At 39.2% G+C, this 71283-nt stretch overlaps 5 protein-coding genes across 27 annotated transcripts; 3 read left to right on the top strand and 2 right to left on the bottom strand.

The window, feature by feature from the left end:
- Positions 1–8248: 8248 nt before the first annotated feature.
- Positions 8249–14620, bottom strand: LOC103715690 (eukaryotic translation initiation factor 3 subunit G-like). The gene is made up of 2 exons (XM_008803412.4): positions 14194–14620; positions 8249–9115 (listed from the first exon to the last, which is right to left on the bottom strand). Exons 1-2 carry the CDS (start codon positions 14531–14533, stop codon positions 8583–8585), a joined length of 873 nt encoding a protein of 290 aa, XP_008801634.1. The 5' UTR covers positions 14534–14620; the 3' UTR covers positions 8249–8582.
- Positions 14621–19375: 4755 nt separating this feature from the next.
- LOC103715691 (probable mannose-1-phosphate guanylyltransferase 1) lies at positions 19376–23093 on the top strand. Of its 3 annotated transcripts, none has more exons than XM_008803415.4 (5): positions 19376–19617; positions 20850–20984; positions 21608–21670; positions 21778–22008; positions 22093–23093. In XM_008803415.4, exons 2-5 carry the CDS (start codon positions 20874–20876, stop codon positions 22762–22764), a joined length of 1077 nt encoding a protein of 358 aa, XP_008801637.2. In that variant the 5' UTR covers positions 19376–19617; positions 20850–20873; the 3' UTR covers positions 22765–23093. The 3 variants fall into 3 exon arrangements, with proteins under 3 accessions (XP_008801637.2, XP_008801635.2, XP_008801636.2); XM_008803413.4 differs by having other exon boundaries at positions 19378–19617; positions 21778–22017; XM_008803414.4 differs by having other exon boundaries at positions 19378–19617; positions 20853–20984; positions 21778–22017.
- Positions 23094–40681: 17588 nt separating this feature from the next.
- On the bottom strand, positions 40682–46036 carry LOC103715692 (PRA1 family protein A1-like). The gene is made up of 7 exons (XM_026807926.2): positions 45574–46036; positions 45045–45085; positions 44861–44939; positions 41482–41568; positions 41308–41396; positions 41126–41197; positions 40682–41027 (listed from the first exon to the last, which is right to left on the bottom strand). The coding sequence occupies exons 1-7, from the start codon at positions 45729–45731 to the stop codon at positions 40924–40926; spliced, it is 630 nt and encodes a 209-aa protein (XP_026663727.2). The 5' UTR covers positions 45732–46036; the 3' UTR covers positions 40682–40923.
- Positions 46037–50536: 4500 nt separating this feature from the next.
- On the top strand, positions 50537–63610 carry LOC103715693 (probable glycosyltransferase At5g03795). Of its 21 annotated transcripts, XM_039124106.1 has the most exons (10): positions 50537–51791; positions 52662–52885; positions 53004–53091; positions 53410–53470; positions 53831–53913; positions 60807–60863; positions 61816–61907; positions 62271–62343; positions 62435–62807; positions 62911–63610. In XM_039124106.1, exon 1 carries the CDS (start codon positions 50706–50708, stop codon positions 51783–51785), a length of 1080 nt encoding a protein of 359 aa, XP_038980034.1. In that variant the 5' UTR covers positions 50537–50705; the 3' UTR covers positions 51786–51791; positions 52662–52885; positions 53004–53091; positions 53410–53470; positions 53831–53913; positions 60807–60863; positions 61816–61907; positions 62271–62343; positions 62435–62807; positions 62911–63610. The 21 variants fall into 21 exon arrangements, with proteins under 21 accessions (XP_038980034.1, XP_038980027.1, XP_038980028.1 ...); XM_039124099.1 differs by having other exon boundaries at positions 61804–62343; XM_039124100.1 differs by having other exon boundaries at positions 61816–62343.
- A 2576-nt stretch (positions 63611–66186) lies between these two features.
- LOC103700021 (putative receptor protein kinase ZmPK1) lies at positions 66187–68938 on the top strand. Its single transcript, XM_039124116.1, has 2 exons — positions 66187–66950; positions 68558–68938. Exons 1-2 carry the CDS (start codon positions 66331–66333, stop codon positions 68604–68606), a joined length of 669 nt encoding a protein of 222 aa, XP_038980044.1. The 5' UTR covers positions 66187–66330; the 3' UTR covers positions 68607–68938.
- Positions 68939–71283: the final 2345 nt, after the last annotated feature.

The following is a 71283-nucleotide window of genomic DNA, read 5'->3' on the forward strand; positions in this document are numbered from 1 at the left end:
ATTCTAGAGTCCAATTCTCTCCAACCAAATATATCCTTAGAGATGATAGCATGACATCCTCATCATCAACACATGGCAAAGCAGTTTAAGGCGTGGTTGGTTCGCAGTTGAAATCTCAAATGGAATTGGAACAAAAATTAGATGGCCATATTTTTCGTTTGGTTTGTGACTGGAATCAAAGTAAGATTTAAATAAAAAAAAGAGTTGGAATTAAGTTTTACAGGATTGAGACATTTTTCATTTTTTTTTGGAATCGGAATGAAAATAGAACTCTTCTTGTAACTAAATGACTTTAATAAAAATCGCTTATTTCTATTCTCGTTCTAAAGTCCAATTTCCTCCAACCAAACGTACCCTTAATCCAATGGTAGAACCAGACGGAGAACAGGGATGAAGCTGGCCCAAACTTATGGCATACCCTACCTCCCTCCTTTCCTTCAGTTTTATCGCCAAGAGAGCACTACTGCATCCGTCCTCCTAATCGCGGTGGATGACAAGGTATGCAGGAGAAGAACCCTTTGCTATCATAAAAGCCGCACTAAGAAGGCGACCACCCTTCGAAAGAAAGAGGAGCTCCTCCGGCGCATGACCTTCTACATTGTTGTGCTCCATTCAACAACGGAGAGAACTGAGATTGTGACGTGTGAAAGGGATGCTGGGCGAATCGGTAGGAGGGACTTTGAGAGGTCTCTTTCGCCTTTGTCTACCACTCCAGTTTATAATAATAACAAAAAGGATGGACGAGATCATGCACCGACCCACCAACACACCAGAAAGGTCATACCTCACTATGCATCGTCATCATTCGAAAAAGAAAAGGTTAAGGCTTGCAGTGGAGATGAGGCCTTAATGATAACGTACTAAAAAAAGAAAAGAAAAGAAAAGATTAATGATAGATGCAATGCACTTGCCTCTTCTGACCATTCAAACCAAGTTGATATTTGATTCTCCATGATACATATGATGATGGAAGGGCTACTACCTAGCTAGAGATGTATTACCAAAACCAGGACCTTTTCAGTGTTGGATGGCGGGGGATGGGACAGACAACTTCATTGGGTTGAACAACTGTGGCTTTATATTTCCTTGCATAATTAACGGTACTGACATAGAAATGGTCAACTATTATCCATAGGTCAGCAAAAAAAAATTCAACTTTAAACAGAGTGAATGCTCATTTGAACGAAAACAGATTCGGTGCCTAAGAAGACAGGCAGACAGGCTTTCAGCATCTGGTGAGATCACAGAAGAGAGCCACAAGCAAAGAGGGATAGATCATTCAAGTTCAAACGTCATCAATCCATCAGCCTAAAGTACTCCTCTTTTAATTAACTTGCATCGAGTAGCTTCTCAAAGTCAAACTATAATCATCGTCTTCGCACCACCAAGCTGTACCAATGTCTATGATCCATTAACAGTAAGGAATCTGGCATCTGTATGGGAAGGGAAAAGAATGCGAGCTTATAAACTTATTCTCAGTATCAGTTGCTTCGTCATGTAAAATTCATGATGCTTTGGCTTTCTTCCAGCACCAAATACCGTGCTGTAGCAAGTTGTTCATGAACAAAAGTTTCTGCATAAGCAATGTGGCTCAACAGCCATGTGGAGAATCTGGTTTAAGCTCTGAGAGTAGTAGTTTGATAGCAGGTGCTCTGGGGCACTTGGCAAGAAAGAAACTCCGGACTCTTTCATAATCAGGACTCTGGTAGAATAGTATAAAGGTGGGGGATTCCAGAAGCCAGGAATTAGGTTAAAGGTAACTTGGAAAAACTTGGTTTAAAGGTCTAGCCAAGCTTGTAAGCTGTCTTGTAGGAAAATAGTTTTCAGCTTTTTCTAGTTGTTTCCTTTTCTCTTCTTGCTCCTCTATTCTCTCTTGTAAGCTTACACTTGTGGCAAGTCATTCCTTAATGAGCGCGTAGTACCTAATCCTTACTAAGGGGGGACGGACGCTAGTTATGAAATTTCTTTTCCTTCTGGCCATATGTTGGAACTAAAAGAAAATAAAAAGAACGTTACACAAGAAACCATTAGTTGTTCAATGAGGTCCACCATCACAAATCACAAAGGATTTGGGACCACTGACTACCCACTTGGTATCAAGAGTCACATTGATGACCACTGCTTCATATCATCATATGATGTGTGACTGTGAGGAGAACATGTTTTCTTATCAAGTGACATGTCCTTTCCATTCCTCATATTATGTATGAAAAGTTATGAAACCCACAGCCTGGTGTGGGCTTTCCACCCCAGCCTCTGTAGCCATTTGATTCCATCATTGAATTGTGGATGGCTTCCCCAATGTTTTGCTCAAAAAAAAAAAAAAAAAAATCTTAAAGAAAGAACACCGTGATGGAATCATCTCTTTCTTGGGAGAAAACAAGCGAAAATAAGGTAACACCATGCCACGAGTATGAAGAGAGATGATGTTGTGACTTTACCTCACTAGACACAGTTCATCGTAATATAGAAATAGATGTCCTATAAATTTTTAGGGGCTGTTTAGATGCTGGGTTATACCATCCGGAAGATAACGTTTTCTCGCACCCTCCAGCGTCTTAGAGTTCTTGAGTGCAGCAACCTTGGAAATATTTTGGATAGATCATTTCTTTCTCATCTCTTCCCCCACAGTGCATACATTATCGCGGATAATATAAGCTGGCAACCAAACAGGCCCTTAGTGAAAGCAGTATCTGACACCGAATCTCTTAACTATAATATGGGAGTACAAAAAAGTCGTGACCTTACAGCATCCAAATAAAAGAATTAACCTATAAACGTTCGTTTCCATCAATGATAGCCAGCAACAAAAATTGTAGAGCTGCAATGGTGATTAGAGAAACAGCATGGAAAACTAAGCCACTGGTTTGAGACTATGCAATTACTTCTAGGCAGCCTTGCAGAGCTTCCCTTGCTCAAACAAACAAAAAGAAAAAAAAAGAAAAAAAAGAAAAAAGCTTTGAGGTGCTCGAGCTTTCCATCTCAAGAGGTAGATACTTCTAGGCAAAAATTACTAGTTGAGAACACTAATACGATTAGTATATGATGCATGGCAACTTAGCTGACCACTGAAAGTTTACACTTCATAAAATCTCATGATATTTTGTTTTCAGACGGCAGTGCACTAGACTCTGCATAATCTTCATATATCTATGCTTTGCCAAATGGTAAGACAAGGCGAATATTTGTAGGACCCACCTTTATCTATGAAATCATCACTGATGCGCCTACACTTCACAACTCCCTTGGAAACCTCAAGCATATGGAATTGGAAACCAGAAGGAATCTTTGCTCAAAGGCTGCTGGCTTTCTTGGAGACCACCTCTCCTGATCGTTCGGTGAGATCCCTTCATCTTGACCTCGTTCATGAATGTTCTGTGTTGCTGGCCATTTTTATTTTCAGGAAGATATAGGCCTTGCTTGCTGTAACATTCCTTTAGTTTCTTTTCACATCTTGTTAATCTGTACATAATCACTTTCATTTTTTCATAAATTCGGGTGGCTAGCATTTCCCTTCGGAAAAGCTGATCAAAAAATGATTCACAAATACACAAAATGAAGATGAGTTAGATCTTAAGCGCGATAAGCTCCGAGCTCACCAGGCAATGCCCTACGCATGGATTGGATAGCTGCATAATGGAATACTTTGCTTTGTGATCCATTACGTGAGTCGGGCCACACATTTTGCTTATTGGAAAAACTTAGACTCCTCACTCCCCTATTTGTCTGGTCGGTAAGTTCAAGCAGATATGGCTTGGCTATTTGGTTATGACTGTGGTGATGGAATGTTTTTGCGTCCCTTATCCCCAAAACTCTATGAAATAATCAATATTTTTCTATCGTTTCCTTATTGGTTGATGTTGTTAAAACCCTCCAGGCCACAGCACCACAAAAAGGGCAATAGATATAGTTTGTTTATTAACATAATGGTTATTTCCTGGAATCTCCTGTCATTGGTTAACTCCTACGATCTCCCTATATGGGCCATTCTTGAAGAGTAAATGATAGTTATGTTATTTTCTGGAGACAGCTATTATTTCAAGCATCTGGCACACAATGGAATACATAATACTGAAAAGTGAAAGCACATTAGATTCTCCAGTACATGATCGGTGAAGGACCGCTGGGCCCGGTCCACTTGACCGGCCCAAGCTCGGCCCGAGGCGGGGGCGAACTGCACGTAGAGTACCTTATTCAGATTACTGGATCGTTAATATAAACCTGAATCCGTCTGAATTTCCTTACACACTCAAACTATCTAAATATGTGCAGTGATTGTTTGTGAGAAAATCTGCAATGACCCTCTCTTTTTTTGGAGCAATGTGAACATTGTGTTAGATTTAGCTTAAGAAGCCACAGATCTTCGGCGGAGGAAACTGGAGTCTAATGCCACTGTGCATGGTTACAAACTAAAAGTTAAGTGTACAAGCATCTGGAATCAGGAACAATGAATACCATTCATCAAATGGATAACTGTGTCCTTCCCTAGGTCCAGAACAGCATCAAAACAACAGTTGGACCCAAATTTGAATCCCTGCAGAGCTATGGTATTTTACTGGTTGCTTTAGGGTGCACGATCCCTGATGACAGCTCTTACACCGAGATGATGTCAGAAAAGCTAGTAGCAAATTTTAGCCTGGAGCATTGGTCTTGTGAAGGCCTATTAAATTTCAAATATCCATGATTACCTCATGTTGTCTCAGAGGGCACATCATCCTAGTTGCCCATTTTTATAGGTCGTAATCTACAGTTACGTTTCTAGTGACTGCGTCCATCTTTTTTTTTCCATTTTAGGTCTAGTAGTCCTTAAAAATTAAGAATTCAACAAAATAAATACTTTTCCCTTAACAAAATAAATTTGAGCACAGTAAAATGAGCTTGGATAACTTTCCTGAAAAATGGTTTCATATTAATAGATATGATGTGTCGGGTACAAGTAGAGCTCATGTGGCTCAGACCTCAGGCCTAAACTCTATTATTTTTAATGGGGCTTCAGGTTGGGTCTATATAAAATTTGATATTTTTTGTTTTTAAGTCCGCCTATAATCGGCATACAAGATAATGATACAATGATTTATTTGCCGACGAAGTTTTCCTTCTTTCTCTCTCTCTCTCTCTTTTTGGTTGGGTTTGTAGAAGGGAGATAAGTCCGCCTCTCTCCAATTACAACATCCAATCTGCACAATCCATTGCATCAATTTGCCCTGATAATTTCTTTTTAACGTTGAAAAATATGGCATCTAAATGATTTGCCTTAGTTTTAACTTCGCTTGAAAACATCCCAATACTACTTCTATTGACAAAGCGATTCGCATCTTATCCAAGACGAATATTGACGAATATTGCGGACCAAGCTTGATTGAGATGATCTCGAACAGTCATCAGATGGTTTTCTTTGTCCAGAAGTTTATGATGAGATGTCGACGTAACTGATCGGCTTTGCTGACGTCCTACACCACGCGGCTATTTGTCCCCTTCCCATGTTCATCTTCTCTCCAACCATCAACAGAACTCAATCGGTCCTCCCTGATGAAATGGAAATTTTGCACGGAACAAGTGTTCGTTGTAGAGTCCATCTCTTAGAAGATTTTGATCGCCAAGGTCTAGCTTCTGAGCTATCATTGATTTGCTAAAATTTAACATGGATCAGACTCATTGGCCCCATTTCAATATGCAGTTGTTATTGGCAATGGAGTGCAGAAAGCTAAAAACTTAAGATAGAGAAAAGAAGGCAACTTCCTCTTGTGAACCTGCCCCACTTTGAAACACCATTACGGGATTTATCCAGATGGCACCATCATGATGCTACCCATTTTGAATTGAAATGACTTTGACGACACGTCTACTCTAAATTATAGGCTAACAACTACTAATTGGTTCTCTAAATTTTGGCAACGCATGCCCACAATCGAAGCAATGCCGTATTCAGCTAGCAGCTGCACAAAGATAACATCAATAAACTATGCTACCTAGGTGGCATTTCCTCTTATCCATCAGCCCAAATTTAGAAGAAACTTCTTGGAGACAACGTAATTAAGTTTATTTATAAGTATAATGAAGTTTACTAAAAGAATATATATCCAGTTAGGCAACGTAGGGTCATCTGCATTAGACTTGGCTTGTTGAATTATCATTAGAGTATGCTCAAGATGCAAAAATTCTACTTTGTATAGCAGAAGAGCCAATTGAACTATTGCTAAATTTTTTGTCGATCTTTTGTGGCCAGTGTCCTCGTTTTTCTTGCTGATCTAGAAGGACTATGACCTTGGAGACTAAAGAAATCTCCGGAAAAAAAAGAAGTATGGTTAGTTATTCTAAGCACATCATCAATAGCAGAAAATTCTTCACTAGCTACTGTTACATCAACAACTTATATGTAGTTAAATGTTTATATGACCATTCTCTGAGAAAAAGTGCCATATTATTTGAGTATATCCATAGCCACATTTTGACATATAAAGCAAGTAAAATGACAGAGGTAAATTAATCAGAAGTTCAGAACATTTGATGTTTGAATTGCTGGCAGATGCTGTACACACTAAATATGATAATTCAGAAAAATATTAATTACCAAAAATTACTTTTTTACATTGTGATAACCCCTCAGCAGATATAAATTTAGTCCTAGTGGCAATGACACTAAAATATAATATTTTAATGTTTGGAGAGAAGGCTACTTAACCCTGAGAAAGTTTGATGATGCCATTATGTCATAAGCTCTCAAAATGTAGTTGACTGCCTGCAGTTTATGTTTATAAAAAAAAAAATCACACAACATATATATAATATATAACCAATATTTTCATGATCTTTTGCTGAGATTTGTGTTATTGCTGCAGAATACTAGCTTTCTTGATTTATTCAGAGTTGTTATAATTTTCAGAGAAGCTAATTCCACGGTTCAACTTATGAACGTCATCTGTAGTTTATTCTAGAAGTCATATCGTCAAACTACGAAATTTCAGCCAAACCGAGTGCGTACAAATCAAAATCAAAACCGAGTGCTTTTCCACTTTGTTGCTGTCGAAAGAAACATTTTACCAACAATGGATGAGTCATGACATAGCATTATAAAGAGACAAAATCTACCAAACCCATAAATATATCATCGCATTCCGGATTTGGTGAGATGTAATAGGTAGATGGCAACTTCTCCTTGTGGATAACCCTTTCCAGTTTTACTCTTCTGCGTTGAAGTAGTCCTTCCTGACCAAGTGCGTAGCTTCCTCAAATTAATGGAGCTGGATTCCACCAAGCACTCCACGTCACCTAGGCCTCAAACCTCCCCTCCTTTTAAACCAGTCCCTCTCCCTCTTCCCCACCAAAGGTCCAGAAAACACCAGGCTCTCTCAGCCAACCACCCTCTCCTCCCAAGCAAAGCAAGGATCAAAAGGATCCCTTTAATTTCTTCCAGCTGAAAGGATTCGGCGCGCGTTTGCTATACTCTCAAAATGGAAGGCCTCATTCCATTTATCTACAAGGCCATAGTCCAGTACAGGGATGGCGAACAAACTCCTCCAGCGAATTCTTGGTTCGACGAGTCGCCTTCGGCTCACTACATGCGATTACCTAGTGGTGACTCCGGTAGGTTCCGGTCCTTGGAGATCCAATTCTTCGCTTCGTCGGCACCATCGCCACCTGCTGCGACTCTGAAGCAGTCTCCTCTCCGGCGGCCTACCGCCCGCCGGCAAGCCTAATGATCACGAAGGTGATCGAGGCTAGCTCGTGCCCTATCTCTCCAGCTCTCTCTCCAGCTAGATGTGATACTGATATGGTCCGGGGTGTTGCTTGGCTTCATAATTCTCTTCCTAGATGTGTTACGTGACTCGGGTATATTCGACGACATGTGAAGGAGCTTCTTTCTTTTTCTTTTTTTTCTTTTTTTTCAATAAGGTAAGGGTCTGCCAAAGGCGCCCTGCGAATGCTTTAAGGTAGCAGGCAAATGTGAGAAATTTCTGTAAATATAGTTTATTGTGAAGAGAGAAAGCGCATACTTTGTGGTATTATATTTCATGATCGTACGAGATGATTGCGAATAGTTTTGGCTTGATGGGCGACGAGGAGGAGGTGAATTATTGTTAATAGCTCGAGAAAGGATAAATAAGATAAGGAAAGATCATAATGAAAGCGTGCTCAAACACATAAAAGAGGAAATGAGGCCCGATCTCATAGACCCAAATACAAAATAATAACAGAGGAGACCCTTTCTGCTGACGAAACATCCAACAAGACGTGCATAGAGAAAAGATACATTTCCACTAGCCGTTTAATTTTATATTTACCATAAAGTCCACAAACTAATGAAAATATGCACTTCCAACAATAGCATTTCGAGCATCCAATTTTTCATAAGACATTAACCAAATTTCCATAAATCAAGACAGACCCCACATTAAACTGTGGTAGCTAAAAGTAAAGGTTGATAATCGCATACTATGCAATATCGCATCTGCTGACAGCAAAAATAGCTATAATATCCACTTAAAGAGCCCAGACATTCCATAGCAAATTCTAATATGCCAAACTGCTAGCGAAACAAAGCACTTGTGCAAACACCAAACAATTGCAATCGACCACCAGATTCAGTTTGGCCTTGGAGTAGCCCATTCAACTCTCAAGATAAGGTTATCATAGCCATAGCCATTAAGCTTGTTGATAGCTCTCTCTGCATCTTCCCTGTTGACAAAGTTCACAAAACCAAAGCCTCGGCTCACTCCAGTCTTCTGGTCAACAGCAACATAGACACGAGTAACAGGGCCAAAAGGACGGAAGAGCTCATGAAGGTCAGGCTCCCGGGTATCCTCAGAAAGGTTGGTCACCCGAACTGAGTTCTCATCATTCCTACGTCTCATCTCAGTTCCGCTCCTCTCTGCACCAGCTCTCAAACTAGGGGCAACATAAGTACCCTTGCTAGGGCCAGATGAAGCTGCAGTTTCTGCAGCTGGTGGCCTGTCAATAAAGCTATCTGTTTGTGGAGCTAGGTCCTTGTAAGGGCATTTTGATGTCCAGTGGTCACCCTTCTTGCCACATGTCCTGCATACCATGAGAACAGCACCTGCTTTTCCAATAGCGGCCAACGGGTCTCCTGCTGCCTTCGTTTCCTCAGCTTTGCTACCTGTAGCCAGTGTACCAAGTCATTAAACCTCACATGAAACTCGGGATTAAAGATTTAGTTTAAGGGAACATATGTATGAAATAAGAAGAAAGGGATAAAAATAATAAGAAACTGGTAATAAAAATAGTGAATAAGCAATACTTGATAATTTAATCATTCTGGCCATAGGTTTCTCATAACCGATGCTGTATTGCATAGTTATTCGGCAAACCACATTACGTAATCATGCTGTTAAACAGACCACTGAAGAAATCCACAGGGGATGTAACAACCTCTGCAGAGTAGCAAAAAGCATCTCTCAATACGAAACTCATTGTTTAATGGTGTCAAAGTGCCCCCGTCTCACTCACGTTAGGATGCTAAAAGAATAGAATTGCGTCAAGTATCCTTTTAAAAACAACTACATATCCTACTTATACATGATGGCTCCTAGAGCTCAACACTTGCCAAACATGCAGCTGATTTTAGCGATGATGATCTCTTCCTGAATGCAACATCACCAACTAAGAGAAAACTCTACAGCATGCTTATCTTGCAGAAGATTTGCTTGTAAATTTTTTACAAGGATGAAATAAAATAACATACAGAAAAAGGCACATACATACATAAGTTGCACCATGAACAGCAGCAAAACACACACAGACAAACAGAAACAGAGACAGAGAGAGAGAGAGAGAAGGGCGAGTTGTTATTAGGACTGTCATGACCTGTACGTATCAGACTGTTGTTTAATTCAATGTTTATTTGGTCCTCTGGAATATTAAAGTTTCCCTGAAGCAGCAATTCATAGGGAAGAAAATTTTTGCCACAAAAAAATACCAGTCAAAACAAACTGACAACCTTGTGGTTTTTAATGTTCCTTATGAAGATAATGTTGTTAGAGCTGAAAGTACACATACAGCAGACATGCTATCAATGAATGATGTTAACAACAGTATGGTGCTGCTATAATTCAATGATACTGCTAAACTAAACAAATTATTTTGATGAATAAATAGCCATATTAGGTGTCACGTGATCTTAAGACAGTACACTAATAGCTGGTTATGCCATCAAAGTTGAAAGAATATCAGATTTTAAGGCTATCAAGATGGCTACAGCTGTAGATTCCATAACAGAAGCCAAAATACTCTTGCAGGTTTATTCAAATTAAAGAAGGTGAAAATTAACCAAGTAACAACTTCAAACTGATTGAAATTGAGAATGGAAACTCCAAACAGCAAAGGAACCAAAGAATGATCATCACATGATGCATGCCACCAGCAATAAAACCAATATTATCACGAGGGAATCAAAGATCGAACAATAAAATAACAAACACTGCTGGTATAGGTATAATTGTCTACACAATTTACAATCATTGTTGTTTCAGGAATGAGCTAGTGCAATTATTGGAAACTCCGTGATGGCAAAATCATTCTTAACATGGTAAAACATTGACAAGGAAAGATAAATGTAAAATATACAATGGCAAAAATGTAGAGTGCTAACTGAAGAAGTCATTTTCCCATGTAACCAACTAATTACTATAGAAGATGGGTAAAGAGAGGAGGGAAAAATGTGCCACAAGCACATTAAACTTGTACTCAGAAACCTCACTAAACTACATGCTATAATATGCTCGCCCTCCATTTAGGGGCTCTCATGAAAGTTGTCCTGGGGTCTGAAGACCAACAGAGGAGGTAGCCGATTGATGATGAGATGATATTCAGTCAAAAACTTTTAAAACAAAATCAGACAACAAATGAACTTTAAATTGGTATGCATATTTCATGCTTGTGAGAACATCCATGTAAAAAGCCAAGGAAGCCTTTGATGAGAATAATTGACATATGAACATTCATAAAGCCAACCCTTAATCATCAGGTTATAACTTAGTAATTATAATTGTATACAAGGATAATATAACTCAAGTTCAAAAGAAACCCCAACAAAACAGCCATCTCCTTAACTTGTTAAAATACTAATTCTTTCACTGAAAAACAAGCATCTCTCTTGACTATTTACTCCCTTTCCTTTGCTACTTATCCCAAACTCTTCAAATTTTATTAATCCTATGCAAAAAATACTCCACCAACTTTATGTCAACCAACAACTTAAAAGCTAACTTATTCAAATTTAAAAGTCTCTCTCTTAAGGATTTTTAATATTTTTGTTCAGCTGTATTTTTTGAATCATCCCTTACAGCAGCACTCCAATTCCAAAAAAAGGGCCAAATTAGCATGTGATTTCCATCAACGTGTCGTGCACAAGCATTGGTTCGCCTATTCAATGGTCAGACTATGCAATGAATCTTTCTCATGCAACCTTAACCTGTGTGCTATCAGAACTTTGATGTAGCATAAGCTCGATCATGTACTATGATGATCTAATATTATTGGATAGAGCCACAATATCAAACAACGCATAATAACTGCCACAGAATCTAGCACATTGTCACCACGCATGTTCCTTGCATCATCATAATTATGGGATTACTTTTTGTCTATGAACTTTAAATGTCATGAGATCCTTTGAATGACCATGATGTAGTAGGAAATACTGTATCACTGAGCATGAAGAAATTGTTTTGCTTTGACATCATGCTTTTTCATTCAGCTTTCCTTATTTCAGTATGCTTCCTTGATCACATCAAGAGGAGGCTGCTCACTTTCATCTACAAAATATTTGGAGCACTTCAAATCTATACCATTCGTTCAATCCGTCATCATCAAACTTGTGTTTATCTGAAGCAAACTCAGCACACCCATCAATAACAAAAACAGGCTAGTCATCAACAAAAGTAGTTGAGCCAACGAAAGTCTTCTAATTATGTACTTGTCAAGTACTTCACCAAATTGCATGCCCCATGCTTCTTCATTGTTATCTTCCTTAGCATCCCACTTAGCAATAATACTCTTAAACATCTTCTTCTTGCATTTGTATTGGTAATGACCAAATTTATTACAACAATAAATAGGAATTGATACCTTATGGAAACCTCATCCATGTTTATGTGCAAAAATGCAGAATCCCATATCCATAAACTTTGGCTCCTCCTGTTCCTCCCAAGAACTATAACTCACATTCCATATTCCCCTGTAAACCTTCTTATATAAATTGTATGTCTCCTTCTCCATCTACAATTCCAATGTTCTTTCAAAAATCATGTCACAGACCACTTTATCAGTTGGAAAAAAAATGTTTTCATGCCTTTAGATTTTTCTTGTCTTTAGATTTTTCTGTAGTCTACTTTCATGCTAGAGGGAGAGATTCAAACTCCCATTATCTGGATATGTGACATAGCCTCAATCACTCATTATAGCTTCCTGGGAATCACAGACATCTTACTTGGCCACTCAAGTGTTTGAAGTTCCTCCTACCAAACCTTAGAAAACAGGCTGAAGCATCCTGTTCATGGCCATGACTTAAGGAGTGCTTGCACTTCAACCGTCTGATCTTTTGGCTTGATCTCAGCATGCTTAAAGAGTAGTTGCAGAGCCCCTTCAGGCTTGTTTTAGATCTCCTCAGTAATTATGCTTGCAAAGTTTACTCTTAGCTTCATTACATACATCTTCTCCCTTGTCCATATCCAGACTCCAACTAAAAGTACACCACTTAGTTGGAAAACATCCCATGACCCCGGAAATTTGTAACTACCCCAAGTGCACACATGCATTCATGCGAGCCTTTTAGACAACTTTCTAACCTATACTAATTAGTGGAGTCCAATGGCCCTCCTCTTGTTGGAGAGAAAGACTTCTAGACTGCAGAAAACAGTTAAAAGGGTATATAGCTAAAATTTTATTCTGAAGCCTCTTTAACAAGCTACACTATGCCCTCTTGATCGGAGCACACATGCAAAATCAGAGTCCAAAGCAACTCCAAAGCACCTGTGATCCCCTCATACTATTAACATAATCAATTTAACTAGAAACAAGCAACCAACGATACACCCTATCACTTGTATCGCGATTTTATTAATCCTATGCCGACAGCTGGTTACAAACTCTAACTGAAATTATGACTTAGCATCTATTGTATTCAAATCAAAATCTACTTGCTCAAGGATCCTTGTAGCCTAAGGTTTGTTCAAAATTTCAGAAATTACTAGGTCACATGATTTTGAGTATTAAAGTCAGTTCTTCCTGATCACCTCATACAATGGAGGCAGTATAGTTCACAGCACCAGCATATACAGACAAGGAGATCATGCATATAGATTTATTGCATCAGGATAGCAATCAAAAAAAGACAATGGAGAAGGTCAAATATTACTAAGCAGTAAAGATTCTTTAAGATCCTTTTGAAGGATAAGGCAATAAACTGTTGCTCTGAACCCTAAATTGTTCAATCAGCTGAAGAGGATAAGGCAATAAACTGTTGCTTTAAACTCTAAATTGTTCAATCAGCTGAACAGGATAAGGCAATAAACTGTTGCTCTAAACTCTAAATTGCTCAATCGGCTGAAGACCACATTTAAGACCCAAAAAAGACCATTTTTACCAGAATACAAAGAACAAGCAATTGAAGGTGCATGCATCAATGAATCTGAATTATATGTAATTTATTTTAGACTTGTTGGTACGAAACATTCTCATAGAACACTGCTGCATCACTTTTTCACCAAAATTTTCATTGCCAAGGATTGTTCTTTACTACGACTAAAACTGTTAAATCAATAGCTGCATATATGATGAATTTCAAAAACAGAAAAAACTACCCTGTTTCTCCTTTTCTTCTTTGAATCACTAGAAACGACCTTCAAGTTGCCTGAGCAATGATAGTCAGCAATGAACATTCCCATGAACCCTAGATGCGTCAACCTCTTCACCAAAATTTTCATCGGGGATGATTATCTTTCTTCATAATGAACAAAAATATCCAATCAATAACTCGATGAACAACCAATTCCAGGGAAAGACAAAAAAGGGTCCTGTCTTTCCCTTATCTTTTTCTTCTTTAACGTGAGAAACTAGGCTTTTCAAAGAGATCAAGATACAATCCAAGCAGTAATCCCAGAAAACAAAACCAAATCCTAAGAAAAACAGGAAAAGGTGGAATCTCGAGAGGGTTAAAAAAAGGGACAAGAAACAAACCTGGTGCGCGGGGCCTCTCGAGAACGATCTCCTCGGTGGAGACCATGGTGAGGTGGCTGCCGGTGTCCTCGTGGGCGGCATCGCCAAACTTGGGCCAGGAGCGGCGCTCGAGGGCGCGCTTGCTGAGGCGGGCGCGGGCGAGCTTGCGGACGCGGGTGGTGGTGGTGACCTTGACCTTGTTGCCCTCGTCGTCGAAACGGTACTCTATCGTCTTCTTGATCCCGTTCTCGTCGGGGCCCAGCACCACGCGAGGCGGCAGCAGGAAGTCGAGGTCGCCGCCGTCGTCCTCGTCAAGCTCTCCCCATCGGAGCTTCTGGGGGCGGGCCGCGTCCACCGCCATCGTCTCTCTTCTCTCCCGACCAACACTCGCCCTAACCCTAGACCTTTCGCTTCGCTCACGCTCGTGTCCGGCCTCCCGTGTGGAAGCCCCCAGACTGGATATATATATGGGTCCAGATTTACTATCAGAGACATTTGCAAATACTTAAATCCTATAGGGTTTTATTTGTAATAGAAAATGTTTTCGTTAAACTAGTTCCGGCAGGATAGTTGCCGGGTTACTTTCAACTTTGTGATAACTTTTATCGACAAATACCCCTAAAAATACCCCTAAAAAGTAAAATATTTTAAATCGTATAGGTTGTTTTTCGTAAAAGCGCATATTTGTAGATTTGAGCTAGTCTCAGCAGGCCGCCTGCCGAGACTAGTGCAAACTTGCAATGAGGAATTATTGCATGAACAACCCTGTCAATTGGCAAATTAAATTAAAGTTCTTCTCTTTTTTGACATGACTGAACTGGTTTAATCCCTGTTTTGGCATGCTTGCTAATTGTCAGACTTTGATTTTTTTCCGAAACTCAGAAACTGAGACAAAACTAGCACTTAGTAGTCCGGTTGCCATTTTTATTTGAAGAAAAAATGCCAACAAATTTCTAGAAATCATAAAAATTAGAAAAATAAATTTGATTATTTTGAAACTCGGAAATCACTTATCCTCAACTTCACCATCTTTGCTTGCAGCTTGCAGCTACTTGTTGCCACTCACTGCCGGCCATCAACAACACTACTTGTTTCAGTTGTTAGCTACCATCACTTGCTGCAGTTGTCAATTATTATCGTCCAATACCAGTGCCCTCGTAGCCATCATCACTATATTCACCATTAAACAAATACTGAGATTTTTATTTTTTAAAAAAAATTGTTTTTAATTTTGATAAAACTGAAATCATGCGAAATACTAAGTAATAATTTATTGTGGAAATGATTTTGTAAAACTGAAGTTTATAGGATGTTTTGGGCAATTTTTTCTTAGATCTAAAATGAGGTAGTCACCATAGGCGGAGTGAGGAGACCACTTCAAATAGACGGTGCGCTTCTTATATGAAACGTTTTTGCAATGGTTCAACAATACATATCGTTGCTTACAATGAAGGTCATAACTAGTATTTGAAAGGGGTGTGATGGGACTAGTTCGAAGAAGCTGCACGCGTTATTGCACTCAAGGCCCTACAGTTTAACGATATTGTATCTATGTTCTTAATTTGAATAGCTTCCTTTGGACTTTGGTCCATCGAGGGGCTCTTAAACCCTAAGATCTGCAAATCAGGCTTGGCCAGCCACCATAGAGGACCGATGAACGCTCGGGAAGATCAGGGCAAAGAACTTTGCCTTCCAACAGTTCGGTCTCTTTGTCCTCCGCTCAAGGATGCATTTTTGAACTTTTTTTTTTTTTCATCTTTTGATGAACTTATCTGGTAATCACTTCCAAAAATATTTCACTAATTTGCAGGGAGCTGAAAACACAAAAGCAACAAAACTATGGAAGAAGCCATAAAATTTTGAAGCATGTTCCAATAAGATCTATTGCTTTTTTCCTTTGCACAAAATTTAGGACTGGACTTTTATTTTTTCTTCTCTATTAACTGCCTCAATTTGATCTTCTCTTGCGTTAAGTTTAATTAACAGGGTTCCACAGTTTGGTAACTAATTTTTCTAAGTTAGGGCTGTAACTTGATTCTGGACGTGAACACGTCGACGAATAGGTTGGCTATGCGTCCAGAGTTGGATTGATGGAAGATGTTGGATTGGATTTAACTTTGTTTTGTGATCTCGAAGAAAACTCTAGCATCGTTTTGTTACCATGCATAACTAAGATTGTATAAAATGGAAGATCAACCCCAGTATTGGCTTCACTGATACAACCAAGAAAATCAGGAAAAGAAGCATATTAATCAAAATTTTAACTTGTCTACATATCCACTCTCTAGAAAGAGATGATGAAGAGGAAGCAAGTGAAACAATTTTTGTGGCTTGGAATTTTGGCCCATGCTTGACTTGACCTGATTTAAACTTTAGATTAAGGCTTGGCACTCCAGTCCATCTCTTGGAGCTTTCATTATGTTATTTTTTAAAGAAAGGACATTATATTTGTGTTATTCCAGAACAAATTAGGTCAGCCTGGGAAGGTCCCTCGTTTGCAGCAGGGCAGAGTGCAGAACATGACAGCAGAAAGTAGCTCTCCAGATATTGAACCATGGATCTGGACTATAAACTCCAACTGTCCAGTCCTTTGGATCAGAATAGCCAAGCAACACATTTTGCTGGGACAAAAAATCTGTGATTTCTTGATAGTGATGTAGCTGGCTGTGCTTATGTGAGAGCAGTTTGAGTAGCCGATCCACACACACAAAAAAAAAACCCTATAACTACAACTGCTTCTTAAATAATTTGCAACTAAATTGTCCACTCCTCTAGATCTGAATGGCCAAACTTGCAACTACAACTACACCTCAAGTAACTTTTAGCTGACATTACCGGTTCTCTTTTTTTTGACACGTTTTCTCTTGCGCCTATCTTAAATATGGAGTCCGTCAATTTCATAACTTAAAAAAAAATCTATTAAGAAGATTCTCCTCCTGCGTTTGCATAGTAGGCGGTACGTGACATTATAGTTTGTTTTATAAGATTATAGTTCAAAAAATAATGAATGCTTTCAGAGAATTATTTCTTTGTCATAGTTTGTCGTCATATAGTTTGTGATCCAGCATCCTAGAAGCTCACTCATTGAATTACATGATTCAGTCCAATTATAATATTTACTTGTTATACCTAGGGGTGCAAATGGGTCGGGTCGGGTCGGGTCCTAGGTGACCCCGATCCGACCTGGTTTTTTGTTCGGGTCCCAATTTTGGACCCGGACCCGACCCGGTTGAAGATCGGGTCGGGTCGGGTCGGGTCCGAGTCGGATTCGGGTCGGGTTCGGGTCCGATCGGGTCTAATTTTTTTGTGCTTTTGGGAAAAAATTTGGGCAAATCTAATTTGGTCATATCATAATTATGAGGTGCTGGGTGACCCATGACTTGAAAGACTTGCAATTGAGCTCCAGTCAGAACAGATGACCCATGACTTACTAACTAAGTCGGTCTACAAGCCAAATTTCATATCACACTATTTTTTATCTGTATGACTGATTGGACGGAACTCGGTGTCTCCCAGCTCCCCTCTCACGAGGACAAAAAAAATCCCAGACCTTCTTCCAAAATCCAATTCCATTACAGAAAACTGGCACATGACCCATATTCAGTTGCAGTGTTCCCTCACTTTCTCCCTTCAAAGTTCAAAAGTTAAAAGAAACAAAAACCAAAAAACAGAAGGAAAAAAAAAAAAGGCAGCTACCGAGACACCAGAGGTCTCAACAGTGTAATAGATCGAGAGAGAATCCTGACGGGCCGACGTTCCTTTGGATTCTGTGAACCTATGCTTGTTGCTAACTTGCTATCCTCCCACACTGACCAACAGTACCACAACCCACGCCAAAAAAAAAAAAAAGAAAAAGAAAAAGAAAAGACTTTCTTTTGCTTTTCCTCTCTCTCTCTTCGGGTCCATTCGGGTCAGGTCGGGTCGGGTCCGTTTGGTAAACCCAGACCCGATCCAGAAAATGATTCGGGTCCAATTTTAGGACCCGACCCGGACCCGCGGGTCCTAAAATTCGGGTCGGGTCGGGTCTACGCGGGTCGGGTCGGATCGGGTCACGGGTCGACCCGACCCATTTGCAGCCTTAGTTATACCAGGATATTTTTGGACTTAAAATTGATTGACCAAGACTTCTTTAGTTAATTTTTGGTAAGACAGAAGACGTCGGGAAGTGTTTGGACTATCAGACAACTGCAAATCTAACCTGAGAATAGTGTCATTCTTAGTCACATAAATCAATGTATCATCACCTTGTCCTCCATGTAAAGTTCTTTCAAAAAGCCTTTTATTTTTGAACTATGATTCATAAGAGCTACCTCGAATAGTTAGGTCACTGGTAGGCTTTAATTACCAAGGTAACTCAAGATGGATCCAAGTGATCCGAGAACCTTACAAATCCAATCGATTTGCACCCATAACCACGTGAAACTCGGCATTTCCTGAATCACAAACACACATAACAATCGGATCAGAGGGAAACTATTTTGCCATCGGTCTTAAAGGCTATGGCATATGGGGCCATCACAAACAGGCTGTTTGATTGCGGTCTGCACGATAAATCTATATCGCAACATGATGGGCAATATGATTCAGTCTTAAAGTGGTTTTTGTTAGTATGATAATGATATGTTAACCTAAATACAAGGGGAGGTTCATCTATGAGACTATGAAACGCGAGGCATTGCAAGTATAATTAATTCTTTGCACGGTGAGGGGGGAACAAGATGCTTAGGATTCCTTGACTTTCACAGAACCGTCCATGTTGGATCCACAATAACATAATAATTATTGACCAAGTATTGTAAATATTTATATGCCACGTTGGATTTCAGAATATGCCATGTAAATCCGCTCGCGTATTTCTTCAAACCATCTTCTTTATAATGGAGAGTAAAAATTCACCGTTTCGATGCCGAACTCCGTACTGATGCCATACTAATACAATATAAGTACGGTACGATATGATTTTTTTTTAACATATAAAATATTGGTACATTATTCATATTGAGATACCAAATTAGTATGGTATGGTACATTGTATATCATCTAGTTTGGATGGGCGGGCAATTTTTTTTTTTTTTAAAGAAAAAACCGTAAACCAGGCGAAAAAGGAATGGTCTAATGACCCTTTTCCGGTACCATCGCTGCCGAATCGGAACATGCCACGTCATCCCAGTATTGAACTTCTAATTGATTTGCAACCGTGTTTGCTGTTCCATTGAAGAACAACCAGCATGCTGCCATACCTGTAAGGGGACGGGGATCGCCACCGGGACGCGGTGGAGGAAGCTAGGAGCCGCTGGGGGGGCGCCCGGAAGAAGCCCAAAATCGCTCATTTTCTTCCTCACCACCAGTTTTCTCGCGGCCTGGGGGAAGTAGAAAGGAGGAGGAAAAGAGATTGGATCTCGCCGGTATTTGCGTTCTCTTGCCGGAATCTGACCAGAATCTTGGGTAAGATTGGGACCTTCTTCTCCGATTCGATCCATCTAGTTCTCCTCCTCTCTCGCTTGCTCGCTCGCTAGATCTGGTTCCGAATCCCGTTCATTCACAAGGTCTTCCTGTCTCTTGAGGCGCCTCCCATCCTTGGTCTTCGAGACGGAGGCTGCATTGTGGCGGGCGTGCGGGGTTTCTCTTGGCTTGCAGTTTTTTTTCCGAAAAGAAAACCCTGAAAACATCGTTTATCTTTATACCTGTTTGTTCGGTTCTATAATTGTATCCGAATAATTTTCTTTTCTTTAATTTCGGATGACTGAGATAACATCTGGTTCGTATATATTTGCTGCTTTATGTCACTTAATCTGACTTTCGATTTAAGATTTGTTGGCTTCTAAATTCTCTCTGCCCTCTTTGCTGCCTCTTACGACTTCTTATCATGAGTTTCGCATAAATTATTGAAGGAAACTTTGCCCTGTCCTTACTTGGACTTGATCAGAAGCTTAACGTTCAGTCCTTCACTTTGTTAGCTATGTGGATATGTTGTTCGTTTTATTGTCTGCTTTAAGATTACGGAATTCAGATTTGTGTCATAGTTGTTGGAAAAAAATAAATAGATAAATTCAAACATTTGCAGTGTCACATGGGATATATGTTATAGCCCTTCATAGGAATGCTTGAGGAAGAGGGATTCATGAAGCCAACCATAAGCAGTTTAGTTAAGGCTTCAAGGTCATTCTTATGGTTATTCATGGTTCACCTGGATAAGTGAAAAGAATGTAGTTTAACAGTGTTTTGATCCATTTACTGGGAAATTCAATGGTTTGGCTTCTCATTGATGGATCCAGACTGTTTTTCCTGAAGTGCAAAGCTGCATTCCAGCTAGAGCATAATGATAATTTTCCCTGCTGAATTTCTTTCTTCGAGGGATACCTGCACAGCCTTTTATGCTTTTTCCACCACTGCTTGTCCGCAGCTTTCAATTCCTGTGGGTTTTTGATTCCTCATTAAGACCCGATGATCCTTATGTCTTCTACTGTGCTCGGAAGGGATTGTCCTGAGGCTGGCTAACACCCCCAACTGTGAGTCTCGGTAGGTTTTTGGGTCCTTCACGAGCAAGGAGAACTTCTCTTCATTCATATGCATCAATGCAGAGTTTTGTAGAGGAGATATGTTCTCTAGCAGGACAGGCATATAAATGTAGGTAGTGCATCTTTGTGATACTGATTTCTACTAATTTTTTTTTACAGCAGGGAAGAAGGAAGCAGTCCACCATGAAGGCACTTATTCTTGTTGGGGGATTCGGTACCCGCCTGCGGCCTTTGACACTCAGTGTCCCAAAGCCACTTGTTGATTTTGCCAACAAACCAATGATCCTGCATCAGGTATGTGCTTTGATTATTCATGTTAATATTTGTATATGAAAGAAGAAAACTGGAATAGCAAGATTTAAGGATAAAAGTTTTCTTTTCTATATGTACTCGAGTGATTGTTTGAGCTGTTGATCTAACTTCAGCATGTCATGCCTTCGCTTCTATGGGATGCATCACTTACTGCTAGATTAAGAAGATCATTTGTGTGAAATGAAGATTACTACGGGCTTTTCCTTGCTTAGTTTCTATTTATTTATCTTTAATTTATATCCGGTCAAAGCATAGTGCTTGAAAATTAACCTTTTTTTCATTGTTAAGAATTTATTGCTTCTGAATCAAGTATACGGATCTTTATAGTCAGTTCTTTCTTTCTGTAATATATATATATATATATATATATATATATATATATATATATATATATCATTATTTTGCAAACAATCTCTACAGATTTTTGCAGATTTGAATCGCTTTCTTCTTGTACAACATCTATTTTTTACCGGCAGAGGGAAAAATAAGTTGTCAAACTTAACAGATAATTGAAATAAATCCAGTGGTCCATAGATCCTATTTTAAGTCAGTTTTAGTCCGAAGCAAGGGATTCTTAGTTGTTTGTGTGTAACAATTTTGATCAGATTGAAGCTTTGAAAGATGTTGGAGTGACAGAAGTTTTTCTGGCCATCAATTATCAACCAGAGGTAAAAAGCTCGAACCTTCATCTATATCTTCCAGTCCTTTGTATATCTCAGTGGATCATCTGCAGGAAGTTTCCGCACACCCTCATCCAATATCTGTGTCTTTTCAGGTGATGCTTAACTTTTTGAAGGATTTTGAGGATAAGCTTGGCATCAAAATCACCTGCTCCCAAGAGACTGAGCCACTGGGAACGGCTGGTCCCCTGGCTCTAGCTAGGGACAATCTTGTAGATGGATCTGGTGAGCCTTTCTTTGTTCTCAACAGTGATGTCATCAGCGAATACCCATTTTCTGAACTAATCAAGTTCCACAAAGCCCATGGTGGAGAGGCTACAATTATGGTAACCAAGGTAGACTAAGAGTCCTAGAAAGTCGTTCCTCGACCGATTGTTTTTTTCTGTAACCTGATCTTTTTGGTCCTGTAGGTCAATGAACCATCCAAGTATGGGGTTGTGGTCATGAAGGAGGAAACTGGAAAGGTAGATAGATTTGTAGAGAAGCCAAAAATATTTGTTGGCAACAAGATCAATGCTGGGATTTACTTGTTGAACCCGTCTGTCATGGACCGTATTGAATTGAGGCCCACCTCAATTGAGAAGGAGGTTTTCCCCAGAATTGCAGCAGATGAAAAGCTTTATGCCATGGTCCTGCCAGGTTTTTGGATGGACATCGGACAGCCAAGGGACTACATCACGGGCCTGAGGCTCTATCTGGATTCTCTGCGTAAGAAATCTCCCTATAAGCTAGCTGTCGGTCCCCATATAGCGGGGAATGTGTTGGTGCATGAGAGTGCTGTTATTGGAGAGGGATGCCTGATTGGACCAGACGTGGCAATAGGACCAGGTTGTGTGGTGGAATCTGGAGTAAGGCTGTCGAGGTGCACTGTGATGCATGGAGTGCGCATTAAGAAGCACGCATGCATCTCCAGTAGCATCATCGGATGGCATTCCACGGTTGGGCGGTGGTCTCGGGTTGAGAACATGACCATCCTTGGAGAGGATGTGCATGTAGGTGATGAAGTATACAGCAATGGTGGTGTTGTTCTCCCTCACAAAGAGATCAAATCTAGCATCCTGAAGCCTGAGATTGTCATGTGACAATTTAACATGAATACACAGAGCAGCCGAGGAGATGATCGGATCCTATGGATGTGTCTCGTTCCTGTTCTTTTTCCTTCCCTCTGCAAGTGTCATCGGTGTGGCATCAGTCGGTCTATTAGGATGGATATATGTTTTATTTTAGAGCTGGGTGATGAAAGCGAGTTTTGGGCTAGGACTTTGGTTTGAGTCTGGAGATAGAAATATGCTATATTAAACATTGAAGTTTAGTGTTTTATTTTGTCATCAGATGTTTGATATGTATCGCTTGATTTATTGTTCTTTTACCTCTTCTTCAAGAATAAAAACATGGAGAATAGTCATTTTTCTCTTCTCAGGAAAATCATTTGCCATTACATTCTTGAAGCCTGTTGTCAGGTAGGATATGCCTCATGGATAGAGCATTGTATTTTATTATGATATACAGGCAGAATATAAAATATTCCTCAGAGCAATGGCATTCAGCACCTATCTTGGCGATAGGGTGGTAGTGACAGTGCGAAAGGGAAGCTCTCTGTGTGCTGCTGGTAGCTATCCATCTTGCCGCCAGTCTTTTTTAGTAGTAGCGAGGAACAAGCAAAGGCATCGCGGAGAGGATGGCAAGATGGGGGAACAAAGGGATTTGGCAGCGGAGGCTGGCCTACCACGTGCACCCACGGAAGAGAATGGGGGTGAGGGTCCACCGCTGGGGCGATCCGAATTCAATAAAAAAGGATGGGCTGGTCGACCATAAAAACATAGTCAGGTGGAATCACATTCCCTGGGCCCAGGCCGAGAAACCTTCAACTAAGAATCGGGTATTTTGATCAATTGCGGGCGATATTTAGATCCTTGAGCTCATGGATGGAAAATTCCTGCTAGTGGTTGTTGGCACTTGGGGTTGCACTTAGGGCCCTTGGCTTTGCAAACTTCTTATGATTTATAACAGGGTTACTCTGGCTTAGTTAGCCAACAATAGCAGGGTTTCCCATCTTTACAAATGACCATGAGGCATGGTATTTTACTCTCATCCATGCTTTCAGTGACTTGACCTACACAAATGGCGTTTAAGATAAATTTAGAAACTATATAATGCATCTAAAGTTGGCCATAATTTGAAATCAATAATCAAGGATTATGATCCTAGTAGGGAAAAAATCAAAGATTAAGAAAATAAAGTAAAGTTGCAGGGAAAAAAAATAAAACTTGATTATTTTTCTTTTACTAAGGAAATTCTTCAATTTTTTAATGAAAGATGATTGTTAAGTTTTTTTTTTTTGGACAAAAGGTAGAGGATTACTATCATTTGACAATCCAAGTATACGTGCATTTTAAACCTTGGTCATTGGGTACCATACCATACTGACTTTATCACCTATACTAGTTTGCACCCATATCCAGACTTTTTTTTTTGTCTCGCAGAGTTGCCTGTTTGTTTTTCAAAAAAAAGGAGAAAGTGGCTAGCTAATAGAGAAACTACACACATTGATTGAGAGCAACAAGGCCTGCAAGAATTAAGAAGAACAGAGCAAAGCGCATGACGTTCATGGTTAAGGTGCCAAGGTGAGTTGCTAACGATATGAGATATTTTCTAAATAAGCGAAAAAAATTAGAAGACTACCTTCTCCTATCAAACAAAAGACCGCCACAAGGTCTTTTATAACCATCCAATGTTGAATATGTCTTTCTTATTTTTATATCATTATTATTACTACTATCCTTAATAATAATAAATAAAACGGATAATGAAACCCGTCTTCTCTCCAAAATTTATAAAAAATAAAAATAAAACTGAGAAAACAACTCAAGCCAGCCGGTCAAGTCATCTGTGCTTTAGATAGCTCTATAGATTTTAACGCTTGGAAGGTAGGAAACCAGTAATCAGTTTCAGATTGTTGACTTGGAAAGCTGATCTATCTAATATTATTTCATACTTTTCTCTCTCCAAATACAAGTATAAAACAAGCAATTTAAGATCCCTAATAGCTAAAACATAGTCATAGTTTCATCTCTCTCTATTTTACTGCCCGTTCTTTTCGCGTTGTCTTCTTTCGAACTGCCACTTCCTTTTTCTCCATTCGGTAAGTGCATTGCATCTCTCTCTCTCTCTCTCTCTAGATTCTCTTCCATCCATCTTCTCTTTCCGCTGTTTCTCATCCATCCACTTCTACCTCACCTCCCTTCCATGCTTTCTCTGGCCACGTACATATTTCTTACTCCTTCGTTAAAAAGCGTCTGACTTCCTTCTTTACTCATCACATCACTGGAAAAAAAATCTTACTTATGACTTACTTGCTGATGTGATATGCTCATGTGGCACACCTTTCAATTTTTCTATCACCCTGCCCTCTCGATCTCTCATCCTTCTCTTACATCCAATGATATTGCAGCCAACATCCAGGTTCTCTCTCAAAGGAGGCATGGTTTATATGGGATGGCACTGGCCCCATCCTACATGGCCTTGATCGTGTTTTGTTTTCTGATTTCTCGTGGCGCACTCACATCTATGTGTAAGTGAGATGTCGGTTCACAAAAAAAAAAAAAAAAAAAAGAGGAGGCATCATTTTTTCTTTCCTTTTATCTCCTACTTTCTTCCACCTGCATCTACCTTCTGCTTCTCCTTCTCCTTCTCATTCTCCACATCCAGTAAAGCAAAGTGAGAAAAGCTTTCATTAGGATTGAGCAAAAGTGTGAGAGCCGTGGCCACTTACAGGTTCATCGCATCGAAGGGGTCAGGGAACTTGGACATTGATGGGGTCATTGTCGAAGGAGTTAGGGACCTTTGAGCGCATCAGGATAATCATGGCAAGGGGAGGATGAGATGCATGGAGCTCGATGAAACACTAAAAAAGTAGCTTGCTTGCAAAGTCCCATCTCGTCTCTATCTCCTCTTGCTTCTCTTTGGTTAATATCGCCCTGAGCATTACTTGCCACTCCCATGCTTCGTTCCAAAATGTCTCTCTCTCTTTTCTCCGACTTACGTCATAGCAGTTCCCGAGGAGCCGCTCCAACAATGGGTGTCATATCGCCTCTCTCCCTCCATAATCATCCATCCCATTTCCAACAATAACTCTGTCACAACTCAGAACCCATCCAAAATGGTTAGTCTGAATGTATTACTTAAGTTTCTTAATTCTGTACAAGCACCCAAGATTTATCCAGCAAATAACCGATATGAGACCAAATACATGTCCGCACGGATCCGCGCATACTTTCTCCATTTAAGTCCTGACATCCTTGTCACGCTAAGAGTTCAAATCCAATCACAAACACTGCGAACAGCCCGTAGTCAGTTCCAATGGATCCGTGCTGCAGTGTCTTTTAGTCTACATAGGTTATGAGCTAGGTCCGCTCTGATACCATTTGTTACAACCCAAACTCAAAATGGCTAGCCATAAGGTATTATTTGGGTTATTTGATCATGTATAAGTACCCAAGATTTATCCAGCAAATAACCGATGTGAGATTAAATACACGTCCGCACGGATCCTCACAAAGTCTCCCTCCGCCTCTTTTACTACCATATCCTCTACCTCCTCTAATACGATACCTCAAGTTGTAGACCTCCTAAACTATATTTTCTGTAACCTTCCACCTTTGAACTCCTGCAATAAATTCAATCTTTGCCCAAATCCATCCACACCCGATTTGCAATGAAGATCACTTGGTAGAGGACTTCCATCAGTAAAGAATTGTTAGAGATTAGGCCCTTGATAGCGGCTGCTGAAAAAATAGTCACTTGGTAGAGGACTTCTCGTCCATAACAATAGGGAGAGCAATGGAGAAACATGGATGCTAGAAGAGAGAGGAGAAACAAAAATAGGATGGAAAGAGGAGACAAATTAAGACTTTAATATCTCTCTCCTTTCTACTCATAAAATAAGTATTAACGTGGCATGCCAAAAGAACATTCCATACCAACATATAAATATCACTTTGAGCAATACTATAGTAGTTTAGAAAAACCACTTAAAAAATTACTCAGTGTCTTTCACCAATCACATATGATTTGCGATTTTTTTGAATTACTTAAGCATTTTCAAGATTTTTGAGAGACATTTTTATGGTATATTGTTACTGATTATCTGTTAATGATTATCATCAAAAAGTTTACTTGCTAATGATCACCGCTTAATTCATCCAAGATGTGGCAATGAAAGAACTATGTTGAACATAATAGATTTATTGGTGTCAGTCAGATTGAACCTGCAGTTAACCAATCTTAGCTGTCTACAGCTTTTGGCAATTGAGTAGTGATAAGGAGTGATCTATAGCAAGTATTTTTAAGGAAAGATATTTATTGATTCACACCATAAAAGATTTTCTCACCAAATCTTCAAATATATTCTCAATCTGGAAAGATTTTCTCACCAAATCTTCAAAGATCTGCTTAAATAAACCAAATCTTCAAAGATCTGCTGAAATAAAGAAAAGATATTTACTGATTCACACCTTAGATGGCTATAAAAGTCTCGCTGTTGTCTCTTGTTTGATAGGAAAAAGGTAGCCCTGTAATTGTATTTTTCAATTTCCTTTAGCGCCCCAACCATGAAGACCAAGAGCTTGGCTCTGATTTTCTTCGTCCTAGGCCTCTTTGCTCACAATCAATGTATGCAAAGTTACTCTATATATATATATATATATATATATATATATATATATATATATATATATATATATATATATGTATGTATGTATGTGTGTGCGCGCGCGCGCGCCAGTCTAATTATCGGTCTATCTATCCTTTTTATAAAAAAATTAAAGATGGGCAATATTATAGGGGCGTTTGGTATAGAGTGATCATCCCAAGATTAAGGATGATATGGTTGGAGATGATAATATCACCGTAAATTGTTGTGATCAAATACTTGTCTTGGGGTCGAAAATCCAAGATCACTCTAGTGCAATGATTTTAAGCTAAAATTTAAGAATAAAAATACGCCTCAATCTAGTAAAAAAATGGTATATTAATATACCGTCAATATGCTATATCAATATTATATATATGATATGATATTTTATGAATAGTATATATACTATGCCTATGATATATATTTTATTATATTACATTAGTAATCATTTTATTGTCTTATTAATATTCAGTGATAATTTTAAATTATTGTAGAAATATATTATAGTACTCTATTTTTATAGATAAAATTATTTAATATATTACTTCTATTTGCCTTATTTTTTTTATCAAAATAAATATTAGTATAAAAAAATAATAAATTACAAGTATAAATAAAAATATTAAATATATAATAACAATTAACATATTTTTATAGGATTAATAATTTATAGAACTAATATATATATATATTAGAATATATTAATAAATATGTTAATAGTTTATCATAATATATTTGTATATGAATATATTTTATGGGTTCTATCAGAGGCAGTTTTGGTATTATATGGTCAATGATCTTTAATTTTCGAGGAATACCAAATTTATTACTCATGAATATTTGAAAAATCTTTAATCACTGTAATATAGTATAGCAAACATGATGATCTTAAATTATCGAAGATCACATTATTTCATAATAAAGATCACCGGTGCTCGGAGATCATCTTGGATTGTAATATTTGATCGTCAGTTTTAACTCAGCCAATTTTAGAAGTTTTCTATCAGACTTTTCAAAACAGGCCAATATTATTTCTAATCTTTGACGTCATTTGGATAGGTCAAGTCGTTGAAAGGATGGACGAGAGCAGTAAATTAGTGATTATACCATGCCTCTGGCATCTTTGTGATCGCACGCATATCTGCTACTGCTGTATGACCAAGCCCGGTCCAGCTTGCTATGATTCACAAGAATTATGCCAAGCAAACTGCCCTAAGTGTGACCCTAAGTGCCAACAAGCACTAGGAGACCTTTACCGTCCATGAATATGTTTGTGCTCTTATGAGTAATAATCTGTGTGTGCAATATATGCTTCACACATATTTTCTAAAAGTAATTAATAAGAATCCAGCGCAAAGTTGATGACCAAAGACTCACTGCGATAATTGATCATGCACTGAGATGCAAGAGTCGGGCACTAAGCTGTATCATGTTTTGACGTACATCTCATGCATGCATCTTGTTGATGATCAAATTGCTTCATATTTTAGACGTGCTTTCAGATTTGGTGTTCTAAAGCTTGCATTAAGTAGTGTTGCTGCAGGGAAGTATTAGAAGGACATGAGAATGGATCAAAACGTTCATGGGTAAAAAACTGTCATAATGACTAAGAAATCAGCTGGGTTTTGTCTATACCAAGCAGTAAGCACACTCACGTTATAGGTGGCCTCAACTTTGCAGCTACATGTGGAGAAAATTGTCCGACAGTTACCTTCTCATTAAAGGTACCTGCAAAGCTGTAAAAATCAAAACAGTCAGAAGACACGCTCAATTAGATTATTCAGATAAATATGAATTCAAACCAAAAATAAAGACCAAAGGCATCAGAAATTTCCGAATTAACGATGCCAAATAATGATGCAAACAAAGTTTAACCGAGATTACAGAAGGTGCTTTCATATGCAAAAAATACAAGCAGGAGAAATCTTTTCACCATAATTTTCATTAAAATTTTACTATATATGATCAGTTTTTAATAACCACTGCTCGACAACTGCCACTTCAGAATCTTTTCAATTTTGCCACGGCTGCTACAGTATTGTATAATCTAAACCCACCAAGTTAGTAAAGAGAGTGCAATAAACACGTCAGTTACCATAATAATCTAATTTCTTCCTTAATGATTGATATTTGTGCAGGCATTAGAATTAGTCAAAGCCAATTAAGACAACATCCTATTATACCAATGCAACGAACAAATTTGTTCAGTGATTTTGAGAAATATACAGTTTGTCTTCAGTTTACCTGATCATCTTTCAGCAAATTTAAAATTTTAATGATAGGCAACTTGATTTATATCTCCACTTCCTCCCTCATATATTACTAGTTTGTAAACTGTCTTCTCACCCTTCGATATTTAAGCCACAGCATGACATGATAACTATTAATTTGATTCATATCTCCACTTCCCCCTCATCCCATCGTTCCCATTTACCCTGTATATATCCATCCTTTTCCTCTTTTCCTTAATTTCAGTACATTCTCTCTTTCCTCTCTAAATACCAGCATGTGGGTCTCCTCTAATCTTTCTTGTCTCCTCCTCTCCAAGGATACATATCAAACGATGCATGGTTCCCCAAGAGGTCTGAATCCACCGACATGTCCGTATTCCGGGATGCTGTCAAAAATTACCCCGATACTGAGCCCAGCCGCACCGCTGTTACTGTTCCATTCAGAATTGGGTGACTTCATGCCAAAAATAGGACAATCCATTTTGCCTCCTATCAGCTATGATATTATTTTTTTTTTTTGGGGGGGGGGGGAGAAACTAATAAAAGATTATAGATCAAAATATCTCAAGTTCAGATATAACAGGCTATGTGCCTCTCTCTCTCTCTCTCTCAAAAAAAAAAAAGGCATCCGTTAAACCAGTATAAGAGTAGACAATCTGATGCTAGAAACCTTTCAACAAGAAGCCATGTGTTGAAAGCTAATGCAATGGAATTATGGGAATTTCATACTTGCCACAGCACAAAGCATGGCATTATAACTGAGAGGACAATGGAGTGGCAGCTGCCTGTGCTCGATGCAAATGGTTGCCAATCATTTCAATTAGCTGTCGGTGCTTGACATGATGTTGCATTGGTTCTAAGTTACGTGAAGTAATACTGAAAAAAAGTCCCATCTTTATAATTGACCAAACCAATCAAAATGCTAAGCAACCAAGTTCATAATACCGAGTATGCTTCCGAGCAGATAAAAGATTTACATATACACCAAAATTAAGGAAAAGTTAAGAGCATGCAAGGTGCATACTGCATGCAACTACCGACAGCCGAAGAAGAAGAGTATATATGCTTGGAGTACTGCATCAGATACACATCATCCAAAGACAGGTTATTACACTATATGTCGGTGTGCGAGAATCATCCCAAAAGGGCAATTTAGATGACGAGCCCCCAAAATAAAAATGTTGCTGTAAGCATTCGTTCGCCACAATCTAGATTAAAGTCCTCACATCAATCATATGATTTATATATATAAAAGGAGGGGAATAGAGCAAGGGCTAGGATTAATTAAAGGGAAGGCGAGTCCAAGATCTGATGGCTATGGTAAAAGGCTAGCTTTTATTAGCTTAGGTGCCAGGGAGGGATCATTGGTGATGAGAGGAAACCATATTTCTTGTATTCTCTAAAAAGGGTTGAGACGAGGCCCCCCAGTCGTAGTCTTTAATCAGTTATTTGTTGAATTATAGCACCGATTTATTGGTTATTTATTGAATTATAATACCGATTTAACCATTTTCTGATTTTCTTAACAATGTCAAACTTATATACACAATAATAAGCACGTAATGGCGATGGAAACATATATTCATATATTTGTTATATATCCATACATTCGTCACATTCATTACATGAATGCCCAAGTCATAGTATTACATAAGTCATCATTCAGCTAAAATTTGCAGAAACCAAAATATTAATCAAAAAGGATCCCTCATCCCCTGATTCTTGACGATTCCATTATTCTCTTCATTCTCTGCTCCTCCAAATGTTCCTATGATGAAAATATATTAGATGAGACAAGCAGGTAATTTATTCTAAGAGGCTTGCACATTTTTGGAACTTAGGCCAACAACTATTAGCGTTGCATGGTATTTTTTCTAAAGTATCAGGTGAATAATGAGAGATAGTACAATAGAAAAGTACGTATCGTATTGAAAATTAGCTGCCAACAACATAAACCTACATCTTTGGTTCAATACCTCAGCTTGATGCAAGATCCCACATAGTGCCAAGACAAGTTATAATGCCAAATAATAGCGCAACAGCAGCCATCCATATAGATATAAAATATCGATGGCATGTGGTTGTCATATAGCCACAGAGTCCGATATCTCTAGCAAGATAGATTGTCGTCACCAAAGATGAAGACACGGCAGCAAGCATCGCTTTCGTGGTAAGCTACATTAGATCAAAATGGTTAAAAAAATTGTTGCTACAATTCAATAAATAATACGTACTTTAATCTTTCATACATTAAAAATAATAATCATCTATTGCATTCGAGATGTAAATATTTTATGCACATGATTTAAATTGCAAAAGATAATTACCAATTCACCAATAACAGCTACAGTCAATGTTGCACGATTATGATGCTCAATTCTTTTCCGTAAACTAACTATATCATAACATGCTGCAAAAAAACTCCATAAAACGTTGGTGCACATAGCTGCCATTGAAAAGCTGAAGGAAAAGGGTATAATCATTAGTGTATGCATTGCAATGAAAATTATATTTATAATGTTCAAATAGAATCTGCTACATATGTTATCGAATAATTCAAAAGTATAAAACTAAGATGAAAAGAAGACCAGATATATATGCTGCTGAAATTTGATATATATATTAAAGTTCAACAGAGTCATCTATCGTGAAACGGACTTACTAACAATCTATATAGTAGCATAACCTATTTGGTTGCCTATTACAAGGGCTATATATACCATTATAAATTTATATCAATAAGATTAACTTACTTAATCTCACCTCTTAGTACCATGCAGCTTTTGGCTATGATATGGTTGTCAACTTTGGTGCATGCTATGATGATATATAAATACAGCCAAACCTATCCTCGGCCTTGAACAATATATCCGTCTATCTTCCTTTCTAACCAGGTGCTTGCATGCATGAATATGTAGATGTATGGATATATACATACATACATACCTATTAGATAATATACGCATATTTGTGTACATAATCATGAGAGGGGGATGAAGACAAATCATCCAAATAAAAATAAGTCTTTTCTTACCAATTCTAGAATTAATTCTACTTATAGAGGATGAACAAATATTTACCAAAATTTTCCATTTCAATTTCAGAGTGGGTCTAAGTGTCAAGGCCTTGGCATCATATATGACTTTTTCATGAATTGGAATGAAGCCTCGTTCACATCTAAAGCATTGATAAATGTTTTAATTCTCTAGCATCCATTTTTTTAAGAGCGAAGATTTGTAAAGCTCAAGATACTAAATAAAACTAGGGATATTCAGCAATCATCTAAAAGTACATCAAACTTAATTCCTATTTAATTGCTTGAGGAATAACTTGCATAACACCCATCTTTAACAATAAAATTTGGAGTACAATCATCAAAAAATACACTAAATTGTAGTTGTGGCTTTAGTGGATCCCATTATCCATTCTACTATCATTTTTTGGAAATACCATAGGGATGCCACCATCAGGTTTTGAACCCTAGACATTCAACTTAGATAGAGGAATATCAATTGGTGGATTTCAGGTCGGCACCTATCATGTTATCATTCAACATATGTTATTCCATATCTTTATATACTATAAAATGTTTTAGAAAATAGTTTTTCAATATTTAGATGACCTTAAAAAAAAAGGATAGTAATCCGTGCCCAATACCTATGAAAGAACCATGAAAAAATAACAAAATCATCAGAAAGGTTTTATATATTAATGTGATGAGTGTAATTGCATAAGCGAAACATGTAAATTTCTTTTAACATGGTCAAGACCTTAAATTGATTTAGCAATGCATCTATTTGAAATTTGAATGGAAATGATACTTACAAGACAAATTGGAATCACCGTCTAGTAAAATTAAGATAGGAAAGGGCTCAATAAAATGGATGCAATGAATTATGAACAAGAGGAAAAAAAAAATAAAAGATATTAGCAACTAAAGTAAGTTTAAATATGTGGGCACATGACCTCCTAATCAAAAAGTATATTCATAGGAAAAGGTATCAGATCATACATGATCACCGTGAAGCTAACATTCCAACCATCAGAGAGCATGAAGCAAATTGACGGGATAGAAAAAATGCACCGGCCTATCCTCAGCAGCAGCCCGCTTACGGTGCCAGGGCTCCCGATCACCTTCATCCTCTCCTGCTATGAACCAGTAGAAATTAATGCTAGATTAGTTGATAAACTAAGAATCTAATTCAAGAAAGAAACAATATAAAACCATCCATTATAAATTAATGCTAGATTAGTTGATAAATTAATGCAGCTCATCCATTATAACATTATAAAACCTCTCAAAAATAAACAATAACTTCATGTCATCACAAGGCCTGAAGTGAAAGCGTTAACACTAATCCTCCGTTTGGGAGTTTTGAGGAGAAAAGAAAAGAAAGGAAAACTTTAATGAGGAGGGAAAAGAAAAGAAAGGAATAGAATAGACTTTTCTCTTCTCTTGTTTGTAAGATTTAGGAGGGAAGAAAAAGTACTTTCCTTCATCTTATTTGAAAGTTTGGAGAGAAAAGAAAAAAACATACATTTTTAACACTTTTACTAAAATACCCTTATTATAAAAGGGGCATGCTAATGAGTAGATGTGCAAATGGATGGGGTAGGAGATGAAGAATTATTCTTTTAATTTGGTACTTATTTAATTTAAGGATAAAATAGGTATTATAAAAAATTATTAAGTTCTAATATCTTTCTCTCTAAACTCTTCCACTTATGGAAGGAAAGAAATGAGAGAATTGGAGCCCAAAATTTTTTTTCCTATTTTTTTCTTCTTTTTTTTTTCACTAAAAAATTTTCAAACATCAAAATTTTTTCGTTCCATCCTTTCCTCCTCAATTCCAAGTAAGGTCTGGTGACAATGTCAAGACCCTTCTTTCTGAAACGCTCGCTTGATACAACCCGAACCCCGCGCCGGCTCCCACTAGATCTCCTCCCGTCCCTCCTCTTCCTTCTTCGCTTCCTCCGCCGACTGGAGACGAGCGGAGGAGTAGGAGGAAAGATGAGCGACGGCGGAGGGGGAAGTTGGGGTAACGGGCCGGCGGCCGGCCGGATCCCAACGATGTGGAGGCGCGAAGGAGGTCGTGAACCGCCCGGATTCGGAGATCTACTCCATGCTTAAGGAGTGCAACATCGACCCCGACGAGGCCGTCCACCGACTCCTCTCCTCTCCCAAGGTCTTCCTCATCTACTCTCTCTCTCTCTCGCTCGCTCTTCTTTTTAATCACTTCCTCCTCCCTCCGCCGCGCCGCCGCCGCCCCAACCCTCCAAACCCGCGGAGAAAGGGCAGTTGCAGCGGCAGCTGAGGGAAGTTCTCTCTTCTCCCTCAATTTCTCCATTTTCTCATCCTACAAAACAACATAAATAAATAAATAAATAAATAAATAAACCATGATACCACTCACCTGGAGCAAAGGACCGGCGCTTCCAGTCTTTCTTCTGTCCCGCCCGGAGCAAATGAGCACGAGTGAAGTGGAGATGATTTGATCTTTTTTTTTCTCTTCTTTTTCCTCTTATCTTTTCCCTTGTTCGAAAGGGAGAACCTACCTGTTAATATATGCAGTTTTTTTTTTTTTTAAGGACAAAATTAGATGCATATTCTAATTTTTCCTATTGCCACTGCGTATGCAAGTGAGTTGGGACATTTTGAGCTTTCTACCTTGTTGACTTTCTAAGTAGAAGTTCAATTATATTCTGTTCATTGTGTGGAATAGGATAAATGAATGCATCCTAGCATTTATAGTAATGAGCTTCTGTTTTTGCCCTAAAGTAATGCTTTTCTGCTTCCATGGAAATTTTGCCTGTTTTGGGCAGAAATTCTTAGTTGCATGATATAGAACATTGAGAAGCAGATAATCTGATGCATTTATAACGTTCGGTATCACATTATATCGCTTTGTTGTTATTCGAGTGTTGAGGAATTAGTTTCCTGCATTCTTTTGAAACTATTAACAACGCAATGGATGCTTTGTAATTCATAAACGAATCAGTGGGAGCAATGTCATAGGTTAATCCAGAAATGAATTAGCTGTTTCTCTGCTAGGTTAAATTATTAGCTTGGATTCTTTATCTGGTCTTGGGTTCAAGAACCTATCTGTTAATATATGCAGATTTTTTTTTTTAAAGGACAAAATTAGATGGAAATTCTATTTTTTCCCATGATCGTATTGAATGCCAATAGATTTTTTTTTTTAAAAAAAAAAGGCTTTTAGTTGTTTGCCGTTCCTTTTCTAGGTGACATATTTCATTGTTGAGAAGTGAAGAATTTTCCCATGCGCGGACTTAAATCTAGTCGATAAAGCTTTGTTTCGAGATGTGCCTCCTCTAATAGCCCAATTTACTTTAGGGTGCATCATCAAGGATGGGGAGGAACTTTCTTCACTTCCCTATGTTCAGGGTAGGCCAAGCCTAGCAATTTAAGCCACTTGTTTTCATGCTCATAGCACCATTCTGGTTTGGTGTAGTTCACGATGGTCGCATGAGCCAAGGGACGGCCTAATGTAAATAAATGTGTATGAATACGTAGATGTGTGTATATATAAATATATAAATATTAGATAATATATACATATTTGTGTATATAATCATGAGAGGGGGACGAAGAAAATTTAACCAAATACAAAATAAGTCTTATCATTTCTAGAATTAATTATGCTGATAATGGATGAAGAAATATTTACCAAAATTTTCAGTTTCATTTTCAGACTAGATCAAAGTGTTGAGGCCTGACTTCCATGAACCGGAATGAAGCCTCATTCGCATCTGAAGTATCGACAAATGTTTTACTTCTCCGGCAGCCATTTTTTCAAGAGTGAAGAAGTATACTGATCAAAATACTAAAGAAAACTATTGAAATTGGACAACTTTCTAAAAGTACATCGAACTTAATTTCTATTTAATTGCTCGAGGAATAACTTGCATAACATCCTTTATATCTTTGACCATAAAATTTAGAGTGCAATCAAAAAAAGTGTACCAAATTGTAGTTGTGGCCTTGGTGGATCACATTATCCATTCCACTATTGCAAAATACAATAGAGTTGCCTCCACCAGGCCTTGAACGCTAGGGCTTCACTTAGAGAGAGGAATGTCAATTAGTCGATATTAGCTTGGCACCTTTCATGTTGTCATTCAATAAATGTTGTTCGATATCCTTATATACCATAAAATATGTTAGCAAATAGTTTTTAAATATTAAGATCACCTTACCAAAAAAAGGATTGGAATCCATGCCTAATAGCAATGAAATAACTATCAAAAAAATTACAAAATCATCAGTAAGGTTTTATAATATCGATGTGCTGAAAGTATTTGCATAAGCGAAAGATTTTATAATATCAATATAGAAGTGCTCATCTAGTGCAGACTGGTTTTTGCTGGGGCACAGGTAATGTTTATTCTATCAACTTGACTAGCAGCCCATGGATTTCAGATACGACTTTGAATATGCTGTCCGCTGCTCTGAATTATGATAATTGTAATGATAAAATCAAAGCGGCTGATCCGATCGATCGCTGACGATAGGAATTGGAGTAAACATATATTGGATCTCCAGATCTGGTGGAAATTATATCCTCGATTCATATCATGGTCAATTCTACTGATGATAGGTCGGTTTGGGCTATTACAAACAACTCGAAGATAAGCTTGAAGGAGTTATAAGGAAAGCAACCTCAGCACCGAGTACACCTGCAAAAAGCATCTCCAAATGGATTTGGAAGCAACTAGCTCCAAGGGTCCAAATTTTTTGATGGAAATCCAAGCATTGAGGATAGTGATATTGTGTGCAGGCATTGAGGAGGATGCAACCGAAGCTCTTATCCAATGCACCTTTGCTCATCAATTATGGATGGCCTCGCTCTCTATCATTGATATCACCGTAGCTGTCGCTTCTGGGGATGATGGCGAGCCTAAGGGTGTCTTCTCTTTGGGCTGGCAGCTCATATTAGCACACTCTTTTGGTTGTAGTTTCTGTAGAACCCCGGACCATGCCGACCATATAACAGAAAAAAGAAAAAAAAACTATGAATCTCGTTTTCAAAATGCTAGAAAAAAAATAGTGGAGCTAGTTCTCAAAGTGGTAGTAAAAAGAAAAGTGGAACAATTTTTTTTTTCTTTTTCATGTCTCTTTTCTTTGTGGGCTACTCTCATTCACTAGAATCCCACCGTGTTAAATAATGAGGCTGCCAATACTTGCATCCACACATGCAGCCTTGAGTGGTAAATAGAATTCAATGCTCTTTATGATGTGTTTTGATAATAGCAGCATCATTAATATACTAGTAAAATTTCTGTTATATATTAAGCAATGAGTTTTAATGACAAATTTGTATGATATATGAAGCAATGAACTTTAATGATGAACTGCCACTTCCTTTTTCTCCATTAGGTAAGTGCATTGCATCTCTCTCTCTTTAGACTCTCTTCCATGCATCTTCACTTCCTCTGTTTCTCATCCATCCACTCCCACCTCACCTCCCTTCCACCCTTTCTCCGGCCACGTACAGATTTCCGGCTCCTTCGTTAAAGCCGGGGAAAGCGTCGCACTTCCTTCTTTACTCCTCACATCACTGGAGCCACCATCCAGGTTCTCTCTCAAACCATTTTTTTTTTTTTTGCTGTAACTCCTTTCTTCCACCTGCCTCTATCTGATCTGCTTCTCCTTCTCCTCCTCATTCTCCATATCCAGTAAAGCAAAGTGGGAAAAGCTTTCATTAGGATTCAGCAAAAGCGTGAGAGCCGCGGCCACTTACGGGTTCATCGCATCGAAGGGGTCAGGAAACTTGGACATTGATGGGGTCGTTGTCTTTTTCAATTCCCTTTAGCGCCCTAACCATTAAGACCAAGTGCTTGGCTCTGATTTTCTTCATCCTTGTAGGCCTCTTTGCTCATAATCAATGTAAGTAAAGTTACTCTCTTAATCAGCCTATCTCTCTCTGTGTATGTATGTATGTATGTGCGGGTCTAATTATCAGTCTATCTATCAATTTTCATAAAAAAATTGAAGATAGGTAATACTATAAGGGCATTTGGTATAGGGTGATCATCCAAAAATGTTTTAACTCATGGCCAAATTTAGAAGTTTTCTGTCAGGCTTTTCAACACAGGCCAATATTATTTCTAATCTTTGACGTCTTTTGGATAGGTCAAGTCGTTGAAAGGATGGACGAGAGCAGTAAATTCGTGATTATACCATGCCTCAGGCGAGTTTGTGACGGGATGATCTGCTACTGCTGTGTAACCATGCCCGGTAAACCTTGTTATAGATCACAAGAATTATGCCAAGCAGCCTGCCCTAAGTGTGACCCTAGGTACCAACAAGCACTAGGAGACCTTTACCATCCATGAATATGTACGTGCTCTTATGAGTGATAATCAGTGTGTGCAATATATGCTTCACACACATTTTCTAAAAGTAATTAATAAGAATCCAGCATGATGATGATGACCAAAGACTCAGTGCGATAATTGATCATGCACCGAGATGCAAGAGTCGGGCACTAAGCTGTGTCATATTTTGACGTATATCTATCTCATGCATCTTGTTGATGATCAAACTGCTTCAAATTTTCGTTGTGTGATCGCTCATAGCTAGATTTCACATCCCAGCTGGTGTCAATCGTCAGCACTGATGGCACGCGCAGTCGGAACCTCTCGGGCCCGTATGTGTACCCAAAATGAGAGCACATCGGTCGTCATTTTAGAGTCAGTCGGTCGGGCTGCTACGATTTCGCGTGGGCACTGATGTTTTTTACCCTGGCAAGGTTTTGTGTGCATTGACGACACCTTTTTTTTGTTGTCGCAGGTTTCCCTTTCCCGTGCTAAAGTCGGCAATTTCGCTCTCTCCATCTCCACTTCTCGACTCTAAATGGGCCAAAAAAAATCTTTACATAGACATCCAGCAAGAAAGAGGAGTTGATCGTGTTTTATGGCTCATGCATACGAATGACCCGGTTAAAGCTCCATGTAAAGGTCTGTCTCCTCCTTTTTGATATTTTATTAACAAAGAAAAGAAAAGAAAAGAAAAGCAAGCATGATAGATATAAGCAGTGCAGAAGAAGAAAAGCATCAACTAGTTTGAACAGAGATTATAAAAAGATGGAATGAGACATTTGCTACATGGCAACCTCTATGAAGAGCACCTAACTTTTACTCGGTTCAGATTGCGATAATGCCTAGGCACGCTGTTGAACTTTCTTATTTAACCAACCCTCGAAATTTATTGTATCTTAATCTGGTTTTATAGAAGCAATTCTTCATGTAGCTTATTGTGAGAAGCACCTTACTTGCAATCTCTAAAGAATGTCAGAACAAAAACTTTCATATGACATATACAATGCCAATGCATGGTCCAGTCCCACGACGTATATAAATAGCAACTACAAAATGTGCATAACATGACCGAACCGGATGGAAATTAACAATCAACTAATTTAATTCCCAGAATACTACAGGTGGTGCCCCAACACTATTGACCCATTCATCAAGTATGCACTTGTCCAACACCCTGCTCCGCCAGCCAGATCACTACATATGTGAAACTGTTCCCTCTATACGCACGTCCCTACTTGCATGCTATAAGCCTTTTGTCCAGCTTCTATTAATCAATCATCATGTGTTCACTTCCTATTCATACAAATCTCAATCGTGTCCATATGACATAATCAGTTCTTGCAGAATATGCTTCTTACCTGTGTGATAACTTGAAAACTTGTAATCATATAAAACATACAAGCAACTAGCTGCATTTTAGATTCTATTTTGTTGCAGAATTCTGAAGATATAAATTTATATCTATAAAGTAATTAGGGCTTATAGAATTCAAATATTTACAAGATCCCAAATTCAATGTATCAGATTATTAGTTTTATCAGTGGACTGGCTCAAGAAAAGAACTGGTTTGAGTGCCCACCTACCACATAAGTACGATCTCCTCTATCAGTGGCAAAACAACTCTAATGCATGCTTCCGGATTATCTGAGGATAAGAGAAAGAGGTAGGGAGATTTTGGTGGGATCAACGAGGCACTGATACTGCAATCCCAAGTTTATCAAAATACTAAAAATATTCCAGTCTAATTGTAGTTTCAGTTTAGATTCCAACAGACCATGAAGAGACAGGCAAAGTTTCAAAAAGTCATGACACGACAAGATGATGATGCCTTGCAAAATATTTAAAAGCTTAATTGATGTTTATACATGCTGGATGCATCAACAGATAATCCACAGTTAATCATATGTGTAGAAGCTAAAGGGCCAGGAAGAAACAATGCATGCTACTTGCATCATATAATCTCAGCAGGACTACAGTTACAGCTCACTGTAGTTGCGCCACACCGCTCGAAATTCCTCGCGAAATGTGTTCAGACGTGCTTTCAGATTTGGTGTTCTAAAGCTTGCATGAAGTAGTGTTGCTGCAGGGAAGTATTGAAAGGACATGAGAATGGATCAAAATGTTCATGAGTAAAAAATTGTCATAATGACTGAGAAATCAGCTGGGTTTTGTCTATACCAAGCAGTCCAATGAGAAGTGCCCAAAGAACGGTAAGGAGCCTGCAAGAGGTTAACCAGAGGATGCAACTGGCTGAAAAGCAAAGAATTTAAGCAATTAATATTGATATATGTTGACAGTCTCAGGATCAAGAGATATATAATTGTCATAAAAACTACAGCTTTACATAGTTTTCGATTAACCTGCTGAGAATACCAAGACGAAAACCCAACGAGGCCGTCCACATATATGAATCGCTCTTTTTGCAGATGACCGCCCACGAAGAACAGGCCTGAGCATCAATCCCATCAGCAGTAAAATTTGTCAGAAATAACTAGGCCTCACAAATTACATAAGAAAGAGGTCAGCACACTCACGTTATAGGTGGCCTCAACTTTGCAGCTACATGTGGAGAAAATTGTCTGACAGTTCTTGTTACCTTCTCATTAAAAGTAACTGCAAAGCTGTAAAGCTCAAACAATCAGAAGACATGCTCAATTAGATTATTCAGATAAATATGAATTCAAAACAAAAATAAAGACCAAAGGCATCAGAAAGTTACGAATTAACGATGCTAAATAATGATGCAAACAAAGTTTAACCGAGATTACAGAAGGTGCTTTCATATCCAATAAATACAGGAGAAATATTTTTACCATAAGTTTGATTAAAATTTTACTATGATCAGTTTTTAATAACCACTGCTCCACAACTGCCACTTCAGCATCTTTTCAATTTCACCACGGCTGCTGCTACGGTATTGTATATAATCTTAACCCACCAAGTTAGTAAAGAGAGTGCAATAAACACGTCAGTTACCATAATAATCTAATTTCTTCCTTAATGATTGATATTTGTGCAGGCATTAGAATTAGTCAAAGCCAATTAAAACAACATCCTAATCTACCAATGCAACAAACGAATTCACCATGAAGGTAGGTCTCCTTCGAAATATGTTCCCTTGGAAACTTCTTGTTCAGTGATTTTGAGAAATATACAGTTTGTCTTCAGTTTACCTGATCATCTTTCAACAAATTTAAAACTTTAATGATAGGCAATTTGATTTATATCTCCACTTCCTCCCTCATATATTACTAGTTTGTAAACTGTCTTCTCACCCTTCGATATTTAAGCCACAGCATGACATGATAACTATTAATATGACAAACAATTAGCTAGTCTACCAGCCAGTACATATCTTTCAGTATATCTCTTTTTAGCTCCCTCAGATCTTCATGCAGGTTTTTCCCAACCATGAACCATCCCTGTAGACAAACTTAAATGTAAACAACATTTTTCTCTCCCTTTAGCATTACATAAAAGTTTGTTGCTTTCCTAACCTTTCATCAAGCATAATCTTGCACAATACGCCATTAGCCAAATAAATAACCATGTTTACCAGATTTTCTCATCCTCACATGTTCTATTCTTTCATATGATTCACAGTTTTACTTTTTTCATTCTGAATCATCAACATTTTTCACGGATAACATGCTGAACCTTGTCCAACAAAAATTGTTTTGAGCTCTCTCTCTCATCTATACTGCCATGGCAATGCCTGATAGTTTATGCAGCAAGCGGCAGACTTATTTGGGAACAATTTCACTTTGGCAAGTTGTTCAACGCCCCTCCCCTTTCAATTAAAATAACTTAATCTATTTGTGACAAGTTTGATCTATTATTATGAACATTAAATGCATCTATTCTAAACTAAGCATTTCTTATCGCCAGATAACATGCCAATATAAACTCATTCACAGTATGTTGCATCTAGACAATACTTTAACTGACCAAATGTAAATTCCTCCTGCATTTCTGCTTAACTGATCAGAAAGTGCCCATCTCTCTGCAAAGTAAACACACAAATTGCTAAATCATATTGCACTAATGCACAAGCATGAAAACTCACATTACATTCCTTCTTCCTATCCCTAGGTGTTATATTCCATATACCCACTTATTTCCTTTCAGCCATACCATACATAACCAATTAGTATCCAACAAAAAATAAATTTTTACACAATGTTTATATATTTAATGCATCCAAAAAACATTAAAGAAACATGTTTAAATATTATTATTAATATTAAATGCATCCAAATAACATTAAAGAAACATGTTTAAATATTATCACTTATTGTTTACATCTAACAGTTTATGCTTTAGACCTACATTTCCATATCCATAACCCATCTGTCATATTGCATTTTCTCATTGTAACAAATAAATTGTTCCATTTCTCAATTTCATTATTGCTAAATTTACTCGATCTCTTATAGAATACTCATATCGACTCTCCTCCCTGGAATCATGTCTATAAGTGATGTTACACTTTCCTACTAAGATCTCCACGTTCTGATAAACTATGGTTTCTTTCCTTTCTAGATAAATGGTAACTTAGGCAACTCAACAATGTCAAATATAGAAGCATGGACACCTACTAAGAGATCTCTATTATATATAAAAAGCACTGCAAACTACTCTAATATTCTTCTTTATAGTGGGCAACTAAGAGAGCAAATATACAACCAATTTAATAGGTAACAAGGATATGAAGAAACTATCAGCACTAATTACCTTTAGGGATATTTGAAACAACAATGAAAAGATCTCATGAAGATTATGATCCTGACTCCTTCCATGGAGGCAGTAAAGTAGTGAAGCATGACCTGCCACTTCTTAAGCTGACAACATAATTTCAAGACCTTTCAGTAAAAGTCAAACATGTTCTAGTTCAATACATTTTCAATTTTAACATGGAAACTTTACAGTCCATAAATTACGATGTATGAGGTAGCCCTCTTTTTTTTACTCCTCTGTCTTCCACAGGTCATTTTAACGGTGACACCTCTCTAATCTTCATTTTTCTTACCAAAATAACAATGATTATTTAAGCTTTTGTACGGGCCTTTGTGTTTTTCCAGAACCCAATAGGCAATTAATCTTCTGAACATTTTAAGGCCCCATTTCGATGAAGCAACACATTATCCATCAGGTAAGATCTGCCATGTGGCATGGGCATTATAGAGATCAGAAGGTAGAAGGAGACGCTGAAGGTATTTGGGTGGCGGATTGATCCTCTTCTAAATTTCTTTGCAGAGATTCGAGTTGAGTGGGTTGAGGGCAATCTTTCTTCTTCTTAATCGGATCAAGGATGAGGCGCGGTGGAGTCAAAATTCCAGAATTTTCCAAACAATGTGAATCACCTTTCAAATGTTTTTCTTATCAAAATCCAAGAACATCGGGATGAGGGATCTGATAAACAACTCACCTGCGCACTCTTTTTCCCTTAATTTCAGTTTTTCTACTTCACAAATCCCAGTCTTATAGAAGATTTTTGACTGGGTACTGTGTCAAAATGCCAAAACAGGGCATACATCGATGATCAAGATTCAAGCACAAGTTATTGAACAAAAATGTTCATAATCAAGCAAAATGCCAAAAAGTTAACGATTTGATGTTAGTGGCATCAATGGTTGTGTTGCATCGTATCCTAAGGGGGACAGAAGCAAACACAAAACATCAATTTATGCTATATAATGAATCATAAACTCTATATATGAGAAATGCATTTACTTTAATGAATACAAATACACGGCCAGATAAGAAATGCATGCCAAATAAGAAATGCATACCAGGTAAGAAAGAATTGCATGAAGCGCACTATCAGCTATAACTAGCTTTATATCAACATATAGCATGGCTATATAGTCAACAAATCAAAGTTGCCAAACAATGAAGATGAGAAAAACTTACCTGTCATTCAGGAATGCAATACTCAGGCCTGTCAAAATGGTGGCAAGAATGGCAAGAGGCCTGAAAAGAAAGCCAATCCCTATAGTAGAAGAAGAAGAAGGGCAAAAAAAGAAAAAAAAGAAACGTCAGGAAACAACACATACATGTACACAACAACTGCGCTTTGCCTCAGTAACTTTCTTACCAAGAATAAATACGATCATGATGAAGTAATTCGTCCGGTAACTGCAACTCACGTGAAAAAAAAAGTCAAGATGTAATCTTTCAAATAAAGTAGTGAATCCAGATAACAAGAAAAGAATTTGCTTCTATAGCCAGCAAACTACAATTTTTCCATGAGATCCAATGCAGTTATTCCATGTCCTAAAATTTAGAATAGCATCGGAGGAAAAAAACAAAAAGAAAAACAATACTATTTCACACAATTTTTGGTTCACCTGATTAATTATGCAGACTAAGGCTACTGAATTGCCAAGCATTCTTAGAGTTCTAATAATCAAAAAAAAAAAAGAACCATTCATCCAAGAAGTTATTATGTAAGAAGGATGCCGATAAAAATAACTCCAAGCACGTCACCTCATCGATCAAGAAAACAACCTAATCGATCAAGAAACGTAAATCAAGAATCCAATAAATCTAAAAACGCGAATTAGGGTTTCCATGAGTCATGAAACAACAGAAACAAATCAATGAGGGTCGTGATGCGATCATACTAGTAGAGATTGCACTTTAAGCGGCTGTTCCATTTGGAGTAGGATCTGGGGACGGTGAATCTGGAGAAGAATTCGGAGACCGGGCGCGGAGGAGAAGACCAGTCCACTTCTTTAAGGGCGTCGATCAGATCCTCCGTCGTCACGTTCCCCCAATCCATCGATTACTCTCACGACGCTCCGTCTCTCTGTGTGCGTCGGAAGAAACCCTAGATATCGTCAGTCCTTCGATTCCGACCTCGAAGGAGACTGAGAGGCGAGTGTGAAAGAAATCGGACTGAGGAGAAGGATAAAAAAAAAAAACAGAGAGAATAGAGGAGGGTTTCGAATTCGAGGGAAAGATACGGCCTCTCCTTCTCCTGAGGGGTGAGTAGAAAGAGGAAGAAAGTCTGGTTTTGGATCGAGTTTCGCTGCTGCCTGCTAAAAAAGAAAAAAGACTCGGTCCACTCCGTGGCTTGCTTCGTCTACCCGTCTACACGTTCCTTAAAGCTACGCTCGGTGCTGAAAGTAACTATGGTACCATCTGTTATTCTAATTCAAGAAAAATAATCCATCTATATAGATAAAAATAATAGTTGTTACTGTTACTATTATTGTTATTATTATTTTCTTCTGTCTCTTTTTTCTTGGAAATGCAATAATGGAATTTGTTTTTACAAATATCAGACAATAATGCAAAAAAATAAATAATTAAAGGTGGTAATTTATTCTGCCCCATTAGGTACCTTTTTTTTAATTCAATTCTAATAGGATGAGTTTTACCCAACTTGCAGCGAGTTCGAAATAGTTACAGGTAATGGTAAAATTTGTCCTGAATCGAACCAAAATATATGTAACTCTTCATAAATTTCCTCTCAATTCTTTATCCAAGTTGCTTCACTCATGAGAAAGATTAAACATGTAAAAGATTACATGCTCTCATGCTTAGTTATTTAGTTGTTTAGTTGATTATTTTTTCATTTAAAAAAATATTAGACTTCTTAAAGAATAATATTTTTTGTTTATTATTTTTCTATTTATGTCGAAAAAATAGTTTGTTATGTTCTATGTCTTCGACTCATATTTTGTTTAATATTATATAAAGTACTGATATATATATTTTTATATTTTTTATTTGTTTGATTTGTAAAAAAAATTTGCAGCCTTATTCAACCCGATTTATCCAATTTGCCCCGTCTAACTCTACTCGGTCCAAGACAAGTATATGATGAGTGTAGATAATGGGCTACCTAACTCATATACTGTTCTGCCCAGAAGTCGAAGTGCAACAGATGCCGCATACTTGCAAAGTGGATCCTGCAAGCATACAAGGCTGCAGATCATATTATAATCTCAAAGCAATAATAATTCTTTGATTCTTAAAAATTTATTTAATCATGATTTGAAAACAAATCATTCTCATAATCAATTATTCCAGAGTGAAATAAGTCAAAATATGCTAACTAATTCAAATCAAATAAAATGTTTTAACTAAACTAGTCTAAACTAGAACTCCAATAATTCCGAATATCTTCAGAAGATCTAGCGCACTCTCTCAAGTCCCGAGTAATTATGATTCAGAATCTAAAAATAGAGAAAGAGAGAATAATGAGCTACGCTAGCCCAGTAAGCAATATAACATCAAAAAATTGGGTCAAAGCATACTAAATAAATAAATAACTAAAGAGCATAATACTGACAGAAAATAAATCAATTTTTGAATAATATATATATATTAAAATTTATTAATATTTTCATAAACTGATACTAGAGACCCAACATCAGGTTATGGCCACATAATCCAGTGGTATGAGTCAGATACAAAATGCACAAAATGCCAGATATCACTATTCTAATCACCGATGGCTCCATGTTAAAATCAGTTTTTAAGATTACAAGTTGGCGGGGTCAACGAATAATCTTCATTGGCGGGGCTAAATCATAGCCGTTGTTGAGAACACACACATATATATAAAATAAATTTCATAATTTATCCGATCATATTTTTCAAATCATATAACATATTTTAAAATAATTATTATCGAAATAATAACATGTCTGATCCTTTTCATCAAGTATAAAATAGATATCATAATCAAATTTAATAAACTAATTATCACACTGCCAAAGGTCAGAAAACATGCTTTGAAACATTAGGTTCCTATTCTTGCTTCAAAATTCCACTTCAATTAGATGGCTCAAGTTCGTTTGCTTTAATATCATTAAAATATAATTAATTTTATCATTATCTTAAAAGCCAAGCAAAGTTAAAAATTCAGATACTATTGAGGATGCGATCACATACCCAAATCAGGATGAAGAAAAGGCAAGGCCGATCAGGCGATGGCATTTGACTACATAAATCAATCTAAATATGATGAACTCAAATAGTCAAGATTAGTCATAATTTAAGTATCTCAATAAAAGTCAACAGTAACCAAATTTTATGGGTATTTGACAGGATTGAGGTACTGGGCCGGTATGCCGCCCGACGATCGTGATCATGACCCTTTACTAAGATTGTTCCAAAATCACGAAAAGAGATACCATACTAGATCCAACGTTTTTAGAGAGAATAGAGAGAGAAAGTTCATCATAGAGAAATAAGAGAGAGAAAGGATTAGGAAGAGAGAGAAAAAAGACAGAAAGAATGCTTCTTTTTCTGATCAAGAAAGAGGAAGGAATGGGAAAACTGCGAGTGGTGCCCGAGGTTAGGGGACCTATGGCCGACCAATAGGAGGGCTGACAGTGACTAGTGGCCGACGGCGCCAAAGACAATAAAAAATAGGGGTTCCGACCCATCAAGTCATGAAACAGGGCAAACTTGGTGTCTGAATCACCGATGATGATCGTAGTCTATCATGGGGGATCAGGAAGAAACCCCAGCAATGAGTGTCGGCAAGGGAACTCGCTAGTGATGAGGAAAAACAAAGGTCGATCGGTCAAAATAGGAGAAACATGGGTTTTGCCCCTTCTCGGCCAAAATTTGATGATCACCGGGCGAAATCAACATTTCAAAGAATCCGAGAGGAAGAGAGAGAGGGTGGCTCGAGGGGGGCCAGATTTTTACCTGGTTTTTGGCGACATTTGAACGCAGCAACAGTGCGATAGCGACCGAGCTTTGAAGAGAAAACCGAAAAGATCTTCGGCAATGAACTTCGATTGGGGCTAGCTCTTTGGTGGGGCGGAAGAAAGGATGAGCCGCGATCGAAATCCGAACCATAGTTGGATTCTATCCAACCATTGAATCAAGTGGTTGTTGTGCCATTGGGATTCAAGAATGTAAGTTAGAAAACCCCTCTCCTTCAATCCATAGATGAGTTTCTAGCGGCCAAATCAATAAATGGCTTTCTCGGGATGCTAAACGTTTGGCAAGAGACATTCTTCTTGAATAGAATGACGGGAGATTCGATTCGATGTCTTGAGCCAAAAATCAATAGGTTTTCTAAATGCATCATGGACTTTCATGCTTGTTTATGGACCCACGGAGCATGATCTCAAAAGCACCTTTTGGAGAGAGTTGAATCTAAGTGGAGATTCCTTTCAAAGTCCGTGGACTGGAAGAGGTGATTTAACGCCAGATGCCGGCTCCATGAAAGAAAATGGCAACCAACAATCTTCCAAAATCTCTCGAGCTTTTCTCTCCTTCATTAGATCGGCTTAGTTAATTTACCTACCACTAAAGGGTCAACATTTCACTTGGTCAATAATACTGCTTGTTCCCATAAAAACTGTTAGTTTTCACAAAAAAAAATTAGCTGGATTAACTCAGCGGAATGGAATGGGTTTGAATTTTTGGACAGAGGAGAAATTAAGGAGGCGTTCACAGAATTCTTCAAAAGCATCTTTGATGGACCGAGTGTTTCCCCAAATTGGTTTGGACTGGGAGGATCTTTACCCTCATAGCCCCAATCTTGAGTGCCTAGGTTCACCTTCCTCCATGGATGAAATTAAGTCGGCGGTCTTCAGCTTCAAAAGAGTTAAGAGTCCACGTCCAAATGGATTCTCTCTATGTTTTTTCCAGCACTTTTAGGGCGTGGTTTGTGGTGATATCTTGTTTTTGTTCCAACAGATTTATGATAGCAATGTTAGCCTGGATAGACTGAACTATGCCATTCTCTCTTTGATTCTAAAAAAAAGATGCAGCAAAAGCTCTAATGGATTTTCGCCCATTAGCCTCATACATAGCTACATTAAGATATTCACGAAAGTCCTGGCAAACAAGTTACGGCCTTTCTTGGATAGCTTCGTTGATCCGGCCCAAGCAGCATATAAGCTTTTGGGCTATGAGTCCATAATAATTTGGAGGTCTCCCGGGATCCAAAATGGAGCAAAGCTCCAAAATCTCGATTAGCCATGAAATATGCATACATCTCATAAATTTTCGGTAAAAATCGTCATTCTTTTAGCATACGCATGAATTCGTTGCATACAATGCATAAATGGAGGCGATATGCTCTGTAGAGCTTGCCCAGCATTAAGTCTCTCCCTTCACGGCAATCCTTGACTCCAAACTGGTCCTCTGAAGCAATGCAAAGAAAATAATCACATCAAACAAGTTTATTAGGATCCATAAAGGAAAACATTTAAATATTTTTTCTTTTTTACATCCATGTCATAAATCCAGCGGAAAGATATATTTGTCAATTTCTTAAGTTGGCTCATTTTTGCCATTATATGTATATATTTGTGATACAGGGTGGGGAGATCTACAAGTCCCTTGTCAAAGTGGTTTACAAGGAGGGTGATATTCTTGAAATAAAAATTTTTGAAATTAATTTTAACATAGCTTCCCAAAATAATTTATTTCCTTTATGTGGTGAATTCTAGCGTATTTAGATATAAATAGTTTTCTATTTTTTTTTCTAAGCATGATAATTTCTAATATATTTAATTATATTAGATATTTTTAGATATTTTTTTTTTATTTTTTTTAATTTTATGGATATTTTTCTGAGGGCTTTTCTACGATATTCTTTCAAATTTTTATAATTTTAGAGACCGTGGGGAAGGGCGAAATCGGATCATATATTGCTGATAGTAATATCTGGAATTTTAAAAACCTTAATCCCTCCTTTCCTTCCCCAGTGAAAACCACCGTCTCCTTCCTCTCCTGCCAAGAAGCCAAGATTCCACTCCAAGAACTCGCGGCGACCATGGCGGTCCCATTTCTCCACCTACTCCTGCTCCTGCTCCTGCTTCTCTTCCTTGTGCCCCTCTTCCTCGCCGAAACCACATCCTCCCCCTACCTCTCACCATCCACATTCCTCCCAGGCTACCAGAAGATGCTCAAATCCTTCAAGATCTTTGCCTACCCCACCCCCCCGAAGGACCCCGCCGCCCTCGTCGAAGCCTCCTCCTCCGCCGCCCTCTTCGATGCCTCCCTCCTCCGGAGCCCCTTCCTCACCTCCGACCCCCACCGCGCCCACCTCTTCTACCTCTCCTTCCCATCGGAGGAACCCCGCTCCATCGCAAGATTCCTCCGGGCCATCCGCTCCCAGTACCCCTTCTGGAACCGCACCCTCGGCGCGGACCACTTCTTCCGCTCCATCGACGGCCTCGGCATCGAATCGGACCGCAACCTGGTCGAGCTCAAGAAGAACTCCATCCAGATTTCGCCCTTCCCCACGGCCCCAGGCCGCTTTGTCCCTCACAAGGACCTCACCCTCCCTTCCCTTATGTTCCAGCTCGCCGACCTCCCGATTCCCAGCGCCAAACCCTCCAAATTCTTCGCTTTCTACGATGGTGCCCCCCGGAGCCCGGTGATCTCCCCGATTCTTGACGAGTTGCGCAGGATCCCGGATTTCCTGATCAACTCTTGGCCGTCGAATCCCGTGAGCCGCCTGGGGACGATGTCCGTCAGTAGGTTCTGCTTGTTCTACTACGACCGTGATCGCCCGCGTCGCGATCTCGCGATCGGGGACGCGCTGGCAATGGGATGCGTGCCGGTGGTGATCTCCGGCTGTCCGATCCTCGACCTGCCGTTCTCCGACGTGCTGCGGTGGACCGATATCGCCCTCTTCGTGGGGTTGCACGGTGGCGCTGGCGAGGTGAGGCGGGCGATGAATCGCACGTGCGGGGAGACGTACGAACGGATGAGGGTGGCCGGCGGCAAGGCTAGCATCCATTTCAAGCTGAGCACGGGGCCACGTCCGTTCGATCTCTTCCACACGGTGATATACCAGCTCTGGCTGCGGCGGCACACCATCAGATACCGGCGCTACAACGAACTGTAGTAGTAGGTCCGTCCGATCTTCTTTCTTTGGTACACGAATCATGATGGTCGATCTTGTCCTGTGATCCCTGAATCTTAAAGCACCCTAGCAGTGCAAAGGTCCTGTATTGCGAATGTATTGGATCATTATTTATTTGTTTTTTTCCCTCCGTAGATCATTGGATTAATTTGATCCATCGTTCGGAATAAATGACCTTACTGTGCAGTGCTATGTTTTTAGGTGATGTTTTGTTGTGACATAAGTTGAGAGATATCCCTCAGTTGGAGGATATCCTTCCAAATTCTTGTCAAACATCCAAAAATTTAGATATATACAATATGAAGGGGTATCTCTCCATACCATTTTGGTGAAATAGATTTATGGGATGGAATAGATTGATCTTGTTCCTTTCAATTATCATCTTACTTATATGTTATTTAATCATACAAAAATAAAAAATAATTTGTCTTTATATAAGATTTAAACATCACAACATTTAATATATATTAAAAATATTTTATTCTCTTCATTTATTTGCTTTATTCATCAATCAAATACCAAAACATGAGATACTCGCCCTCGAATTTATTCGGCAAACTAACACTATCTTAATTGCTTGTCCTTTTGTTGCTTTTTGGCTTGAAAAATACACTAATATTTTTTGACTCTTGCACTGCCGGAGGTAGCAGTGACTGAGATGAGTAGTGTGTGGGGTGTATATTCATTTATTTTTTGAAAAATGTGAATTTTTTGGTGTTTATTTTGCATTTGTTATTGATGGAAGTTTGGCTTTTGGAACAATCAAGAAATGGAACACTGCCCAGATGGAGGGATTTGAGTGTGCATTTTTTCTTATTATTGTTGTGGCAGAGGTAATTCATTAATCCGTCCTTCCAGGTTGATATAATATCTATCAGAGAACGTTGGATCGCCGGAGCGTGACAGTTCGCCAACGTCATATTATGCGTCGTTGAATTGCCTTTGCTGTTCTTCTATTTATAGTCAGCTTCCCTGATTTTTTCTTCATATCAGTGTCGTTTTGTTTGGATTGGTAGATGTTAGAGTTGGATGGCCTGATCCCTCAGCTGAAGGTTATCCATGGCACTGGGACTAATGAAAAGGTGGATACAATCATTTGTCTTCCCTCTGCTTTTCTTAACTTTCACTGCAGGATCAGACACATGTGGATTTTCTCTGGATAACGTGATTGTTGGTGAAATCTTGAATAAATCTCAACAGGGTTCAACATTTGCGGAATCTGTTATGAGCTGTTGCAGATTTCGGACTGGGCTCTTTACATCCCCTCAATTAATGTCCTGGAGCATTGGTAAGCTTTTGAATTCCACTCCGTAGTTTTCTTATCGCTGGTTGCAAGTATTGTAGCTCCAGACCCCGGCAGGGATCTGGATCTGATTTTGTTCTTTCTCAGATGCAAAGCTTTCTGTCAAATGCAAGAACTAGTATATGGTTGTTTTTTTTTTTACGGGACAACTTGCTGTGTAGGGTTTCATCTATGCACTTGCGGTGCCTTTCCGTAATCAATTATTTAAAAACAAATTAAATCGTGGTTTGCATAATTATAGGATATTTAAGCTTAGCTGCAGCCAATACTGATTTTCGTCTTTTTCCTGACCTGAGAATTTAGGATGGAAATTTTGGAAGAGAAGTCTTTGGAATACTTTTGATGGTGTTGGAACAAGCTGCTGGTATGTGCATTTATAATGCTGTCAGATTTATTAGCTTATGAGCTACCTTTTGTGTTTTGGCTGCCGACAACAAATAACTGGAGCAAGGCCATTGCATAAAATAACATTTGCATAAAATTCTGCAGTTTCTTGCTTCTATTTTCATTCTTTTTTGAAACAATAAATCTCCGCTTCCCAAAACTGAATACTTCACAAACAATTAAAAAGAAAAAAGGTGTTTGTTTTACATGTTGTTCAGTCTAATTCATTTTCTTCCTGGAAAGCAAAAAACAGAAGATAAAAGCAATACCAGCTAGCCCTAAATGTTGCCCGTTATTTAGGAATAATGGATGCATGAGGTGTATGTGCTCTTCCTTGCAGGACAGAACTAGTGATGATGTACCATGCCAACCTATTTCCGGTTCCTTGCTTTGCTTGCATTCAAAATATGTTCAGCGGAGCAGGTCACTCTTGCAATGCTTTTTATTTTTTCCCCTTTTACTCCTTTTGTTTTTTCTTTTACCATAGATCTCTGATGCTGTTGTCACTGTCTTTCTTTAGCTGCTTTGGTATATCTGTGTAATCTTATTCGAACATGTCTAAAATGTACCTTTTATCCTTAGAAGCCTCATTTGGAATTCTGTGTTGGATTTATGTAAATCAAATGCTTACTATGCTGATGTCAGCTTTGCTCTTTGGCTGCATAGGAGAGATAGCATGGCTTTGTCTTTCCTTTTTCTCTCTCTTTCTCTCTCTTTTTTTGGGGGATGGTATTATCACAGTAGCACTTAAAATATGATAGGGGATGGCCCTTGTCTCAGGTTGAATATAAATTTGACCTCACCTACTTGGCAGTTAACTATGGTTTCATAACTTTATATTTAATCCTTGTAGATTAAGAAGTATATTTACTAGCCCAGTGTTGTCAAAAGCAAAAAGCACCCTCAAGGGGATAGGACCCCTGTGTCGCTTGGGAGCAAGGTGCCAAAAAGGCACTCGCCCGAAAAAGCAAGGCTCTAATTGATAACAAATGCAGCAAGTACATTAGAAACAAAGACTTTAATTCAAAGATCAACACAAACATCCTAAAGAATTTTCAGGACTTCAAACATCATAATCATTAGTTGAGATCTCTCTGCTCTCATTTTCACCAGATTTAGATTCTTCATTCTCCTCACTATCTCTTCTGAATTAGCCTCCTCTTTGAAATCTGGTTGTGAAGCTGGAGCTATTGCATTTTCCCTTGTTCTTGCTTGAGACCTAGTGTTCCCCACTTCAAACTCCAGCTGCAGTTCCCACTGCACCCCATGTCATAGTATTATTATGAAACACCAATTCATCTTTTTTTTTTTTATTATGAAACACCAATTCATCTTCAGATTCAAAATCTGCACTCATTCCCCCCCCCCCCCCCCCCCCAATCATTCATTACTTTCATCACTGTTTTCCAGTGAGATGGGCCAGGGACATCACACATACTAACGTGCTTTGAGAGCTTGATTGTCGTTAATGAAAGAAAATTCATCGAGGCATTTTTGGTCAAGTCTGTTTCTCTTTTTGGTATGAATCTGTAAACTAAAGTAAATGATAATGTGTTAATTTATGATTAGCTGACCACTAGAATCAACAGGCCTATGATCTATAGAAAAACACACTCCAATCATGTTCATAACCAGTAGCACTACAAGTCAAGCATAGAATTTTGATTGCTAGTTGCTGCAAATTAGGAGCTGAACTTCCATGTAAGTGCCACCATTCAGCAGTATAATAAAAAAATACAACTTAAGCTATCTAATATATAGTCAAATAGTTCAGTAAATAAAAAAAAATCGTACGCTGAGATCTTGTCTTCCTTGATCTAACTGCCAATGGCAGACCAAAAAGACCTTCAGCATTCTTGAATAATGACAATTCATCGACGATCTTGTCTTGCAACTTAACAGTAGGAATTAATTTTGCGAGCATATAATCCCTTTGTTGCTTCATCATCAAACTCCAAGTTTGGATTGTCAAAAGGACATCCGGACTTAAATAGTGACCTACTGCATGCAAAGGCTGATGAAGCTGACAATCCCTTGCATCAATAATTTCAAAAATCTCCTTGTACTTCTCTTCATTCTCATTAACTGATTTCTTGATAGCTTCTTTAGCTCTGTCCAGGGCCTCATATAAGTACCCATAGCCAGTTTCTTTTCACTATCAACAAGATGGAGAACTTTAACTAGAGGGCCCATCACCTTGAGAGTATGTATACGACTTGATTCCAAATGAAGGCATCAAAACAATCTCCATTGCCTGCTTGCTCTATTCTGCCATTGCCCATTACTAGTCAGTCACTCTTTCGAGGTGAACATTCTTCTCAAAATGAGTTTTTGCTTATGGATGCATTACATTGTGAGGAATGGAGTTGTAAATCAAGTCATAGTTGGCTAATCAACTCTTTCTTTGGTGTAAATTCCATCATCATATATAACACCCATATTTAACACCCCTGAAGGGTTGTGGATGAAGCTACTAGCTGAAATTGGCCTTTCCAAAATCTTTTTGATGTGAGGGATCAGGTATCTTCCAACGTTAGATCAACACAGTGAACCGTGCAAGGTGTCCAATACAGATGTGGCCACTTTGGTTCCAACAATTTTCCTATCACCAAATAATAGGATAATTAATTAGAATCAATAATTGATGAATTTGTAGTATGGAATTACGGCTTAGACTTAAAAAGGAAGAATTTACCAGCCAAGACATAGTTTGACCCATTATAGGTTATCACTTGAACAACATTTGGTGCATCAATGTGTTCCACCATTTTGTCAAGCAACTCAAGCAGTTTTTCCCTTGTTTTCGTATAAGAGGATACATCAACTGATTCGGTAAACATTGTTCCAAGAGGGCAATTCACCAGAAAAATTATCAAAGTTCTGTTCTGTTTTATCAGTCAACCCATCGGACATAAAAAAATAGCCATGCTTCGCCCATGCATCCTTGTGACCTTTCATTAGGTCCTCCATATAATCTACCTCCTTTTTAAGGAATGAAACCCTTAGTTCATGATGACAGGAGGTTTCCCATATGGACCATATTGTCCAATAGCTTCAATCATTCACTTAAAGCTATCTAGATGAGAACAATTGAATGGGATTACAGCTTGATAAAAGAATCTAGCAATGTACTCACATGGTTTCTCTCTTGCATTTTTGTCATATGAAGTGATGGTAGTTTGCTTCAATCTTCCGGATTTAATGAATGCAGCTACTTCTGGTTTTTTGGTAACAAAGGCATCCAGGGTCCCTTTTGCCTTGGCTTCTTTGACTTGGGCTGCTTGCTATTTGAAGTGATTACCTTTTACCTTTGTCATGAGAAATAACAACTATATCTTCATCATCCTCATCAATTTCAATTATATTTTCTTGATCATCATAGTCCAACAACATATCATAGTACTCTTCTAAACTCTTCTTTTCAGCCAGCATTCTGACTCTTCTTTAACATGTGGAGTACATTTTAGACAAGCCTCAGCATTCTTATGTTTCCCCACTTCGTGTTGTTTTGCTTGGAAAATCCCACCCTTTGCAGCCTTTCCACAAAATAAACATATAACAGCATTTAGGCCCTTAGGATCTTGTAAGTAATTATATTTTCACCCTGGATATTTTTTGTCACATTTTGATGATGAGCCCTCTGATGCCATTTAAATCTGGAATTAGATATATAGAATACAAAAAATAAGTACATAATCTATGATCTATTTAACAATTATAATGTTCAAACTTTTTCTAAGCCCTAACAATAGAGTTGTAACTAGAATACAGAAGCATATTTTATGAATGATATACAGTCTATGGATTGCTGTATTGCCCCATACCCCTCGGTACAGGGCATACCATACCGTACCAGGTGGGAATCAGTATGAAATTCAAGTTCAGATCAGTACAGGATCCATACTGCCCTGTACCGCCCCATATCGAGGTGTACCAAGGTATGTACCGACTCATACCGAGGTGTACTGAACCGTACTAAGGCGTACCAAGATAAAAAGTGAGAAAATGGTTACATTGTGGATCTTTGTTTACATAATGACATTGTCAATCTGAAGTTAAGAATATAAGAAAAATAAACTAAGAAATTAGGATAATATAAAAATAGAAAGTGGTATGGACAGAAATTCAAAAAACAAAATATTTACGAGACATGCATTAAAAACAGAATATGGTAATAGAACATGTTACAACCCATATAATACACTGTTAATCAGAAACTAGATAAATGAAAACAGAACACTGTGAGAAAATAGAGTCGAGATCACTAGTCAGAATGCAGAAACCAAAAACAATAAAAAAGAATAAGAGAACTGAATGAAAAGGCAGAAAAGGGTAATAGAATGAAGAGAAATAAAACAACAAACTGGGGGAAGACAGGAGAATAAACTAAGAGGACACAGAAACGGGGGGAAAAGGAAAATGGAATGTCTATGCTGGCTGTTTCCATTATTAAACAGAGAGGGAGAGAGAGTGGGAAAAAGAAACAAGGAAAAGAAAAAAATAGATGAGAAACATTAAACAAAGAGAAGCAGGACAGGAGAAAAGGAAAACTAAGCAGGAAAAGGTCTGAACAAGGACAAGAAGGGAGAAAGACATCATGAACAGTACAAAAACGTGTCAAGTACAAATAAAGAAAAAATAGAGAAAGGAAAAGTCAGGGAAAAAGAGAAAAACCAGAAGATGAGAGAGAGAGAGAGAGAACAAGTCAGAATATGAATAGTATAAAGGAAAAGAATAGAAAGAGAGAGAGAGATGAAAAACATAAGCAGAAGAACAAAGGAAAAAAAAACAAATGCCGATTAAACAAAGAGAGGGAAGAGGGAGAGAGGGGAAGTAAACCTCAACTCTAGCCAAATAAAAGAAGTGGCTTCTTTGTTGTTCCTAAAGCCCTTTATTTATGAGGACTCTAATCAACTGTAATACTCAAGATAAAACTAGAATTACTTGGGTAGGCCATTACCCGTACCCACCCGTCCTTGCCTTCGGGGTAGGGCAGGTAGAGTTAGATGGGGGTCGGGTTGAACGAATTGGATCAGCTAAAGCTACAATATTTTTTTTTTGGCATACAAATCAATTTTTTTTTGCCTCAAGGAGGGGATTTGTGAAGAGTTATATATAATCCAAGTTGAGTTTGGGGTGGGTTTTACTAGTACCCGTACCATCTCAATTCTGCTCCAGGTCAGGTAAAACCCACCCTATTAGGATCAGGTTGGTACTTGATGGGGTGGAGTAAATTGCAACCCCTAACTAGAATCAATATTTTAAAACTCACACCGTTGTTCCAACCTGAAAGATACTTGAAAGATGATTCGGTCATGGGTCATTGGTTCAGCCATCAGGTCGACTGAAAATAGATTGTGACATTATTATGATGCAATAATATATTAATTGTTAAATATTTATGTAAATTACAAATATAATAAAATTATTTATATATTTTAAAACTTCATAGCATTCTTCTAATACTGTCCAACATTGTTTACAATGGTACAACCTCGGTAAAATTCCAGTTTTGATTATAAAAAATGTAATGTAAATAGATTTAGATTTTCATTGCTTAAGAAACTAAATTACAAATCAAGAATTATAATTTTATAAATAAAAATATAACATCACCCTATAAATTTAATATACCAATGAAATTGTTGTGGACAGAAAACAAACCATACCTTATTCTAATCCCAAATCCCAGCCAAAGGAATAAAATATTCTAATTCTTCTGCCGCCAAAATTCTTTTTGACAAAAGAAAGCCTTCATGCCACATCCCTCTATTGGAGCTTGAGGTAATTTGAAGTCCAAGGCCTTGCTGCCTTGAGACTAGGGCAAATCATGAAGGTGGTTAGGTTGAGACCTCCATGTCCACCATCACTGTTGAAGCCCATGGCCGAGGTTTTGAGCATCAAGAACTGAGAGTGGGCGGACTAGGCGCTACCAGCTGCCAATGAAGCTCGAGGCCACAACTCTTGAGATCAACGAGAGAGATAGAGATAGAGAGGATAAATGGCCTACCTTTCTGGCACTGACCATCACCACCCTTCGGTCATTAATAGCGTGGATGAAGAGCAAGAGGCTTGTGGTGGTCGCCCCTTGGGCTATTAAATCAAAGGATTGAAGTCCTTGCCCTAATTCCCAATCCTAAGCGTGAAACAAGGTTTTACTAGTGTTGGAAAACCAGGCTGTTCATGGGAATCGTTTCGGTTTGGATGGATTGCCAATTCAACTGATGATTCTTACAGTTGTTCCAAAATTAAATGATTTTTTAGGAGGCATGGGATTCGGTCTGCCCGGACTGCAAGCCTGGCCGGTTGGTGGTTCAACCGGCCGGTGATCTAGGTTGTAGAACTTTGAATAGGACGGCTTAGAAAGATGGGCAGAAATGGAAGAAACCAAAAAAAAAGTTTGTTGATCTAGAAAGCCGCTTGCTTGAATGCCTCTCTCTCATGACCAGGTGCTAGCCTAGGCAGCGCGTTACCAATCCCACCTCGCTTGTGTAATGCTCAGGTGCCACAGGGCTGCATCACCTTGCCCAAGTGCCTAGACAAGCGCCTTGAGCGCCTTTTACAAAACTAAACAAGCCTCATCCCAGCAATCTGGGAGGTAGCTCTCTGAAGCTTTTGGTTTTACTTTCAGCCTATAGAATATAAGCCAGCAAAAGATTTCAAAATAATCTCTTTTGCGGGTTATGGTTTTCTGGATAATATAGTTATGAATTATTGCTCACCTAGCAAGAAGAATCAAATTCGAGAAGAGGATTTACGTATTGGAATGCTACCTGTTCAAAGTTCCATCACGTGATGATTCTCAAAATATTCCAAGTATACTAGGCCTTTAAATTGAAGGCTAATTCTAGCCTATATATTGTGAAGCTCCTATATTCCTTTTATGTTAGGACAGGATGAGATATATAAGCAGAGGCCTCATTGGATGTGTATGACAATATCGCTGTTTACTCCTCTTGCCATCATAAGTTCGACTTTCATGTGCCTTATACCACTACAATTAATTCTTGCATTTTGCCTAACTATTATTCATCAATCTGGCATGAATGCATATTAGTTTCAGTAAAAAATGTGTTGCATCACAGACCAGTATATTGCAAGATCTTTCATTTAATAGCATTCTCTACTTTCTTGTGATAATGCTTCTTTCCATTTAGAGTGTTTGTATTGATTTCATCTTCTCTTCTTCTTGTTTTATCACATTTATATTGGCTATTGATACGGAAGTTTGCAATCGCTGTGCATCAAACTTTCCCATACAGATGGAATTTGTAGAACTGAATCACTATTTTAACAATGTATGTTCGCTGAAGCAGTTAGATGTTGCTATTCTCGAGGTTGGTTTGGGAGGGAAATTTGATGCAACTAACATGGTGCTCACTACTATTGTGTTCAGTTATAGATTTTTCACCAAAATGTATTATGACTTTATGATCTAATTTGGATGTGCCTTAAAATTCTAAAAATCATTTATGCTATTATACATGATTGATATTTCATTGGTTGAAATGAATCAACTATAGGTTGGATAAGGGCTCATTATATTATCTTATCAATGTTCCTGCATCAAATTTGGAATTTCATGATCTAAGCCAATACTAAGCATTTTAACTCGTTGAAGTTAAGTCTTTAGGACTCTGTACACTCGGATAGCTCACTGAGTTATCAAAGCATTGATTTTTGGAGATGTGTGGTGCATGCAAGTCAAGCTACTTGGAAATTTATGTTTTTACTTGATACCTGTGCTTTTACCATGAAATAGAATATTTCTTTGATGCATCCCAGCACGATATTATCTTTGTATCCTGATTATAGTTCTGCCCACTTGTTCTGTCTCGTATATGGATTATGGTAAGGTTGAACATTTGTAGAGAGAGTAAGGGGGAGGGTATCTTGGGAGGCTTTATGAATGCTTTATCCCGGAAAGCATCTGGATTTCCTAGCAACGTACTGTTGAAGAGTCTATTGACTTGCAATCAAGTTTGATTCAGCATTAGTGTTAGGGGATGTCAGTTTGATGGTTCTGCAATCTTGTATTAGCAGGGGCTGCGTGAGGCGCATGTATTGATGCATGACCAACAATGTATTTGCCATTTTCAGGTGAGTTCATGCAAGATTGAGGTGGCCACGAAGTAGTGTTATGATAGGGATGCATTTCTATTGGAGTTTAGGGGAAGATGGGAAGTGGCCGTGGGACTGGACCTGAATCACATTGTTGGTTGTGTGATTCATTGTGCTTTGAGTCTTCCATGTTTTATGCTTCCCTTTTCAACTGTGGAACTCCTTTTTAAAATTCTTTATGCCATTTTTCAGTGATATCTAAAGAATGAGCAACAACCTGGCTCTTGAAGTACAAGCAGGCTAGTAACTAAGTGGATTTCATCGAGCAATAGTGCACAGATATCGAAGACTGGAAGGTCTTGATTCTTAAATTGATTTTGTTATCTTGTTTCCCCAACCAGCGTCTGACCAGACTTATACTGATTTTATTTGACCTCAACGACACTCAGATTTGGGAACTAGTAATGTGTATGTGTGTGTTTGAGAGAGAGAGAGAGAGAGCAAACAAGGCTTTTGTGCAGTTTCCAAGTTATTGTTAAATAGTATTTGTGCTCTTATTGGAGATTGCATATCTTGGAAATTTCATTTGTGTCCTTTTCAGTTTCCACTGCTGCTGCCTAATATAATTTTGCGTGGCATATCTATTCACTCATATGAAGTGTTATGATGCAATGATAAAGGTGTATTACTTATGATTGTGACACTGCCCATGCTCTCAGTGGAGCGTCTAACATTTGACGAGTTCTTTAACCACCAATTTCTTTTGGAGAACCCTTTAGATGAAAGATTGAGGTAAAGAATCCTGAATTTGATGCTCCCGCATTACCATAAACCATTTTCTGGAACATATTAAACTATGTAATTTTCTTCATTGCATGAGAAGACAGACATCAGACAATGTGAGAGATGGCCCTCCAATGGTTGAATGCAATCCAACTAGGCCACCAGGAGAAAGTTCTCATGAAAACTGCTTGCCTTTCCCTTTAGATGTTGAATACAGTGGGCAAGATGGAATTCCATCTATGCCGATGAAAACGAGCTCAATGAGAGCCACTTATGGATTCTGTTAATATCAGATTAGACAAATCTAGCTTGTCGTCCGTCCAAAAATATGAACTTTGTTTCTGGATATAGTTCCATGCAAAACTAGAAGCTGCTGCTTATAGCCAGGCATGGTTCCCACAGATCTCTGGGTGTCAATGCCAAAGATACCAAGTTAGCTCCGGAACAAAGGCCTACCAATGTTTCTCTGAAAGGTGTCAACCTCCGTCTTTCTTTGCTCTTTATATTATTTTCTACTTTTTTTTATGAGTTTACACTGATTATCTCTTCTTTGATTTATGGATTCTACAGCCGTAGATTCTCTGGAGTTTGTCGACCATGATTACGTCTTTGTGCCTGGACCACCCCTGGAGATGTCATCTTGTTCAGCAAGTGCCTCCCTGTCACGTAAGTCACCATGCGAATCAAAAAGCTCACCGATTGCATATCCAAAATTTAGTGCATTAAGTGCATCAGTGCCAATAATAGGTGCAGCAATCAAATGAACTCATGCCATTTGGGAGCCTGGAAAGTCATAGCTCTCCAGCATCTGAGACTTCACACAATGATCAATGGAGTTGAGGGATTCTATGAAGCAGCCATCAGCCCACTGCATGACAAGGATTAGATTATTGCAGCGGTGTGCATCTGTAACAGAATTGGTGAAAGACGTGGTAGAACTGCCGACAGAAAGTTGTTTTGAATTCATATAGTATCTCAGACAATTTTCTTTTGGACTCTTCAAAAACAACAATTTGCTACAGTTTGTCTTCGGACAGAGTTCACCTGAACCAATTTTCTTCGTTTTAACAAAGTATGGAGCAATACTAGTTTTAGTCTTTAAAGTTTCTTATCCATGTATTGGGATTTCAGTGGGTTTTATTCATTAATTCAATTTCTATGTTGGTACATCCATACCATTTCTTTGGTGTTACTTGCCTCCATCTGACTTTCACCAATGCTTGCTTGGTGAATCACGTAATCAATACCAAAATAGTGCGCTGTCTTTATTTATTTATTTATTTTTGCATGTTTTGAATCTTTTAGATCATTTTCAGAGTACATTCAGATCGTAGTTTTAACTCATGATTGCAATTTTTGCTCTTGTTCCTCAAAAGATCATTGTTTGACATGTTTCTTTCCATTGAAAATATTGTACTGAAAGATCGAAAATGGGTGGACAATCGGAAGCATTCGCAGTTCAGCCTGTAGTTCTTGCAATTTGGAAACAAGCGCTGCACATCTGCCATGCACAGGCTGCGTGAGCTATAGAAAGAAGTCCATCTGCAGAGGTCCGGACTAGGGAGAGTAACAAGGATGCTTCCAACAGCAGCAGAATCTATCAGCTGCATTGGCTCTGAAATTAACTCTCTTCATATATGAGAGCATGCTTGTTAGGAGTACAAGGGGATGGATGTTTCTCTCACATACTGTTGGGTGGAACGGGCGGCGTTGGCAGCATCAATTCGATACAATCATCGCTTTCTTAAGCGACCAGCTTCTTGTACGTTTCTGAATGATATGTCTCTAAGTGTAGAATAATCTAATTGATGTATGTCCATGTCCATAATGATACATCAAAACTAAGCATGTTCCTTCTCAAAGCAAAAGAACGCATGATCGTGCGAAGATTGCCGGCTTACTATTGATGGTCATATTTAATTTATATCTCATTCATGGTATCCATGTTTGGAGAAAAACATGTACCCGCTCATCGAGATGGCACATAAGCCCAAGATGATAAACTTGTGCCATATGCCCATAGATTGAACAATGCCATGCATGCTAGTGGACGCATGGATGACATTGGGAATGTCGCCTCGATTCATCTCCGACTGGCTCTGCTAGGTCAATTTTCGGTTCCCTGGGGTCGAGGCTACCCAAGTGGGCCCTCTCTCCGGAAATTGAACAGGTCTTGGATGGCTCACCGTCCCACACCATCTTGAACAGAAGACTGCCATAAATGACCGTAGACCTCAGCTTAATACAGGCATGACCGGCGATGACTCTCCCTCTAGCTAGCCATGGCGAGGAACGACTAAATTTAGTCGATATTAGTTTAATGCGGTCATGACCAATCTTTCTCTAGCTAGCTAGCTATGGCGAGGAACGACTAGATTAGACCTCAGCTAAATGCAGGCATGACCGGCACTGATTCTTGCTCTAGCTAGCCATGGTGAGAAACAACTAGATTAGACATTAACTTAATGCAGTTATGACCCGCGCTGATTTTTTCTCTAGCTAGCCATGGCGAGAGACGACTAGATTAGACCTCAACTAGATGCAAACATGACCGGCACTGATACTTGCTCTAGCTAGCTATAGCGAGGAACGACTACATTATACATTAGTTTATACAAGCATGACCGGCGTTGATTCTTGCTCTAGCTAGCAATAGCGAGGAACGACTAGATTAAACCTCAGCTAAATGTAGGCATGACCAGCACTGATTCTTGCTCTAGCTAGCTATGGCGAGAAACAACTAGATTAGACATTAAATTAATGCAGTTATGACCCGCGCTGATTTTTCCTCTAGCTAGCTATGGCGAGGAATGACTAGATTAGACCTTAGCTAAATGCAAACATGACCGGTACTGATTCTTGCTCTAGCTAGCTATAGCGAAGAACGACTACATTATGCATTAGTTTATGCAAGCATGACCGGCGTTGATTCTTTCTGTAGCTAGCAATGGGGAGGAACAACTAGATTAGACCTTAGCTAAATGCAAGCATGACCGGCACTGATTCTTGCTCTAGCTAGCCAAGGCGAGAAACAACTAGATTATACATTAACTTAATGCAGTTATGACCCGCGCTGATTTTTTCTCTAGCTAGCCATGGCGAGGAACGACTAGACTAGACCTTAGCTAAACGCAGACATAACTGGCACTGATTTTTGCTTAAGCTATAGCGAGGAACGACTACATTATACATTAGTTTATGCAAGCATGACTGGCGTTGATTCTTGCTCTAGCTAGCAATGGCGAGGACCGACTAGATAAGACCTTAGCTATATTCAGGCATGACTGGGGCTGGTTCTTGCTCTAGCTAGTCATGGCAAGTAACGACCATATTAGCATCAATTTGAAACCACGCACCACATGATATCGAGAAATGAATTTTTTTTCTCCCTGAAAAAAAACAGGGTAAGAAAAACGTTCCAAGGAAAGAATCAAGGCCTGGGAGAATAGAAACATGTCCCTCATGTTTAGGGCCTGGCCTCGTCTGGGAGGGATTCCGGCTGCTTGAGTGCGAAAATTAGGTTTTTGTTAGCTGAATCGAATTCTTCGGTTCGAATTAATTTTGGGCGTATTTGCACGGACCACCTGTGTGGCAATGTGCAGACGTGTTGATCGGTCCATTTCAGCAGTCCATTTCGAGGAGAAATTATTTGTGGCCGGACGCAATTTAGCAGCCCGTGCCCGACTCCCTCGGTAATGCATACGACTACCGACATTTGCGATCGACGCGCGAAGCACGCTTGGCTGTTGGTCCGTCCATTTCTGCAGTCAATTCGAGTCCATATCTGAAAACTGGGTGGTGATAAACCAGACGTAAGAGTTCTGTGCGGTCCATTTTAGCAGTCCATTCGAGTCATGTCCGAAAACTGGGTGGTGATAGACCAGACGAAAGAGTTTTCTACTGGCTGAAGGGAGACGATTAGTTCCCCCCATCCTCCAGTTTAACCAACAGCTCAACAGACGAGACGCTCTCCTCGCGTCCATTCAGCAGAAGACCATGAAGAATCCATCTCCTCTTACACGCATCCTCATCCCTCTCCTCCTCCTCCTCCTTCTCTTCTTGCTCTCTTCCTCTGCATCACAAGCAGCACCGAGCTCTCTTTCAAGAGGATCTTCTCTCTCCGTAGGGGATGACTCGGATGTCCTCCTCGTCTCCCCGAGCAAGTCTTTCTCATGCGGCTTCTACAACGTCGGTTCTAATGCCTATGCCTTCTCGATCTGGTTCTCCGACTTCGCCAACAAGACGGTCGCATGGACCGCAAACCGGGATCATCCGGTAAATGGTCATGGATCAAAAATTAGCTTCCGCGAGGATGGAGGCATGGTCCTAGCAGACACCGATGGCACGGTTGTGTGGAGCACCAACACAAGCTCGACGCAAGCAGATCGAGTGCAGCTACTGGACACCGGCAATCTTGTCCTGAAGGACCCCAGCGGTAACATTCTATGGCAAAGCTTTGATTCTCCCACGGACACTCTTCTCCCTACGCAACCGATTACTAAAACCATACAAGTAGTATCTGCAGCCGCTCCACGATCCCTCTCTTCAGGCTACTATAGCTTGTATTTCGACAACGATAACGTCCTCAGGCTCATATACGATGGGCCCGAGATTTCTAGCATCTACTGGCCCAATCCTGATTTTACAGTGTTTCAAAACGGCAGGACGACCTACAATAGCAGCAGATATGCAGTGCTGGATGAGATGGGAAAGTTCGTTTCGAGCGACCAGGTCGCATTCAATGCTTCCGACATGGCTTCTGGAATCTTAAGAAGGCTGACTCTGGACTACGATGGCAATCTCAGGCTTTACAGCCTAGATGAATCGATAGGAACGTGGTCGGTTACCTGGGAAGTTCTTCCGCAGCTCTGCCTGATACACGGGCTGTGTGGCAGGAACGGAATCTGCACATATACGCCATCCCAAGAGGTTTGTTCGTGCCCTGCTCATTACGAGATGAGCGATCCAAGCGACTGGCGCAAAGGTTGCAAGCGAAAGATCGACGTGAGCTGCAACACCACTCAGCGATTTACATATCTACAGCTACCCCAAACCGATTTCTGGGGTTACGATCTCCACTACAACACCTCCATTTCCTTGCAGGCATGCAGGAAGATATGCGATGATGATTGTTCTTGTCAAGGAATGCATTATGTGTCTGACGCTGGTAACTGCTTTGCTAAGAGCACTCTCTTTAACGGGAGAAGAACTCCAAGCACCCCAGGCGTCACGTACTTGAAGATGCCCGCAAGTATATCAGCATCGGGGTCCTCTGCTCCTCAAATGCATGAGCCAATTTGCAATGCTACGGACTCGGAACCTACAGCAGCAAGTTCCTCCAATATGTACCCGAGCAGAAGCGGGAAGACGAGATGGGTGTATTTCTATTGCTTCGTATCAGCGTTCGGTGGCATCGAGATCCTGTTTATCGCATCAGGATGGTGGTTTCTTTTCAGAAGAGAACAGAAGCCAGCATCCCTGGAAGAAGGGTACAGGTTGATATCCAGCCAATTCAGGCAATTTGCATATAAAGAGCTCAAAAAGGCAACACGGAAATTCATGGATGAGATTGGAAGGGGAGGCTCAGGTGTTGTGTACAAGGGAGTATTGGATGATAGCAGGGCGGTGGCGGTGAAGAGGTTGGGAGACGTGATCCAAGGAGAGCTTGGAGCTGAACTGAGTCTCATAGGGAGAATTTATCACAAGAACCTTGTGAGAATATGGGGATTCTGCTCAGAAGGTCCGCACAAGCTGCTAGTTACCGAGTATGTGGCGAATGGTTCTTTGGACAAGCACATCTTCGACGAACATGGCACAGCAAGTGTTTTGGGATGGAGCGAGAGGTTCAAGATTGCCGTCGGTGTGGCCCAAGGATTGGCATACCTTCATCATGAATGCCTCGAGTGGGTCGTCCACTGCGATGTGAAGCCTGAAAACATACTGCTGGACAGTGAATTTGAGCCTAAGATCGCAGACTTTGGACTGGCGAAACTGTCAAAGAGAGGTGGAGTTGGTTCGGACACTCCACGGATTCGAGGAACCAGGGGATACATGGCTCCTGAATGGACTACAAATCTTCCGATCACTGCGAAGGTTGATGTCTATAGCTATGGAGTCGTGCTTCTGGAGATGGTGAAGGGAAGCAGGGTTTCAAATTTGATGGTTGATGGGAATGAGGAGGTTGAAGGAACGCTGATAGGTTTGGTTAGGATGTTGAAGGGGAAACTGGAGAGTGGAGAGGAATCATGGGTCGAAGAGATGGTGGATTCTAGATTAAATGGGCAGTTCAACTGCAAGCAAGCAGAGAAGATGGTGGAGATAGCAGTCTCTTGCTTGGACGAAGACAGAAACCGGAGACCGACGATGGATTCTGTAGTGCGTACGCTCCTGTCATACGATGATGAGCCCAGCTCCCACGAGGAACTCGCAGTAAATTAGTAGCAGCATCAACCATCGATCGATCGTGTGTGCAATTATGTGTCTCCTGGTTCTCTCCGAGGTGTTTCTCTGTATGTCAGATGAAAATTTGGGATACATTACATTTCATCCTAGCAAATTTCAATATAGTTGACTTAATGCTCAAGTCTTGCATGATAGGCATGTACCTAAAAGATGCTGCTTCTCCAGCTCGCTATTTGTCGCAACTTAGGATCTCACCTAAAAAGGTTAGCTAGAAGATATTTTTTTATGTTTCTTAATCCTATATAAGTACCCAAGATCTCGGCGAATAATCGATGTAGGATTAATACGCGCCTGCATGGGTCTTCACATACTCTCTCTGTTTAAGTTCTGACGTCCTCGTCGGGTTAAGGATTCAAATCCATTTAAATCTAATCACAACTATAGGCTATGGATCTCATCCAAAAAGAGCTAGCCGGGGATCCTCATATACTTCTTCCGTTCAAGCCCTAACGTCCTCGTCAGACTAAGGGTTCAAATTCATTCAAATATAATCACAACTACTACGATCGGCTCGTGGTCAGCCTCTATGAACTCATGCTGTAGTGTTTCCTAGTCCATATCGGCTTCGCTCTGATGTGATTAGTCTAATTAGACGGAAGGTTTTTTTTTTTTTTTGTTTCTTAGTCCAGTATAAGTATCCAAGATCACCTCGGCAAACTAAACACATACCTGCACGGGTCTTTACACTATTATTCTTATGATCATGTGTAAGTTGCAGTCCAGGTGCACAAGTCTACCATGCAAGTTAATCCTTGGATTCAAAACGCTCAATAGACATGGAAGTTGCTTCTCATGTGAATCCACCATTAGGAACCATTTGAAATTCAGCAAAGGCCCAGTTTTTGGACCGTCTATCGGCAACCATGTGAAGTTATTCCTAGAGATCCGCTCAAGTCATCGACCATCTTGGTTCACGTCTGCGAGAGATTTTTTTTTCGCATAAAAAAAAATTAAAGAAAGGCTACTTAATCACCAGGCTCGGCAACGATGTTAGAATGGACCCAATATTTTAGAAATGAAGGGATCTGAGTTGACTCCATATCTTCGCGCATCCTAGATTCTTAGTACCTTCTCCCGTGACTGTTGGTTGCTTATTTGCAGTCATCCCTTTTTTTGATCTTAGGCTCTGCATTTCATCACCTGGCACAATCGAGGAGCTCCTCCATACAATCATCGCTTTCTTAAGCGACCAGCTCCTTGTACGTTTCTGAATGATATGTTTAGAATAATCTAATTGATGTATGTCCATGTCCATAATGATACATAAAAACTAAGCATGTTCCTTCCCAAAGCAAAAGAACGCATGATCGTGCGAAGATTGCCGGCTTACTATTGATGGTCATATTTAATTTATATCTCATTCATGGTATCCATGTTTGGAGAAAAACATGTGCCCGCTCATCGAGATGGCACATAAGCCCAAGATGATAAACTTGTGCCATATGCCCATAGATTGAACAATGCTATGCATGCTAGTGGACGCATGGATGACATTGGGAATGGCACGAAGGGGAAATTCCGCCATATGCATGGGTGATTGTCGCCTCGATTCATCTCCGACTGGCTTTGCTAGGTCAATTTTCGGTTCCCTGGTGTCGAGTCTACCGAAAGACGGAAGAGCACGGCATGGACCCTGTTTGGAATTTGAATGGCTCACCGTCCCAGACCATCTTAAACAGAAGACTGTCATAAATGCATGGAGACCTTAGCCTAAATGCAGGCATGACCGGCTTTGATTCTTTCTCTAACTAGCCATAGCGAGGAACGACTAGATTGGCATCAATTTGAAACCACTCAATGTGTGATATCGAGAAAAGTTTTTTTTTTTTTTTTTACCTTGGTAAAAAAAACAGAATAAGAAAAATGTTCCAAGGAAAAATCAAGGTCCGTGAGTACAGAAACATATCCCTTGTGGCACATGGGCCCGAGTACCTCCTGTAGCAGCCTAACCCAGCCTAGCCTAGTCCTTGGGCTTATGGGCCGGCCCAAAGAGGCTAGGCCCAAGGCCACTGTGCCTTATGGCACGAGGCAGGGGAGAAGAGACTCCGGTTGGAGTCTTCTTCTCCTCCGATGTTTCCGACCAAGAGTCGGAGTCCTAGGGCTAGTCGGAATCTTAGGGCTGTCGGGACCTACAACTTCTATATAAAAGGAGAGTTCTCTCCCTCTAAGCCTCCACCCCGAGTGATCTCCTTTCTTTCTCTCTCGTTCTTCTTCTTCTTCCCGTTGAGCTCGCGGTTGCTCATTATTGTGTTCGCCAAAAATTGGGACCACCGGACGCCCCTGGAACCTCGTCAGACCGAGGTAATTGCCCTATGCCTCCTCTTTTTTTTTCTGGTTTTAGAGCTGCTGCCATGTTGAATTAAGTCGGCAAGTCATCGGGATGCATCTGAAATAGGGGTACCCTGTTTTGGTAACTCTTCCTCTCGTGTTCGCTGCTGCCGGCCGCCGAAATTGGCTGAGCTTCACCACCTCCTTAGAGCTCTGAGT

The sequence above is a fragment of the Phoenix dactylifera genome, chromosome 3 (genome assembly GCF_009389715.1).
Source record: "Phoenix dactylifera cultivar Barhee BC4 chromosome 3, palm_55x_up_171113_PBpolish2nd_filt_p, whole genome shotgun sequence".
NCBI lineage: Eukaryota > Viridiplantae > Streptophyta > Magnoliopsida > Arecales > Arecaceae > Phoenix > Phoenix dactylifera.

What these genes read in the sequence shown, in the direction of transcription:
- LOC103715693 (XM_039124104.1), top strand. Translation starts at nt 50,706, where the DNA reads ATGGCGGTCCCATTTCTCCACCTACTCCTGCTCCTGCTCCTGCTTCTC.
- LOC103715692 (XM_026807926.2), bottom strand. Translation starts at nt 45,731, where the DNA reads ATGGATTGGGGGAACGTGACGACGGAGGATCTGATCGACGCCCTTAAA. An exon ending in ATTGCATTCCTGAATGACAG is followed by an intron (nt 41,569 to 44,860) that starts GTAAGTTTTTCT and finishes TGAGCTTTACAG; the next exon opens with CTTTGCAGTTACTTTTAATG. An exon ending in AAGTTGAGGCCACCTATAAC is followed by an intron (nt 41,397 to 41,481) that starts GTGAGTGTGCTG and finishes ATTGATGCTCAG; the next exon opens with GCCTGTTCTTCGTGGGCGGT.
- LOC103715690 (XM_008803412.4), bottom strand. Translation starts at nt 14,533, where the DNA reads ATGGCGGTGGACGCGGCCCGCCCCCAGAAGCTCCGATGGGGAGAGCTT. An exon ending in CGAGAGGCCCCGCGCACCAG is followed by an intron (nt 9,116 to 14,193) that starts GTTTGTTTCTTG and finishes CACTGGCTACAG; the next exon opens with GTAGCAAAGCTGAGGAAACG.
- LOC103700021 (XM_039124116.1), top strand. Translation starts at nt 66,331, where the DNA reads ATGAAGAATCCATCTCCTCTTACACGCATCCTCATCCCTCTCCTCCTC. An exon ending in TACGATGGGCCCGAGATTTC is followed by an intron (nt 66,951 to 68,557) that starts TAGCATCTACTG and finishes TGTTGAAGGGGA; the next exon opens with AACTGGAGAGTGGAGAGGAA.
- LOC103715691 (XM_008803413.4), top strand. Translation starts at nt 20,874, where the DNA reads ATGAAGGCACTTATTCTTGTTGGGGGATTCGGTACCCGCCTGCGGCCT. An exon ending in AACCAATGATCCTGCATCAG is followed by an intron (nt 20,985 to 21,607) that starts GTATGTGCTTTG and finishes AATTTTGATCAG; the next exon opens with ATTGAAGCTTTGAAAGATGT. An exon ending in CTACAATTATGGTAACCAAG is followed by an intron (nt 22,018 to 22,092) that starts GTAGACTAAGAG and finishes TTGGTCCTGTAG; the next exon opens with GTCAATGAACCATCCAAGTA.